Source organism: Papio anubis, chromosome 3 (assembly GCF_008728515.1).
Source record: "Papio anubis isolate 15944 chromosome 3, Panubis1.0, whole genome shotgun sequence".
Lineage (NCBI taxonomy): Eukaryota > Metazoa > Chordata > Mammalia > Primates > Cercopithecidae > Papio > Papio anubis.
Genome location: NC_044978.1, coordinates 81,035,171 through 81,096,118, shown reverse-complemented (window position 1 = coordinate 81,096,118; position 60,948 = coordinate 81,035,171). Strand labels below are relative to the sequence as shown.

Here is a 60,948-nt window from a genome sequence, read left to right as displayed (position 1 = left end):
TATTGCTATTCTCCTCCTCGTGGCCATAACAGTCTCCCTGATGTGTTGTTTCCCCTCAAGAGTCTTAAATGTCTCTATGCAGCCATCCTTTGTACACCAAATGGTGTTATTACAGTTAGAATAACAACATGAAGAAATTATAATCACTCAACTAATTTGACATTGTGACTTCCATACTGAGACAAAACAAGGTTCTGGTCAATCTCTTAAAAATGAGAGGCTGAACCAAAGCAGGAAACTGTTATTAAATTAAACTTGGCCTAAAGTTGCCTCCCTACCTAGCAAAGTATAATCATACTTAATATGTAAATATACTGCAATGTAACTTGAGAGTATGTTCTTCTAACAAGTGGCCAAGTCTTGGCCAATCACAGCAGCGGAGCTTTTAGCCCGTTACAGGCTGCAAAAAAAATCTGTCTATAAATGCTGCTTGCCCACTGTTACCGGCTGGAGCTCTCTGAATCTTTACTGATTCAGGGTACTATCTGATTCATGGTTTCTTCGCTCAGATAAACTCTGCTAAACTTAATTTGCTTAAAGTTTTTCTTGTTAACAATATTTAAACATAAAGCAAATAAATTAATAAAAATCCTATATCATTAAGTTACAGTAATTAGAAAGTATTCACTTGAGTGAGAAGACTGGCCAAGTTGCTATCAAGTCTTCCATTATTTGACAAGACATTTCTTTCCTATGCTTTCTAAAAGTATTGGTTATTCCACAAAGGTTGCTCTATGACCTTAAACCGTCCACATGTTCACTACACTGATAGATGTCCAATGTTAAGATGGGTAACTAAAAGTCAACTCTCCCTTTACCTTCCCTGAGCCTGATTTTTGCATTGGAACTCATGGGTCACTAGACATTTGTTTTGGGTGTTTGCAGTCTAAATTTCTTTCCTTTTTAGGGGAAACAATCACTGTTCACGGGATTAAAATAATCCCGAGTTGATTATTTGGTGACATCAACCAAGGGTGCACATTTTGGGTCCGTTACCAACACAGCCAAGCAGCACATATTTCTTCAGAGCCTAGATATGCACACGTCATCAAAGGATAGCATTTACAAAGTCAGCACGACTCACTTCATTGAACAAGGGGCCAGTGGCTTTTCAGAAGAAGGGTCTGTTCTCGGCCCCACACCAGAACGCCAGGCGCCAGGTCCCGCTGCTCAGCAGGTCTCAAGCCCGGACTCACTCGGGCCTGCGGCTGCTGACATGACGAACCCGCGCACGTATACCCGCTCAGCGCTGGGACTTTACGGCCCAGGCCAATGGGAGGAGCGGGCCTCAATGCCCCGCCCCGCCGCCTGGTGACGTCACGGTGACGCCAGGGGAGCTCGGGAGGCAGGGCCGCGTAGGTCCCCACCCCCAAAGGCTGGCTTTCCGCTGCTACCCGCCGGGCGCATCTTCTCCGCCCGCGTCTCGTCGCTGTCGCCCCCGCTGCCACACCATGGCCTTCGTCACCAGGCAGTTCATGCGTTCCATGTCCTCCTCGTCCACCGCCTCGGCCTCGGCCAAGAAGATAATCGTCAAGCACGTGACGGTCATCGGCGGCGGGCTGATGGGCGCCGGCATCGCCCAGGTGAGCGGCCCTCTCTGCAGCGTGCCCACGCGCATGGCCGCCCACCCTGAGGTGGAATCGCTGGCGCGACCGGCCGCGAGGGGCCTGCGCCAGCCCGACACCCGGGAGTTTTCACCCCGCCCCTCCCCGGTGTAGTTGAAATACCTCGCTTCTGGGCCTGTGAGGGCCCAAGTCTCACTCCCCTCAAAATTCAGGGTTCTGGGCCAATCCTTAGTTTCCTCGTTTGGAAAATTCTGGCCGCTCCCAGAGCCCGCTGAAGGTTCCGCGGAGAGTGGCGGTGAATGCATTTTGGAACCGGGCCGTGCGAGAGAAGAATTATATGTGCACAAGGTTCAGGCATAACGCGTTGGCTCCTGCTCGGCTCAAACGGGAGTTTGCTGCCAAAGACGTGAACTGCGATCGATCAGTTTTAATTTTATTTTATCAGTTATTTTTGATTTTTATTCTGTAATTGTGCAGTCTTTGTCAAAGTAGTTTTCCCTCCTAAACGGCCTCCCGGTTCTCCCCGGTCTTTCCTTCGCTTCCTGGGTTGTAAAGACTAGTAATAGTGATGACTTTTGTAACACTTGGTAAAGTCATCTAATGGAAGATTGCTGAGGTCCTGGTTTTGACCTTTGAAACAGTGCCGGCTGTGCAGAGTTCTGAGCTTGCGATTTTGGCTCTGCAGCAGAATAAGTCTCTCTCTCTCTTTTTTTTTTTCTTTTTTTCTTTTTTTTTTTTTTTTTGAGTCGGAGTCTCACTCTGTAACCCAGGTTGGAGTGCAATGGCGCGATCTCGGCTCACTGCCACCTCCGCCTCCCGGGTTCAAGCGATTCTCCTGCCTCAGCCTCCCTAGTAGCTGGGATTACAGGCGCCCCGCCCGGCTAATTTTATATTTTTAGTAGAGACAGGGTTTCACCTGGTGGGTCAGGCTGATCTCGAAGCCCTGACCTCAGGTGATTTGCCCGGCTGGCCTCCTGAAGTGCTGGGATCACAGGCGTTAGCCTCTGAGCCCAGCAGGAACAAGTCTCTTACCCATTGTACATCTTCAGGACTTTTCCGTTGTTCGGCTGAGCTGTGGTTGAGGCTCAGTTGTGCGAGTGATTGATTACCTGGTTACTGCAATGCTTGTACTTTTTTCTTTTTTAATTATTCTATTTCAGCTCACATTGGAGAACCATGGTTTTCGTATCCTAGCTGATTATATTCTTAGCATTTCAGTCCTTTCCAACTTGGTTTGTTGGGCAAGGCGGTTATAGTCATCTAGTTTTTCTTGGGGACAGTACTACAGTGGCTACAGTCATGAGAGAGTTTACTTTTTCAATGTCTTATTTCCAGCCAAGTCCACGCTTTCGTGCTTGCTTTTTAAAAACAAAAACAAAAAACCTTTTACCATTAGGTATTGTATATCTCAATTTTCTTCTCCTTGGCAAGTTTTTTGCAACACTTTTATTTGATTGCATTTTCTTCTAAAATCGATATCCCTGTTATGTTTTATTTATATGAATTCTTACAGTCTCACATTTCCTCTGAGACCATAATTTTGGACATACATTGCCATTTTTATTGTGTGGATCCCCTGACTGCTAGGTTATAGTATCCCCATAATCTATGTTGTACATGGGCTGGGAGGAGTAACTCCCTTTAACCTAAAAGTTCCACACATTTACACTCGAAAGTTTAGTTTGAGTGTGTTTGTATCCCCAGGCTCCACCAAAATCTCCCAAGGCTGTGAGAGTGAGATTTGTTGTGAGCAGGAATAGAACAATGTGTTTTTTAAAAACATTTTGACAACATCTTAGTAACAAAATATTAGGGCCTTAAGCAGCCTGCAGGAACATTGTGGGAAATGGGTCCAGAAATTTGTGGCTGGTGTCCTTGAAGACAGCAGTGGAAAGGATTAGAAACTAAGTAGAAAGCGTCACTTCAACTTTTGTAGAAAATCAGAGTGCTTAGTTCTTTGAATGCTGCATCCACCATTGACCAAAAAAGGATGTTGTGTTGCATTAAAAGGCAGAGGGGCAACACCTAAAATTACGGGTATGGTGTTGGAGCTTTCACCTGACAAAGGAGTTAGGAGAAATGATGGACATTAATGGAGAACACAGGCTTGTGCTTGTCAATCAAACTCTTAAATAGTTGGACCAGGGAGTGCCTTTTGAAACTTAAAGGAAAAAAAGCTATTTATGCCATAGGCTGGACACATAATGGAATTGTCATTCTGAAAGGTTATAACGACCAGAAATCTATAAAGTGGACGACCATGAGAAACAGTAGTTGCATCCTTATGTAACACAGTTTGGAAAAGCCTCAGTTACTTTAGTTGACACCTCCAATCCTGTAAAACATTTGTGAGCAATGCTTTCCAGTGGTTTAGCTGATCTGGTTTTGCACTCTACCCTATAGCATATAGTTCTAGGCAGTATTGCTTCATTTTTTATGCTCCTTGACCAACAGCTTTTGGCATAGGGTAAATCTGTTTTGCTTATTGAGTGCCAGAGACGAATTAATTGATGTGTTTTGAGTACAGATGGGCTGCAGTTCAATATAGGAAGTTGGATGGTCTGCATGCTAGCTCCGCCTCACACTGTATTAACATGAGAAAGTTACTTTACCTCTGTGTCTCGGTTTTCTCATCTCTAAAGTAGTACTAATACTAGTACTGGCCCCATAGGGAGAGAATTGAATGAATTAACGTATGTCAAGCACTTACACAGTGGTCTGGCACATAATAAGAGTTCACAGAAAGTTAGCTGCTTTTATAATAATTATCTTCGGCCAGGCATGGTGGCTCAAGCCTGCTATCCCAGCACTTTGGGCGGCTGAGGCAGGCAGATCACCTGAGGTCAGGAGTTCAAGACCAGCCTGGCCAGTATGGTGAAACCCCATCTCTACTAAAAATACAGAAAAACCAGGCATGGTGGCATGCGCCTGTGGTCCCAGCTACTTGGGAGGCTGAGGCAGAAGAGTCACCTGAACCTGAGAGGCAGAGGTTGCAGTGAGCCGAGATCGCACCACTGCACTCCAGCGTGGGTAACAGAGCGAGACTCCGTCTCAAAAATAAATAAATAAATAAATAAATAAATAAATAAATAAATAAATAAAATCATCTTCATTGCAGTTGTCCTTGTCCTTTTGCCCTTTTCCCGTCATATCCACTTCCGTCCTGATCATAGCTGCTGAGGTAGGCCTGTAATGTTTAGATGGAGAATATTGGTCATGATTCCCTGTTCCATCTTGCTTAATCTTGAATGCACATACCCACTGATGCAGCAGCGGGTATGTTTTTTCAGGGACCTCTGAAAGGAAGGAGAGCATTTTTTACTTACCCCCCATTTTATTGTTAAACTGTAGTAAAGCCATAAAAGTACAATCACAAGCCAGTATCGAGGTTATATTACTAATTTTCATTAGCTTAATTTTCTTGAACTTTCTGACGTAGTTTTAATGTTAGTCAAGGTGCAGTTCTTATAATTGTTAATAGTTTTATTTGTCATTTTAAACACATGTTCCAGTTTGTGCTCAGCAGGATGGAAAAATAAATAGATTTTGTGGGAGCCTGATGCATTTCTCAAGCAATTAAGCAATGTAAGACACGTTCAGTGCTTAATTACATTTGATCAGAGCACAGGCCATTTGTACATGTGTGTTTTCCGAGAGTATCTACTTTGCCTGTCATTTCTTTTGTTAGTTTTAAATTAAAAAAAAAAAAAAATCCCTTAGACTGCAGGTTAATATTTAAAGTTAACTTGTTTCATGTGTTTGGTTATTATACACTTCTGACTTGGTTTTGATTGCTAATTTATCTTCACTGGATACTTAGGCCAGCAAAGAAGCTTATAGGATTAAATGAGCCTTGAGTGAGGGACAAGTTGTTTTTTTGCTTTATAAGAGGAAAAAAGAAAGGAAGAAAGCTAATAGCTGTGTGCATTTCTCCAGTAATTAATCCTTTCTAAACTTTGCTTCATATATTGCATTTTTTCATATGAGGAGCCCAGAGAGGATGCATAGCTTTCATTAGATTACTTGTGAGGAGCTGGTGGGCTCCCTGGGAATGGGGCACTTGAGATGTCCCACTTCAGACACTTACATGCTCTCTGGTGCAACCTTCTTTTTAGTGCACTACACTTCTTTGAGGAAGTGAGAAAGTTTGCATCTTAAAGGGGGTTGGGGGTAGGTTCTTCTCTCCCAAAGCTTGCTTTTTTTTTCCCCCTCCTTTTTAAAAAGCAAAAAGTGCACATTTTTTTCTAGAGAGAGCTTCTTTGACTGTTAAAAACAAAGTAAGGGCAGGGAGAGCCTGCTACATAGCAGGCATTTTGTGTTACTCTACCATGCTCGATAAGGATTCAAATAGACCTGAAAGCTTCTCCCCAGCCACTGGATTTGTCCTCTCATCTCTTTTCCTTGCCCCCAACTCTGCATTTTCTGATGCTGAAAAGGAGAGTGATCAGAGTTGTTTCATTTTTTTTTTTAGCTTTATTCTCTTCTTCTGTGAGTACAGCTCTGTTGAGGTTTGCTTGCAAAGCAGTGCAGACGCCTAGGAGAAGTTTCAGGATCACAGGAGACCGGCACAGTTACCTGGCTGTAAGCTCTCCTTTTGACTGTTCCTTATGGAAAGAATATTTGTACTCCCAGTTGTTACCTTCCTACTGAAGGGCATGAGATGTGTCTGTTTCTTATGAAGTTTTCCCCCCACTTCCTGAGTTGTTGCTTAATTCTTTGTTGGGCTGTTCTCTGCTCTTGGTTGAGGTACTGGGATGTAGAACCACCCTCTATTAGCATATTAGTTATTGGACTTGGGGTGAGGTTGAAGATACTGTCATTCCTAGAGGGTAGAAGAGGTAGAGCTGACAGGCAACAGAAAATAATGCTATGGGATATGTTTGGACATTTTGTAGAGCAGAAATGGCACTTCAGTCAGTCAGGTTTTGGCGTTTTCCTGCCATGTCCTGCCTCGAGCTTTAGTCACTTACCCCTTGAGTTTCTTCTTTCTTTCCCTCTCCCTTCTTTCTTCCTTATCTGTGGTAGGCACACACACCTCACTCGCTAGTTCTACTGGGACCACAGGAAGATAATGTGGCTGTTCTCTGTGGCTCTCCCTGTTATATTCATGATGTTATTATTTCTGGTAGTGGTATTTTAAGCTCAAAAGTACAGGCTATGAGGTCCCTGCCAGGGTTTAGATGCTAGCCTTCCTATCCTGCGTTTAGGAACCTTGGACGAATCACTTAACTCCTCTCTGCCTCTTTACTTACCTGGGAATAATGAGACTCACCTCACAGTTGTGAAAGTTAAATGAACTAATATACAAGCTCCTAGAATAGCATTAGTGTATTTGATAGTAACTGTCCGATAAATATTAGCTGCTTTCACATAGACCCTCAGACCTGATCTAGTGAGGATTTCTCTTAGATTGTCTTCACTGTCTGAAGAGATTTGGTATAGGGAGTTCCAGCAATTCTAAAGATGTTAAGACTTCTTTATGTGGGTTGTTGAGAAAGATAATCTTAGTGTACTATTTACTGGTTTCTGTAGAGCTAAAACCACTCTACAAAATGTGACACTTTATTCTGTTCAAAGAATTTTGATTTCTTTGATTTCATGTGACCGTTACAGTAATCACCCCTGCAGAGATGGTTCCTGGGGTCAATGGTTACAGGCAGAGCCGGGGCCTGAACTTGAGTTTCTCTTTTGTTCTGCTGCCTATAAATCCCCAAGGCTGAATTCAGTTCTGCCTGCACCTCTGGCATGTGCTATATTGTGGGGAGAAGTGGGGCATCCATGGCAGAGGATCCTCTGTGGCTCTCTGGAATCAGTACATCCCAGGTTGACGTCTCCTTGGCTCTGGACTCAGTTAGTCACCTGCTGGTCGTCTCCCATCAGGGTGCTGTGCTGCCATCCTTCTGCCCATCGTAGACTCAAACTCCCCTGCCAAGACCTAGTTCATTATGTTCCCTCCCTTTTACCCCTCCAACTTTTTCCAGAGAGCTTGCTCCTCCTGTTGCTGCAGTTGTTCTTCCAGCCACATGTACTCTGAAGATGGGATCACAATCAGTGTCTTCATACCAGAAAAGGCTCTGTAACTTTTCTGTCCAGGGAGGGCTCTTTGCCTTCTCCTTTGCAGTTCCTAGACCAGGTGTGTTAACCTGAATTGTCATGGGAGCCTCTTAATTGGTCCTTTCAGCAAAAACTAAAATAAAAAACCCACTCATCATGACAAACATTGTCATATTAGTCTTCCTAGAGAGACATTTGGATTTATAACTCTCCTCTACCCAGAAAGTGTCCAGCATAGCAACATCTTCCAGGGATTCTTAAATATAACGATGCTGTTGACATGACTGGTTATCCCTTTACCTTTTCAGAATTTGTAGGAGGTGAGAAGTCTGGGAGAGGTTATCTAGGTTATTATGAAACCTACACACTTAATGAATTTTTTAAAAAACTGTAACAGAATTCTAGTCTAAAAATGGGGGCATACTTTCTTTGCTTTTTAGAAATACTTTTTGAAATGTAAAATTTCAAAATTTTGAAATGTAAAATTTTAAGTCTAATAAAGGAGGCTGGCCAATTAATTTAACTGTTTCAAGAACAACCCAGGCCAGGCGTGGTGGCTCACGCCTGTAATCCCATCACTTTGAGAGGCTGAGGGGAGCAGATCACTTGAAGTCAGGCATTCGAGACTAGCCCGGCCAACATAGTGAAACCCAGTCTGTACTACAAATACAAAAATTAGTCAAGCATGGTGGCACATGCCTGTAGTCCCAGCTACTCAGGAGGCTGTGGTGGGAGAATTGCTTGAACCCGGGAGGCAGAGGATGCAGTGAGCCAAGATCACACCACTACACACCAGCCTGGCCAACAGAGCAAGACTCCTTCTCAAAAAAGGGCGGGGGGGGCATCCTCAGCAGAACACCTTTTGCTAGTTGTTGAAGTCAGGGAAGACAACTTGTGCTGATGGCAGAGTTCAAGACATTACACAACCAGAAACAAGCATAAACCCAAAAATGCCAGCCCTGAGAGATGCAACTGACCTATGACTTTTTTCTTCTCTGGATCAAATCATGAGAACCGTAAAAGGCAGGCCTTGCTGTCAAGGCGCAGCAGCCTCTGAAGCACAGTGGGCCTCAGGGAGCTCTGACTCAGTCTACTTATTCTGGGGATCTGGAGAAAGTCAGAAATCAGATATGGTAGGGTTTGCATAACTTTGGGATTTTCCGGAGAGAGGATGAAAACGGTGGCCCTCCTTGTAATGTCTGGGCACATGGGACATCCAGTGGAACTGTTGAGGAAGGAGATAGAAGGGAGACCAGTCACCACGCCAGCTGATGTAAGTCTCATAGACTCACCACTCAAGTTGTGCTTCAGAGAAAGCTGCTTCAAGTCTTGATACATTTACAAAGATAAATAAATCCAGTGTGCTTCTGCTTGGCATGTTTACTTGGTCCTGTGGTCAGAGTACTCTGGGGCTTTGACAAGTGTGCTAAACACTTAGCCTATTTTTACAACTCTGAAGCGCCCGTGTCTAAAAATACTTCCTCTCTGGCTGAGCCTGCCTTCCACCAGGCCTAGAAAAGTCGTGGAGCTGAGGACATAGCCTTCATATAATTTTATTTTTCCATTGCGGACTGCTTGTCCTCAAGGTCTTACCAGCGTGTAGGTCCCTGTAACATAAAACATGAGTTCTCAGTGGGTTGATTTAAATTATGATCACTCAGGTTAAATTGTCAGGAAGAGTCCTCCTCGTTTGTTGTAAAGATAACAGATGTCTATGAGAGGAGAAAAATAAGGCCTTTGTTTTTTTTGTGGTTCACTCCTCCACTGCCTTCTCCTTCCCAGAAAGTTGGCGGTAACTTGGGTGTTACTACATAACTCATAACTCAGGAGAACAAATTTTACTTGTTTCTTTGCAGTTCTTTTCTAAATAAGAGCTTACGTTATCAGGAGAGGCCATCAGCTACAGCAGTGGAAAGAACCACCAGGTCTCATCTTGACTTTACCAACAAATGTGTTTATTCAGTCAACATTCCCTAAGGGCCAGCCACAGCCAGGCAGGGTCTAGGTTCTCTGTACAAAGATGAATGACATTTGGTCAAGAGCCTACAGTAGAGGAGTTCAGATTACTATAACACAGTTTGGTAGGTGCTGTGGTACACGGATGCAGAGATGTTACAGGGCACATGGGGGACATCTAGCTTGGGGCTGAGAGGATCTTGGGGAGTAGGCTTTCTATCTGGAAATGATTCTTTGTTTTGTTTTGTTTTGAGATGGAGTCTCACTCTGTCACCCAGGCTAGAGTGCAGAGGCATGATCTTGGCTCACCGCAGTGTCCACCTCCCAGGTTCAAGCGATTCTTCTGCCTCAGCCTCCCGAGGAGCTGGGATTACAGGCACACATCACCATGCCTGGCTAATTTTTGTATTTTTAATAGAGATAGGGTTTCACCATGTTGGTCAGGCTGGTCTCTAACTCCTGATCTCATAATCTACCCGCCTTAGCCTCCAAAGTGCTGGGATTACAGGTGTGAGCCACCGCGCCTGGCCGATGCTTAGGCTTGGTTAATAGGTGAAGTTGGGGAGAAGGTGAGGCCAAGAGAAGGGCTGGAGTTGAGGGGCAGATGTAGGGAGCTACCAGCCTTGTGGTAGTGTTAAGACTGTCATGCATGAGGCAACAATGAGTGGTGTGTCTGGAGAGGAGGTGAATCCCAGTCCTTTAAGGGCCTTGCATGCCATTTGTAGAATTTAAGCTTTATTTGGTCATGGGGAGCCATGGAAGTTTGGTGGAGTAAGTGACACAGACAGAATTACCTCACACAGAATTGCATTTCAGGTGGAACACTATTGCCTATATGTATGACACATCTTTTTTTTTTTTTTTTTTTTTTTTTTTGAGACGGAGTCTCACTCTGTCACCCAGGCTGGAGTGCAGTGGCACAATCTCGGCTCACTGCAACCTCTGGGTTCAACCCTCCTGAGTTCAAGTGATTCTCCTGCCCCAGCCTCCCAAGTGGCTGCGATTACAGGCATGTGCCACCACGCCTGGATAATTTTAGATTTGTTTTTGTTTCAGTTGTGGTAAAGTACACATAACATAAACTTTACCCTCTTAACCTTTTTTTTGTTTGTTTTTTGAGACAGAGTCTCATTCTGTCATCAGGTTGGAGTGCAGTGGCATGATTTTTGGCCCACTGCAACTTCTGCCTCCCGGGTTCAAGCAATTCTCATGCATCAGCCTCCTGAGTAGCTGGGATTACACGTGCCTGCCACCACACCCGGCTAATTTTACTGGTTTTTAGTAGAGACAAGATTCCGCCATGTTGGACAGGCTGGTCTCCAACTCCTGACCTCAGGTGATCCACCTGCCTTGGCCTCCCAAAGTACTGGGATTACAGGTGTGAGCTACCATGCCCAGCCCCTCTTAACCATTTTTACGGGGACAGTTCAGTGGCCTTATATGTTCACATTGTTGTGTAATCATCAGCACTATCCATCTCCAGAATTCCTTTTCATCTTGCAAAATTGAAATTCTGTACCCATTAAACAGCAACTCCCCATTCTCCCTGCTCCCATCCCTTGGCAACCACTGTTCTGCTTTTTTTCTATGAATTTAACTATTCTAGTTACTTCATATATGTGGAATCATATAATGTTTGTCCTTTTGTGACAGGCCTATTTCACTCAGCATAGTATCTTCATGGTTCATCCATGTTGTAGCATGTGCCAGAATCCCTTTCCTTTTTCAGCTGAGTAATATTCCACTGTATGCATAGACCACATTTTGTTTATCCATTCATCTATCAATGGACACTTGAGCTGCTTTGATTTTTTGGTTATTGTGAATAATGCTGCTTGAACATGATTGTACAAATATCTGTTCAAGTGGCTGTTTTCAGTATTTTGGGGTATAGGATTTTTGATGAATTGCTGTACTGTTTTCCCAGCAGCTGCACCATTTTACAGTGCATCAGCAATACACAAGGGGTTCCTGTTTCTCCATGTTCTTGCCAACACTTGTTTTGTCCTTTTTTTCATTTTTTTCATTTTTTTTTTTTTTTTTTTTTTTTTTTTAAGTAATAGTCATCCTGATGGATATGAATAGATCAGAGGTTTTTAGCATTATACTGTGATGGACATTAGAGATTTCATTAATCTCCTTAATGGCTCCCAGAAGGTTGGCGAAGATTCCTTCTCTGACCTTTGTTTTACATATTGGCCTTCAATATGCATTCTTAAGGAGAAAGGTGTTCATGGCTAAAATGTTTGAGAGTCCCACACTGAATGATCTCTGGGTTGCTTTCTCTCAAAACTGATGATCCTGATTAAACAATAAATGCTTTTGCCAGTCTCTTAAAGTAGTTGAGAAACTAGGTGTCTTAGTTTCCCTTCTGTGATAGAGAAGAAACCTGTGCTGGAGAGCAGTGAGCTTGTGTGTCTGTGGCCATCTCTGGCCTGATTCACACATGTGCCCCTCACAGACAGGCGCAGACACAGGGTTGGCATGCCTCTGGCCTTACGTACAGCCTCTTTGGTGAAAGGTATAAGACACATTCACATGTTGGAGTGAATTAAGCTCACATCCATTGTGAAATCACAGGGCTGGGTACCGCTTAAAGAATATTGATCTTGCACTGGGCAACACATAGCAACTGCCCTCCATTTCCCCTTTTACCTAGCATCACAACCACCAGTACTAGAAAGCAGTTAATCTGCTCACCAAAATAACAGAGAGAGACTTTTGTAGCATTTTTTCCACTCAGGAATTGACTAAAGACTCTGGCTGTTAGCTCCTTTTTTTCTTACTATCCTTTTCAAACTAATAATGTGATTTCTCATAATTTTAAAGTAACTTGAAGCTTACACAAAGTTTGTCATAAAGGTTTCTAGCAACAAAACCAGTCATGACTTCTTGAGAACTTATTTCTAAAATAATTTACAAATTGAGGCTTATGAAAAAATAGCTCTGTCATTCAAGTGTTCATTTCATGAGTATGAAATATCTCCCTTGTGCTAGACATCTGGGCAGGTAAAAAGTAAGATGCGATTGCTGCTCTTGAGAAACCCACTGTCTAGTGGAAGAAGTACAGGTATGAACAACTAATTGTAATGTAGGCACAGACAGCCTACCTGTCATATCTGGGATTTGATCTGAAACAGATGAAAGTTTTAATAGTTTACATACCTTGCCTTAAAGTATGGTTTCTAAATACTTAAGATGTGATATGACATATAGTGTGTATATATATATCTTATGCTAAGGAAAAAGGGACATTAAAAAAGCTTATGTTAAAAAAAGATATATGTATACATTGTACTGCCTTTATGTTTATGAAATTTGTATTTACTGGAAATACTAGTTGGCCTGCAGATAGGAGTGTGCCTAACCACCCTATATTGGGATTTGTGGTAACGGCAGCTTGAGAATCTGAAGTGGATGATGCAACAGCACTTTTGAAAAGGTGTCTCCATGCTATCTTGATTTCATCATCTAAAGTTGGTATTGGCAAAGAGAAGATAAGTGTTCAGATAAGATAACTGGATATCCCAGTTACCCTGATTTGATCATTACACATTTTAGGTAAGTATCAAAATGTCATATGTACCCCAAAAATATGTACAGCTATTACATACCAGTTTTTTAAAGAAAAAAAGGTTGGTATGGTTAGCTTTTCTATTTCAAGTGTATCATTCATCTTTCACTTCTGGGATTTCTCCTATGCTCTGGTTGGTTAATAACTTTTATTCTGAAATCAGTGAGATTCTTATGATATGAAATAGTCTATAACCAGTTAAGTTTGTATTTCTCTGTTCTGTTCACATTCTGGGGACTGGGCTGCCATTACATAACTGAGCAGCCATTGGTGGTTCACACCAGCTGCACACCCAGTTATTTTCTTTCAGTATTCCTGTGCAAAAGATCTGCTATATCTGTAAATCACTAGAGGCACAAAGAAGAAGTGATTACCTCTACTAAGGGTTGGGAGAAGTTTCACTAAAGGAGATGTGGTGTCCATATTAGATTATGAAGAGTTGAAGTCCATGAATTAGCAATGAGGGAGCAGGACATGTCTGGCAGAGGAGACCACATGAGCAAGGGCACAGAGCCATGAGATAGCACAGAGGAGGGAGACGTGTGGTGTGGCTGGGGAAGACTACAAATCAGGTTACTACTGTCCTAAGCATTTGTTATTTAGCAGTTATTTATTGAACAGCTATCATGTTCAAGGCATGTGATAAGTACTAAGGGATACAAAGACCAAATCAATTTCAGCCATTAAGGGATTTTAAATCTAGGAAACAAAAAACCCCAAGCTATTGTGATGTGCCAGGCATCACTGCAGGTTTTTGACTTGTATTAACTCATTTAACCCTCCCAGCAACCCTATTGCCCCTGTTTTATAGATGAGGAGACAGCCTGCTGAGGTTAAGGAATGTTTTCCATCCCCCCACTTGGCACACAGGCTCTGGAGTCTGGCCCTTGCCTGTCTCGGTGCTGTTTCAGGCTATTGCCCTCAGACCCCCCATGTCTTCCAGGGTCAAGAAAGGTGTGTGCACAGGCAGCTTGAGCTCCCTGTCACGTGTAGACAGAATAATGTGCCTTCCCCAAAGGCAGTTATGAGAATCAGAGGGGATAATTTATGAGAAGTGCAAGCTGTCTGAGAGTAGGGGATTTTGTTATGTTCACCTTACAGGGTAGGTGTTCAGTCAATAGACTGTAGTCAGTGAAGGAATTAATGCAGTAGCATGCCTAGTGTGGTGCTCTAAGTGGTAGTTTTGGTCCATCCCTAGGGGAGCACAAGTCTTGGGCAAAGGATCAAAAGCACATACCTCTGAGAAGCCAAGTGTTTTTGTCTGTAACCTTTGATCATTCAACAGGAAGCATTTTCTAACCTCTGCATTTTTTTACCCTACAAAGGCTTCCTTGCTGTCCAAGTTGTGGTATACTCCAGTGTATCTACCTGGCTTTCAAGAGAAACATAGCACTTCTTGTTCTGTTTGTAGCCTCAAACCAACATGTAACCAAAAGCTGTGAATGAATAATCACTTGAAGGACTCCAGATTTTATTCAGGAGGAATAACTGGAAACCATAATCATGAACTTCCATATCTGTCATAGGAAAAAGGTTGACCTCAGCAGCAATGAGGGATAATTCTTTCAAGAAAGGAATGAAGAAAGAAAGATAGAAAAGAGATTTTTAAGGTCAAAAAGAAGCAGCTGAAGAATGTGTGTAGGACAGCCTTAGGAGTTACTACACTTCAAGACCTGGGTGTCTGCTAGAGGAAGGAACATTACCCTGCGGGGATGATGTTTGAGTTTTACTTTAAGAAGATGAAACAAATATCTGTTAAGGGTTGGGAGAGCTGAGCTTGGAGGCTGAAAGCCCAGCTGGGAGGCTATTGTTAAAGAGTTAAGATGCCCCTAAACTAGTGTTCAGGGTGTTATGTGGTACTAAAAGGAATGTTAAACCAAGTGATAACACTGTATTCAGTTTAAATGTTTATTTGATACTGTAACTTACCATATACACCTTTCTTTCTTTCTTTCTTTCTTGTCTGTATTGGATATTCCTAATCAAGATACTTCTTTCTTAATATTTGATCTTATGGTTGCCAAAAAGATTAGATGAAGCCATTGTTTTTCAAACTAGGGTCTTTGGGGATCTAAAACTTACATTAAAAAAGTCTTAAAATTTGCCTCTTTTTGGATGATCCTAGAATTAATATAAATGTATTCTGGATGATTTGAATGTACCAGGCATAATGAGATCTGAGATACCCATGCCCTTATGTGCATTTGTGTTCATATTATTTGTGCCAAGTGAAGCCACAGTGTCTCTTCCAAGGACATTTTGCCTTGAGTTGAAGAAAGAAAAGTGGTGGGAGAATGGAGCAATTACAGGCACTTGATAATGTTGTTGTTAGGACTTTGAATGCTAAAGAATGGAGCCTCACAATGGTCAGTACGGTATTTATGTTGTAAATGTGTGTTGTCCAGATTCTTTCTTTGGAAGAATAATTAGTTATAGGCATAATGGTAACTGTGATGAATTTTCCTCTTCCAAATATCAAAAACAGTCATATGCTCATTTAATCCAGATTTTAATATCATAATTGTCTGTTTCAAAAGAACAAACTACATAACTGTGAAGTGACGCTTCATTAAAATTGACATTTGACCTTGGAGAACTGGTTAAATAAAATTAAATGAGATAGGATAGGCCTGGTGTCTGGCATTTGGAATGCACTGTCTATCGGAGCTGGTACTAGGGCTGGCAAACCTCAGTGGGCTCTGGTTTCAGTTGGTTGTGGAGTCTTTCAAGGAATTTCTTCTCTAGGAGATTCAGGATTTTCTCTCAGCATTGTGGCCTGGGGAGAAGAAAGGAGGATCAAAGCTCAAAGGTGGTGGTTAGTCAGCCAGGAGCAGGCAGGTGACCATCAAGGATCTGTACAGGGGATGGTAGATGCAAGTGTGGCCAGACGTCAAGGCTAGAAGAGCACTATTGCAGAGAAAGGGGCTGGAACAAACATAATCAGGGAAACAAGTGCAGGGCTTGACCTTCAAGAAAGGAATTAAGAAGCAAGCTTTATGTAGGAGTGATGGAGCAAGACCCTGATGTGAAGAGTCCCAGGCAGGAGGCCTAGTGGGGCTTGACCTTTCCTTGGGGAATGTGTGGGGGAGGAGTCTTCCCAGTAGTATCTTCAGGATAGCGTCTGGAACTTTCAGAGAGCAACAGGAATACTTTGGAACTCAATTGGTTTAGAGCTTCTCAGTGGTTTGAGGAGATAGATGGCAACCCAGGAGTGGCTGGTGTAGGCAGGGATAGGGATCAGGGCCAACAGGTCATTTTAGGGCAGTGCTCAGCACCTGGGGGTGTTTTTAAAAGTAGGAATGACTAGGCACCACCCCAGGCTAGAGGAATTCAAATATCTGTAGGTGGGGCCTGGGTTTTGGGCTTTTAAAATATTCCCAGTTGTTTCTAATCTGTGCCAGATTGGAGCACAGATCTTAGAGCAGTGGTTCTGAAACCTTGGTGAGCATCAGAATCACTTGGAAGGCTTGCTAAACCGCAGCTCACTGGGCCCTACTCAGAGTTTGATGCATTGGGTCTGGAGTGGAGTCTGAGAATTTGCATTTCTAACAAGTCCCTGGGTGATTGTTGCTGCTGGTCCATGACCCACACTTTGAGAACCCCTGTCCTAAAACCACAAAAGGGTGAGGGTGTTCTGTGTTGCTTTTGAGTCTGTAATACTGACATGGAAACTGTCATTTGTCTGGGTAGGTGCTCTTGTTTATCGAGTAATTTTTGCTATTACTGTGACTTTGATTGAAGCTGAAGGATTCTTGTTGAGGGTGTGTATTAGTTTCACTTAGTAGCCCTGCGGCCTTAGACACGTTATTTAACCTCTCTAAGCATCAGTTTTCCTCATCTATAAAATGGATTAGGGTTGTTGGATTAATCAGAAATAGTTTTGGAAAATGCAGATTATGAACCTGGCACATAGTAGATGCTCAGTACGTGGCACCTCTTATTTTTGCTGCATTTGGCTTCTTTTCAAAAGCTTCTTTCTGAGGGTAGGTAGAGATTGACTTCTGTTGGCTGTCTCAGCTCTTAGAGATCTCATAGAAGAAATAAGACAAGTGCACTCATAATTCAGAAATAAATGATGTGGCCTTCAGGTGGCCTATGGCTGCTCACCCATGCTTAAGAGTGTCTTAGCCTTTCGAACCAGTCTGGGATAAAAGTTGTGCAGTTTTTATGGTCCAAATGAGAGAAAGGAATAGCCTATCTAATATCTTGAGTCCATCTCTGTGATGGCCCATTTAGACTAACGCACCAGCAGGAGATGAACACCAACTCCATGTGGATAGATTAGTCAAAGAACATTGGACCTATAATCCTGTGGATATTTTATTAAGCATCTAATATGTACCAGGCATCAGGTTTGTATGTTGTTCATGCATTGATTGCTCACTGTGGGTCATGGGTCGGGCACTGGGGTTTGTAAAGATGATTAAGACTTGAGGTTGCCCTTAGAAGTTGCTGACCTTGTGTCTCTAGGGTATGACTGTAAGAAATGATGGCAAGGAACCTTGCACTTTTAGATTGGGTTGATCTCTGCACGTGGGTAAAATGAAAATGCTACTATAACTTGAAATCACTTGAAGTTATGCTATAGTGGTAGTTTATTGCAACACAATAAATTGTGACCTGCATCACAGAGATTTACCATATAATGGAAAAATTTAAGGAGAATTAAAATTTCTCTTGTTTACCTGTATTTTCTCCTTTCAGACCTAACCATATGCACTTTACATTCAAGCAGGAGCATCCTTTCTATCTATGTCTGTGAAATGTCTACACTATAAGATTTATTTTGTATTTTCCTGAAGCTTTGTGAGATAATCAAGGAAAGAAAAGCTAAAGTAAAAAGAATTTTTTTTAAAAAGTCTGCCAGGAATAACCATTTACAGCATACAATTGTTGCCTTCTCACTAGACCAGGTATGCAAGTGTAGGCATTTTGGAGAGTCCGAAATTATAGAAAATGCTCCAGCCTTTAAACTGAAGTAGGGAGAAAAATTGAGCTTTCCAACCATGATGGGAAGGGAGGTCAGAGGCACCTCGTTCTAACTCTCGTTTGGAGTTTAGGCACAACTGATCAGCATTAACGGTGAAATAGAGACCAAAAGACTGACAGAACAGACTCTTTGTAGAAACAGGACCTAAGGCCATGCCAGGCAAGCATTAAGTCGTGCCCTGCAAACCATACTCTTGTTAAACAGATTTTTAAAATTAACCTACTATAATGTGGCTTACTTTCCAACTTCTTGTATACCATCATGTGACAGCAGACTCCCTTTTCTTAATTTGAGCATTCTTTTGTACTGACTTCAGGTCTTGAGACAAAGCTTAATTCTTTCAGCCAATTGCTAATCTGAAAATCTTTGAATCCACCTATGACTTGTAAGCTCCAGCTTAAAGATATCCCACCTGTTTAGGCTGAACCAATGTTTACTTTCTATGCATTGATTTCTGATGTTACCTACAATTCCTGTCTCCCTAAAATGGACAAAACCAAACCAAACCAACCCTGACTGCCCACCAGCCCACCTCCGGCACTCTCTCTCAGGATGTCTTGAGACTGTTCTCTGGACCATCATCACTCACTGGCACAGAATAAATCTCTTTAAAATATTTTTTCTGTTAACACAGGAGAGCTCATTAGAGTGTCCAGGTTTTTTGTTGGGATTGGTCATGTAACACCCCTACCTGGCAAGTTTGAAAATTCCATACTCAGAAGGAAAGCAGGTATGCATCATAAACTGCATTGTTTGCACACACAGTCTAGGCACAGCAAGGCATACTTATCAGGGAATGCTGAGAACCCTCCTGAAAGATCTAAGTTCCAGATGGCAACCAAGGGCCAACCTTGCTAACAGGCCTTTTTCTAAGGATAGCAGTTTCAGGCCTGCCATGTTAAGTCTTTTCTGCACAAAATTTGCTCTTGCTTTTTTACATTGAATTTATTGAATTGGAGGTTCAAATTTGCATCAGATGATTTGAATCATTGACTAGATGGGCCTTGGTCCATTGCCACTTAGAGGAAAACCTTGGTTTGGATTGATGAGGGTTTTGCTTTGGGGGCGTTGTTTTACTTTGCTGCCTGCCTGCAGCCTGTGGAATGTTTCTGCTGATGGACTGGTTTCCTGCTTGCCTCTGTCCTTGTATCAAGATAACTCATTCCCCGTTGTTCCGGTTGCCCAGTCCTGGTTGTCAGACTTTTTGGTCCTGGGAGCGTTTTCATGCCTTGGTTCCCAGATGGTGCTGATGCAGCCTATGGGTCCACAGGCTCAGACATGAGCCCACCGTGTGCTGCATTCTCAGGGAGCCATGAGTGCAGTTGAAATAACCTTGCATTTAAAACCTGTCTTACCAAACTGTTCTTTGGAAATCTTGCCTTGGGATTTGAACGTCTTTGCCTTTAGGTTTTGCTCTTTTGTTTCTGTTTCTGTTACTCTTTGGTTTTCTGCTTTTGAGTTTTGGTTGCCTGGCTTCAAAAATCTTATATCACAACCATGGTTTGGGACTATTTCTGTCATCTCCTTGTTCTTCTCTGGGCAGGTTCATTCCGGATAACTTGCCCCTCTCCTGCACACTGTTGGTATCATCGAGGTTCCAAAGCAATGGTTTTGCAGGGGGCTTCTCGGATCCTGAGGGGCATCTCAGTTCTACTGTCCTCTTGCATCATTTATGATTGTATTAGGTCATGCCTATCCTCTTGCTTCTGTCCTGAACTGATTGACATACACATGCCTGTAAGGTGATCAAGGTGACCCAATGGTTTGCTTTTAGCCACAATACCTATTCCATGATCCTTGCTGAAGCTATTGCCAGACAGTGATGAAATAGGGATTGATTTGTCACTCACTGTGACTGCGCTTAGCTGGCTGTGTGTGAGCTTGGGCAGCTTCACTAAACATACCCTGTACCCTAGGATTCCTCCCTCAGCCAGGGTGGCATGGTGAAGGCAGGGAATTGCCCATCCTAAATTAGCTGATCCCAAAGACTTCATTTTCATGGGAGTCTTGTCACCAAATAGCCCTTGGGGACAGGAGTCTTTTTGCCACCATTATTAGAGTTTGAAGTCTTACCTATTGCTGATTTAAGGGCTGCAGAAGAGAAGGGCCAAGAGGCCAAGCTGCACAAGGGGCTCCAGCTCCAAGGAGAAAAGGATGGTGGCTGGGGAGTGGGTGCTCTGGGAACAGGCTGCTGAGCACTTTGAAATATGGCTAGTGCCACTGAGGAACTGAATATTTAATTTTACTTAATTCCAATTAATTTAAATAGCCACTTGTAGCTAGTAGCCCCTGAATGGAACAGTTGCAGTGTTAGAATCAGTACAGAGAAGTATCTAAAGCGTGGCCTTCAGGACTTTGATTCAGATTCCGGCTCTGCTGTCTACCCATTGAGTAACCATAGGGACGCTTCTTACCCTTTGACAGTTGTTTTGAGAATTTGCTGTATTCAATATAAAGGGTTTAGAACAGTGCCTCGCAAGAAGTGTGCGTTTAGTTAATATTGACTTCTTGTATGTTCACTCAGTAGTTTGAATGGAATGATAGTAGAATTCATGTGGAATATGAAATGCCACTGCTTTTTGGGGTGGGGTGGGGTGTGTGTGTGTGTGTGTGTGTGTGTGTGTGTATGTGTATGTGTATGTGTGTGTTATGTTTTCTTTCTTTTAAAAAGAAACTGTTCTTTTGTTGCTCTAGGTTGCTGCAGCAACTGGTCACACAGTAGTGTTGGTAGACCAGACAGAGGACATTCTGGCAAAATCCAAAAAGGGAATTGAGGAAAGCCTTAGGAAAGTGGCAAAGAAGAAGTTTGCAGAAAACCCTAAGGTAATTTCTTATTATTGATGTCTTTAAGACAAGTCCTCTGACTGCTTTACATTTGCAGGACAATGGGGGTTTCTGGCTTGCTTTCTTTTTCTTTTTCTTCAGTTTGTTCATGTAAAACTCATTTTTCCATAACTTTAAACCAATATAATAACATAATTATTAAACATTCGGGGGTACTGATTACAAAACAGGAGAAGTAAATAACCATTTTGTTGGGTAGGATTTAAGGTTGAGAAGAAAGCTTGTACAGGTAGTGAACTCATTCTAGAAGAACACTGAGAATTTGGAATTGAAGAACACTTGTTTTGCTAAAAGGATGGAAGAAGAAATGGGAAGATAATTTTTATATTACAAGTTAAGAAGAGAATGATATAATAAATATGGTATTTATAGAAACTAAGAGTGAATAATTCTGCTTTCCAGGAGCAGAAGAGATAGAAGAATTTGAGGAACTCCGTAGAGGTTGGGAAAAAACAGCATGGTGGGATGAGAAGGAGTCAGTGACTGAGGGCCATGCTGCTGTTTCGGTGCACTTTCACGTAGGAGTTTGCATTTAATTAGAAACACAGCACAAATCACCCAAACAAATTTTAATTTACCTTTGTCATCTTATTGAAGTTGCTTAAGATTGATTTCCTTGGGGCTTGGATAGAATTTCTCACTGTATGCAGACAGAGAAAAGTACGCATAGGGCATTTGTTGTTTCTCACTTCAGTTATCTAAGGTGGTATATCTAGATGCTTTTAAAAAATTTTTTTATTATGGTAGAATATATATAACATAAAATTTGCCATTTTAAACTATACAATTCAGTAGCATTAATTACGCCTGCACATTCATACTTCATGTAAGTGGAATCATACAATATTTGTCCTGTGTCTGGCTTATTTCACTTAGCATAAAGTTTTCAAGGTTCATCCATGTTGTAACATGTGTCACAACTTCATTCTTTTTTTTTTTTTTTTTTTCCTGAGGCAGAGTCTCACTCTGTCGCCAGACTGGAGTGCAGTGGTACAATCTCGGCTCACTGTAGCCTCCAACTCCTGGGTTCAAGCAATTCTCCTGCTTCAGCCTCCCGAGTAGCTGGGATTACAGGCGTGCACCACCATGCCCAGCTAATTTTTGTATTTTTAGTAGAGACAAGGTTTCACCATGTTGGCCAGGATGGTTTCAATCTCTTGACCTTGTGATCCACCCACCTGGGCCTCCCAAAGTGCTGGGATTACAGGTGTGAGCCAGCACGCGCCAGCCAACTTCATTCCTGTTTATGGCTTAATATTCCACTGGATTATTATCATATTCCAATTTAATATTCCATTGGATTTATACCACTTTTTTTTTAACCCATTGTATTAGTCTGTTCTGACATTGCTAATAAAGACATGTCTGAGACTGGATAATTTATAAAGGGAAGAGGTTTAATTGACTGATAGTTCCACATGACTGGGAAGGCCTCACAATCATGGTGGAAGGTGAAGGAAGAACAAAATCATGTCTTACATGGCAGCAGGCAAGAGAGAGAGCATGTGCAGGGGAACTGTCCTTTATAAATCACCCCCCCACGGAGCCTGTCCCATGACATGTGGGGATTATTACAATTCAGGGTGAGATCTGGGTGGGGACACAGAACCAAACCATATCACCCATTTATCTGTTAATGGAATTGGGTTGTTTTTACCTTTTGGCTATTTTGTATAATGCTGCAGTGAACATTGGTATACTATTGGTTTGGAGTCTCTGTTTTCAATTCTTTGGGTTATATACCTATAAATAGAATTGCTGGGTTGTATGGTAATCCTATATTTAGCTCTCTGAGGAACCACCAAATTGTTTTCTGTAGTGACTGTACTATTTTACATTCCCATTCCCACCAGCAGTGTACGAAGGTTCCAGTTTCCCCGCATCCTGGCCAACACTTGCTATTTTCCATGTTTGTTTTGTTTTGTTTCTTACTGTAGTCATCTTGGGTGTGAAGTAGTATCTCATTGTGGTTTGTTTTTTTTTTTTTTTTTGGAAATGTGGTCTTGCTCTGCTGCCCAGGCTGGAGAGCAGTGGTCTGATCATAGTTCACTATAGCCTTGAATTCCTAGGCTCAAGCCATTCTCTCACCTGTCCCTTATATTCTTCTTTTTTTGAGACGGAGCCTCGCTCTGTAGCCCAGGCTGGAGTGCAGTTGCACAATCTCGGCTCACTGCAAGCTCCGCCTCCCAGGTTCACGCCATTCTCCTGCCTCACCCTTTTGAGTAACTGGGACTACAGGTGCCCGCTACCACGCCCGGCTAATTTTTTGTATTTTTAGTGGAGACGGGGTTTCACCATGTTATCCAGAATGGTCTGGATCTCCTCCCGAGTAGCTAGGACTATAGATGTGAGCCACCACACCCAGCTAATTAAAAAAAAAATTTTTTTTTTAGAGATGGGGTTGTACTGTGTTGCCCAGGCTGCTCTCAAACTCCTGGCCTCAAGTGATCCTCCCACCTTGGCCTCTCAAAGTGCTAGGATTACAAGCATAAGCCACCGAGTCCTGCAATCATTGTGGTTTTGATATGCATTTTTTTTTCCCAAAGTCTAGTGGCCTTTAAAAGCCAGAGAGGTGACGGTGGAGATAATTTTACCTTCTCTTGGATGAAATTCAAAGAATAAATATCACAGGCAGATTAATGTTAGAAATGCTTGTTCTTTGGTGCTGTAAAGAAATAGCACTTGAACATAAATTTAATTTCCTCAGCAAGGCCACTTTTACTTTTTGCAGAAAGGGTACACTTGCCAGCAGTTTTGCCACAAGAGTACACCGAACAAAGGAGACAGGGTTATTTATCACATGACATGTCCACTTTACTGCTGTGTCAGGTTTCTGTTGGCTGGAACAGAACTTCACATTCAAATGTATTTGTCTTGATTGCCTAGCAACTTAGAACGTTTAAAAAGAGGCAAAGGCAGAGAAGAACAAAGCAAGGAGGAAGTAACTTGTGAAATGCTGAGAAAGGTAAAAACACCTCTAAATAAGGAAGAGGAAGAGGCTGTGACCTAATGCCCACTTGGACCAGTATAAGCATGCCAGGGCAAATGTTTAGGCTAAATTGTGGGATCTAAGAACATAAAGTACATTGATTTCTTTATTACAGCTAGCAGATATTTAAGAATGTTAGCACAGGTCTTAGACTAAATTTTGCTTCTAAGAAAAGTTACTATTTATTCTTAGACGGGAAGGACAGTCTTTTTGAAGAGGAACCTCTACTTTACTTTTTACATTAAGATCTTCTTCACCTGTCCCTTATATTCGTTTTTTTTGAGACGGAGCCTCACTGTGTAGCCCAGGCTAGAGTGTAGTTGCACAATCTCGGCTCACTGCAAGCTCTGCCTCCCAGGTTCACGCCATTCTCCTGCCTCACCCTTTCGAGTAACTGGGACTACAGGTGCCTGCTACCACACCTGGTTAATTTTTTGTATTTTTAGTGAAGACGGGGTTTCACCATGTTATCCAGGATGGTCTGGATCTCCTGACCTCGTGATCCGCCCGCCGCGGCCTCCCAAGGTGCTGGGATTACAGGAGTGAGCCACCACGCCTGGCCCACCTGTCCCTGATATTCTTAATCGTAGTGGGACCCCACACAGGGGATGTGTTATGAGGAGGGTCCAGACAGATGAGATTATAAGAGCCTTGGCCTGAGGATTGGAGTCTAGGACAGAGTGAGCTTGACCCAGATAGCCTGCATTTTCCCCTTGTTTACAAACTTTCAGCTAATTATCTCCTTGGGCTGAGTTTTTGAGCGACACCCTAAAGATAAAAGGATAGCCTCTGTACTCAAGTTGCTCAGCTCTGGCTAGCTACTTCTCAGAAGTCTATACTCCTGAGATTTCTCTCCTCTGCCAGGGACACCACTGAGGAGGGAGGTGTCAGTTTCACTTTGCCTAGTTGACATACTATGTTTATCTAGCTCTATACTGACCACCAGTATAATAGCTACTCACAAGTGGCTACTGAGTGCTTGAAATGTGGCTAGTCTACATGGAGATGTGCTCTCAGTGTAAAATATACACTAGATTTTAAAGCTGTAATAGGGGAAAAAATACATAAAACATCTCAATGTTTTTAAATATTGATTACCTGTTGAAATGATGGCATCTTAGATATATTGGGTTAAATAACATTAATTTTACCTGTGAATGTCTTTTCCCTTTTTTTTTTTTTTTTTGAGACGAAGTCTCGCTCTGTCGCCCAGGCTGGAGTGCAGTGGTGCAATCTCAGCTCACTGCAAGCTCCACCTCCCGGGTTCACGCCATTCTCTTGCCCCAGCCTCCCGAGTAGCTAGGCAGGTAGATCTCAGCTGTTCTACAGAAATATTCTACTAGCCACCTTAAAAAAAGGGAAAAGAGGCCGGGCGCGGAGGCTCATGCCTGTAATGCCAGCACTTTGGGAGGCCGAGGCGGGCGGATGGAGACCAACCTGGCTAACATGGTGAAACCCCGTCGCTACTAAAAATACAAAAAAATTAGCTGACCTTGTGATCTGCCTGCGCCCGGCCTCTTTTCCCTTTTTTTAATGTGGCTAGTAAAGTATTTCTGTAGAACAGCTGAGATCTAGCTGCTTATTCCATGATGATTTTGGATGCCTTTGCTGATTATGACTATTTTGATGCCCTGGGGACAAATTACACCATGAAATAAAATGGCGGCTTATAGAGGCACCATCTCCGATTCTGTCCTTATTGAGGTCAGTGGAAACCTGGAGTCACAGGAGGAAAATGAGGAAACAATGAAAACTGCGAGCTCTTTGGCAGCGGAGGCTGTGTCTAGCTTGTTTGGGAAACAACGGTTTCAGGCACACGACTGGCAATAATTGTTTGATAAATGCTAAGTCGGCTTTGTTACCCTGGCTCTTGCCCTTGCTCTAATAGGAGCTAGTCTCTGCTTTTATTAGAGATGGATAGTCAGCACCACCTCAAGACTAGTGGATGGTGCGGAGCTGTGGAAGGATAAATTACAGGCTTCGTGGACACTTTGAGAACAGATAGGGTGGGCCAGTACAGGTGCTCTGAACACCCAGTTTACTAACGGGAGCAGAGCTAAGAACTTGATTTCCAGTGAGCCCGGTGAATGTTCTCTTCTTCCTCCCACTACATTAGGCTGGCGGTGAATTTGTGGAGAAGACCTTGAGGAGCATAGCGACCAGCACGGATGCAGCCTCTGTTGTCCACAGCACAGACTTGGTGGTGGAAGCCATCGTGGAGAATCTGAAGGTGAAAAACGAGCTCTTCAAAAGGCTGGACAAGTTTGCTGCTGAGTATGTAACCTCTGGACAATTTTTTTTTTTTACTTTGTTTTTCATTTTTATTTTTTGTTTTTATAGATTTGTGGGTGCAAGTGCAGTTTTGTTCCATGCATATGTTATGTAATGGTGAAGTCTGGGCTTTTAGTATACTCATCACCCACATAGTGAATACTGTACCCAAATAGGTAATTTTTCAGCCCTCACCACCCTTCTACTTTTTGGAGTCTCCAGTGTCTTTTATTTCCCTCTGTATGTCCATGGGTACCTGTTACGTAGCTATCACTTATATGTGAGAACATATGGTATTTGACTGAGTTGTTTCACTTAAGATAATGGCCTTCATTGCTGTTCATGTTGCTTCAAAAAACATGATTTTATTCTTTTTTATAGCTGAGTAGTATTCCATGGTGTATATATGCCCCATTTTCTTTAATCAGCCATTGATGGACACTTAGGTTGATTTCATGTCTTTGCTGTTGTGAATAGTGCTGCAGTAAACATATGAGTGTAGGGATCTTTTTGATAGAATAAGTTATTTTCCTTTGCATATATACACAATAGTGGGGCTGCTGGATCGCATGGTAGTTCTATGTTTAGTTTTTGAGAAATCTCCATACTGTTTTCCTTAAAGGTTGTACTAATTTACATTGCCTTAGCAGCATGCATGGGTTCCCTTTTCTCCAGATCCTCACCAACATCTGTTGTTTTTGACTTTTTAATAAAAGCCATTCTGACTGGTATCAGGTGCTAAACTCATTGTGGTTTTAATTTCCATTTCTCTGTTGATTAGTGATACTGAGCATTTTTTCATATGTTTATTGACCACTTGTGTGTCTTTTTTTGAAAAATATCTGTTTATGACCCCTGGACATTCTTGACAGGGGTTGAGGGGTCCCTCCCTGGGCCTTGAACTTCCCTCGTTGTTTATTGTCTTCTCCCAGGAAGGGATCCTCTAACCAAGTTCATCCACCTCCCTCTCTCCTACCCCTCAGCTATTTCAAGAAGAGCCAGTATGGTTTCCTTTGTTCTTCATCCTCCCGCTCCCAGTTTGCTTCCGAGGCTTGGGCTGCCCTGATCTGATCCTTGTCCTACATGAGGGTAGAATTACCCATGGTAACCTTCATGGGTCCATCCAGGGACAGGCCTATATGTTTCTTGAAGTGTGTGGGTCTTGAGTACTCCTATGCTGGAGAATGGAGGAGGCTTAGGTCCTCAAAACACGAAACTGCTCTTATGTTCCTTGGTTCATTTCACACTGGCATCTGGAGGCTGCAGAGACATCTGACAGCAGACAGTTAAGGACATGTAAGGTACTCCTGTACTCTATTCTCGGGCGTAGGAGTACCCTACGGGTCCTTAACTGTCTGCCAAGGACTCTCAGAGCAGTTCTGTGTTTCCTCCTTTTTTTGGATGGAGCAAACAGAATGGTGTAATTGAAGGGATTGCCTGTAGGCAGAGAGGTCTTTCCTGTTTTGAGCTTGTACTCTTGGGAGCGTTAAAGGAGCATTGACTTCTTAGCTGCCTGGCTTCCTGGGTGGAATTCTTCCTGGCAGAATGTACCTCGGGATCCAGAGCCTTCGAGTGTGTGGCACTTGACCCACTGATCAGTGCTCTTCTAGTGATTTGCTTGACTATACTTCATGCTTCTTGGTTGGAATTGAATGGCAGAATAAGATTATATGACAAAAACAATTCTCAGGGCACTTCCAGTGGGCAGTGGCTAAAGAGAGACACTTGCCTACCGGCTCGCCAGATTGTCAACCTTCAGAGATGGGTGGCCTTGTGGCCAGAGAGGCCCTGCCCCTGACAAAGAGACTTGCCTTTCTGTCATCTGTACATCACTGCCAGTCAGTGTCCTTGTGCGTTTCACACTGGCATCTAGAGGCTGCAGAGACATCTGACAAAAACAGAAGAACTTGTGGGACCAGGGCTGGCTCCCAGGCCAACAGGGAGCCCTTTAGAATAATAAACACCCATCCCAAAAAAGGGAGTTTTGTCAAGCAGTTTGATCTTTATTGAAAAGATTGGTCATTCTTGGTGACAGTGAAAGGCCTGACTGCCCTCCGTTGTCTGTGTCTGCTACAGAAGGATCATTGGGGAAAGTCATGGGCCTGGTGCCGACCCCCCACCACCTCCGACCTTGGAAAGGTCCTCAGTTTCATCATCTGTAATGTGAGTCGAAGGGTTTGGGGTAAATAATTTCCTAGACCTTTCTGACTCTAACTCTCCAACAGTAGCTTCCCTCATGGGTAAAATAGGAGCAGCAGCACTGGTACCTGTTTTATAGAGTTATTTAGGAAATTCCTTTAATTTAGCTCACATTTCCTGAGTGCCTGTGTGTATCAGGCACTACACTAGGCTCTTTCACCTGCAGTGATGCAAAACAGATATGACATGTGAAAGGAAGACATGACCCATAGTCACACCGAAGATGTGGCTTTGCTTCTGACCTTCTCCAGATTTCTTGGCACTGTTTGTTTTTGTTTTAGATCACCACCATTACTGAATGCTTGCTACGTTTTTTAAACAGCTGTATTGAGAGGTACTTTATTGGCAAGTTTTACAGTTCCATCCTATAATGGGAGAAGAAAATACAGTCAAGTGATACATTTCCCGTTGGAAGCCCTGATGAAACAGTTGCATCCTGGAGAGGAACATGACTTCTCTAGCAGCAGCCTAAGACACACTAATGAAAAGTATGACCAGGCCCACAGGCAGCCTGAGCGAAGTCCTGACTTTACCGTTTAGACAAAGTACAGACTGTTGGATCCTTTGCCGTCCCCACCACCCCTCCTGTCTTCTTGATGCCAGGGTCTGAGGGCATTGCTAATCATCATTGTGCTTGTGTTGTCGATTTTCTTTTAGAACATTTAAGAGAAAAGTAGTTTTGGCCGGGCGCGGTGGCTCAAGCCTGTAATCCCAGCACTTTGGGAGGCCGAGACGGGCGGATCACGAGGTCAGGAGATCGAGACCATCCTGGCTAACACGGTGAAACCCCGTCTCTACTAAAAAATACAAAAAACTAGCCGGGCGAAGTGGCGGTTGCCTGTAGTCCCAGCTACTCGGGAGGCTGAGGCAGGAGAATGGCGTGAACCCGAGAGGAGGAGCTTGCAGTGAGCTGAGATCCGGCCACTGCACTCCAGCCTGGGCTACAGAGCAAGACTCTGTCTCAAAAAAAAAAAGAAAAGTAGTTTTTTTGGTACCTGAGTGTTAGAATGGGAAAAACAAAAGATGGTTCAAGACAGGTGTGTCCAGGAAAATATAAGATACTTTATTTTTTTTTATTATTGTTTTTTTGAAACTGAATCTCGCTCTGTCACCCAGGCTGGAGTGGAGTGACGTGATCTCAGCTCACTGAAACCTCTGCCCCCGGGTTCAAGCGATTCTCCTGCCTCAGTCTCCCTAGTAGCTGGGATTACAGGCATGCACTACCATGCCCAGCTAATTTTTATATTTTTAGTAGAGATGGGGTTTTGCCATGTTGGCCAGGCTCATCTTGAACTCCTGACTTAAAGTGATCCACCCGCCTCAGCCTCCTAAAGTGCTGGAATTACAAGTGTGAGCCACCGTGTCCAGCCCAGAGTACACTTTTTTTGTAGACAAAAAGACAGTCCTGTGTTTAATATGTAAACACAATGTCTTGAGAGAAGACAGTGTGAGACCTTTAGGAACAGAGTCAGCCTGACCCTCTTGGGAGGGGCAGAAACAGAGGTCTGCTGATCATTTCCTCCTTCTGATAAAATGCGCCGGAGTGCCTTGGACTGGTGAGACCTGGAACCGGGCTCTGATGTCACTTTGTTTTACCAAATGTGCCCGAGTTTCCCATTTTTGCAGGTGAATGGCCCTTCAAACGTTCTATGAAAAGGGGTATTACGATTGTAATACTAATCTTTAAAATAACCCTTTCTTTTCTTAAGGGGAGTATGGAGCCACAGCTGGCTCAGCCTTGGGCCCAGGCTGTCTCTGCTCTGCTGTTGTGGTTCCAGGTGCTTGTGGTGCAGGTTGTGTGGTTGAAGAGTGCTTGTGTTGCCCACACACATTGTTATTGGAAGAAGATCTTTATTTCATTACCTTCTGTAATGGGGAATACTTTTTATTTTTTTCCCCAATGACCAAAGCGAGAAACTTTGAAAACTGAAATATTAAGACCTTAAAAAATGTCATTTTTTTTTAAAAAAAAGGAAAGCCTGGCCTTTAAATGGCCTACTTTGGAAGCTGTTGGAGAAGGCAGATGTGCTCCTACCTGGAAAGAGAAGTCTCTCCACTGCCTACCCACACTGGCCTCACCTTTTACCTCTCTTCCCTCCTTTCCAAATAACTGGTTTCTTCCCCCTTCTCTTCCTCCTCTCCTCCCACCGGACTTAAGCAGATTATAGTATTGCTTTTTAGGTAAGCAGGAACCCCCAAGTCTGGTCAGTAAGGGATCCTTGCCTTTCCTGCCGTGTCACAGGCCATCTTGGTTGGCATCAGCACCAGACCGGTTTGTATGTTTTTATCCACAAGGTGGCGCTGCAGGAAAGCCTGGAAGTTGGCCTTTTTAAAGCTTTTCCTCTCATGCCTTTGGCACCCCACTTTACTGTGACCTTAAAAAACTAAATTTGGTTTAAGTCAGTATGGATTTTTTTAAATTAATAAGTTAGTGTTTTATATATGCATATGCCTATATCCTCTTTTCCCCAGATCTACCTGTGTAACCTTAAAATTTTTTTGAACCATGTTGGTTTCCTTGTTTTAATTTTTATTTCCATCCAATGGAAAAATAAAGCTTTTCACTTGAGGGAAAGTATCTTAATTCATGTTTATTATCAGATGTTTCTGATTGAGGATTTATGTGTTCATTTAGACTTTTGTCTTTTAGGTCTCTTTCTTTCATTATTCTTTGATCACTGAGAGTTTCATTTGTGACTGGAATTGGTTAAATAGCTTGATTAATTAGCCGCCACCTGTTATCTCACATACCTTGGAAGTTAATACAAGTAGGTAGGGGAAATTTTGTTCCGGAAAATCAAGGAAGGATTGGTGAAAGTTAAATATCCCTTTGGAACAGGAAATTCCAATTTTATTTACCTTCAAATTTCAAAATGTAAAAACTGAAGCATCACTTGATTTCAGCCTCTTGTATGAAGATGTGTCTTTTCCCTGATTCCTCCAATGGGTCAGGACAACAGATGGGGCAGTAACTAGTCACCTTGCGCATTGCACCCAAGAGTCATGCTATTTCGAAAGATGAGATTCACTCTGATACGCCACCATGTTTTCTCTTCACAGACATACAATCTTTGCCAGCAACACTTCCTCCTTGCAGATTACAAGCATAGCCAATGCCACCACCAGACAAGACCGATTCGCTGGCCTCCATTTCTTCAACCCAGTGCCCCTGATGAAACTTGTGGAGGTCAGTGGGTATCAGCTTGTGTGTGTCTGCCCGTTCTGCCAGCTCTCTCAGTCCTGCTTTTCTGTGTTACATCAGCCCTGCCACCAGTTACCTAGGATGGATTTTAACCTGAGGGTAGAAGGTTGTCCCTGAGGCTCATATCTAGGAAGGCCCCTATGCTTTGTTTCTTCGCAGCCCTGTGTTTTGCTTAGTGATGTCCAGAAGGGCTGTTAACTTTGTGGAATGTCATTTACTTATTTGTGCCAGAGCTGATGGTCAGTGCTGAGAGGCATCAGAATGGGAAGGCAGCACTAGAAACCACAGGCTTGATGGGACCACGGAGAGGGCAGCTACACATGTTCATATTATCTTGTCGAGGTCAGCTTGCCCATGCTGTAAATGCAGTTCTCATTAGATCCGTTCTACTAGCTTGTCCACAGTTCCTGGGGTTAATTCTGACCCCGTGTAAGGGTGCCTTAGCGTTGTCCCTAGATGAGGTACGTCTCCTGTGTGTTGTGATCAGAGCTATTAAAACCAGCTCCCACTGGATGAGGTGGCTCATGCCTGTAATCCCAGAATTTTGGACGTGGAAGTAAGTGGATTGCTTGAGACCCAGGGATTCAAGAACAGCCTCGCAACATGGCAAGACCCCATCTCTACAAAAAATAAAAAATCAGCCAGGTGTTTTGGTACACGCATGTGGTCTCAGGTACTTGGAAGGCTGAAGTGGGAGGATTGATTGAGCTGGGAGGTTGAGGCTGCAGTGAGCTGTGGTTGCACCACTGCACTCCAGCCTGGACGACATAGCAAGATCCTATATCAAATAAAAAAACCGTACAAGTAAAAATATAAAACCAGATTCTGATAGCCTTGAGCCTCCTGACCACAAACCTGGAAGGTGGAGGCAGGAGGCAGGGAGGGTTTCCCCAGCATCCTATTTGGAATGCTTGGAGACTCCAATATGTTGGAGTTGGAGTCACAGTAGGCCATTTGCACCTGAAATGGGGCAACTTGCCTTTTACAGGGCCCTAATTACAGGGTCTGAGAAGCAGCCACTATTAAAGTATCATTTGTTCTGAGGTTGAGGAGTTATTGCCGTGCGAAGTGTGGGGGACGCTTATGCTGGCATGCGGGTGATGTAGGGCCAGGTAAACCTCCAGAGACTGACTGTGGCCTCTCTGGGATTGTGTATCATCTGTTTTCTTCCTTATTGCCTTTTCCAACTCCTTTTCCTTCCTTTATCCTCCTCATTCCCCTGCCACTAAGCATAAGCATTTTTAATAAATCATAACAATGGCCATTTTTTTAGTTTTCTCTCAAGTGACAACTTCGACTATCTTGCAGTAGGACTTTTCTGTCTTGCTAACATTGTTTCTCAGCTTCTTCCTATTTTCTCCTATCCCCCAAGTCTGATTTTTTGAGGAAGTTGAAGAATGAGGGGAGGGGTTTGGGGAACAGAAGAAATAGTGTTCATCCTCATGCAGATAAGAGCACAGAAGTGGCATGCATTTCCAACATTTCAGTACTTAGGGACTAATTTCTTTAGTTATTATATTGTATATATAAGTGTTTTAGAGATAGACACATTCTGTAGATTTACTTTAATAATGTTTTCAACTGCATTTATCTGGTAATGTATGCTTTTGTCTTTGGAAGTGTAGTGTGCTGGCTGTTAATAGCTGATGTTTAGCAAATGCTGCTATTTTCTAGAAAGTATTTTGTAAAAGTATTCTTCTCTATTCAGCTTTTATTGTTTAACTTTAACTCTTCCTTGTGTTGCTGGTGGTGTACACCAAAATGACTTGTATAATAAGCTGAGTGGCTCCTTTACTTAGGACTGGGCTCATTTAAATGTATATGTATGTATTTTTTTTTCAGACTCTGTTGTAACTATGAGCAGTATATCTGTACAAATTACTGTTTGTTGAATGAATGAATGAGTGACTAAACATGCGTCTCTCCTGTTTTAAAAAAAAAAACAACAAACCTTCACTATTGTTAACTCCTTTAAACCAAAAACTTATTTTGAAAACTCCATAGTCAGCAACATTTGTCCCAGCTCAGTCTGTGGTTTTGATGCAGACTTTTTAGACCTCCTTTCAAACAGCTGTGGGATTCTGTTTGATTTGTGGTACCCACAGGGTAGCTTCTGGTCTTTCTCGTCCTCCTCATCTCCATCTTCACTGTGTCTTTTTCTGTTTCCATCCATTCACTTCTCTTGGTGTCACGACATGACACCATAGCCCAGGCTGTGATCACATGAAACAGGAGTGAGAACTCTTCTTCATTTATGTAGCACCTTTCATCCCTGCACAGACACTAGCTCATTAGTTCACCAAGTCAGACGGCCCTCTTGCACAGTGAAGACATGCCCCAAAGGGTCAAAGTAGACTCTTTGACTCTGATTGAAGTTCTTTACTGGCCTTTACGTTTTACATATATATATATATATATAAAAACTTCATCTGGTTCTTTCCATTTACCAAAATATAATTCCCGACACATGAGTTCTGTAAATGCTTACTGAGGGCTGACTGTGTGAGGCATTGTGCTTGATGCTGTCTCCTACAGAAGCCAGTAGGACAGCCCTTGTGTCCTTGCCTGCACCTCACAGAGGTCAGGAGGGCTGCTGGAGCAGGTAGCAGGCCCTGCTTGCTGTAATAAAAGCCTTCCCCAGCAGGATGAATATGTTCTAAAGCCAAGGGGCCGCTGGCCTCTAGAGCATCTGTGTGGCAGAGGGTGGAGTCATGGGAGGAATACTCAGGTAGGAATCCAGGAGACCTGTCACTTTGGCAAATTACTTCACTTTCCTGGGGCTCCTCATCATCTATAATAGAAGGTCAGGTCCCATGCAGAGGACTTTAAGGACAACCATCATATACTTCCAGACTTCAAATAATTAAATAACAGAAGTCAGCATTTATTGAGCATTTGTGCTTAGGCTTTGTGCTTTACTCCCAATCTAACTTCATTCTCCTTGAGGTGAACAGAGAGATTTCAGTGTCATTTCAGTTTCAAGAAACATACTCAGGAACACACAGCCAGTAAGTGGTGCAACTGAACCCAGGCTTGTCTCAACAACAAAGCCTGTAAAACTGTCCTGTGCACACACATACACACACACACGTACACACACACACTTGTATTTTAAGCCTTGATTTTGTACATTCTACAGTACTCTGTTGTCTTTTTTTTTTTTTTTTTTTTTTTTTTTTGAGACAGTGTCTTGCTCTGTCACCCAGGCTGGAGTGCAGTGGCATGATCTCGGCTCACTGCAACCTCCATCTCCCAGGTTCAAGCTATTCTCCTGCCTCAGCCTCCCAAGTAGCTGGGACTACAGACACCCGCCACCACGCCCTACTAATTTTTGTATTTTTAGTAGAGACGGTGTTTCATCATGTTGGCCAGGATGGTCTTGATCTCTTGACTTCGTGATCTGCCCGCTTCAGCCTCCCAAAGTGCTGGGATTATAGGCATAAGCCAACACACCCGGCCTCTGTTGTCTTAAAATAGTCATTTTGGGAAATACATTGTTTCTGGCTTGAGATTCCTACTTCTATGCTGAAACTCAAACTATTTTTGTTGCCTATATGGAACCTTTTGATCAATCATTCCTTGAACCATTCTACTGAAGTTGCTTGCTGACTCTGGTCATAATTCTCTGCTTTGCATTTCCAGGTCATTAAAACACCAATGACCAGCCAGAAGACATTTGAATCTTTGGTAGACTTTAGCAAAGCCCTGGGAAAGCATCCTGTTGCTTGCAAGGTAAGAGTATGGGTAGCTTGGGAAGGAGGTGGGTCTTTTCTTCTTGGACCCTGACTTATTCCTGGTAGAATTCTTCTCATAGAATTATGTGAGAGGGAGCATTGTATACTGCAAGCTTGTCCACGTGCTGTAATGAGCAGTCCGCGCCTCCTGTTCTAGTTTGCAGACAGGGAAACTGGACTCCTAAGCCATGCCTAAGGCCATTAGGTGGATAGTCTGAGACCTGAATGGAGCTGAGGACTCCAGCTGAGTAGAAGACACAGTACTGCTCTCTAGGTCCTGGCTTTTGTCTCCTAATGAATGGCTGCATTTTCATAAATGGTTTTGGTTGCCCTATCAGCTTTAACTTCTACTGGGCCGCTGGGAGTCCGAACCCTGTGTGTCAGGTACAGCCTGGTAAATACATACATCCCTCACAGAAAATGAGGGCTTTACTTTTGCAAAAAATACTACAGATGGTGAAATAAATGATAAGACAGTAAGTGACCAACCTGCCAAAGTAGCAGTAAGGAACCTGTTTCTCACCGGAAAGTTGCATTATGTTTTTGTTGTTTGTTGTTTTGTTTTTCAAGAAGCAGCATGGTTTAGTGAAAAGCCTGCTTGACTTCCGTCTTTTTTTCCCCTTTCTTAAGCTACCCAGTTATTGTATATAAAATAATCCCAGTTGCTGAAATGATAACCTACCTGAAGGTAATTATTTTGATTACCTTAAGTTTCTCGATTTGCTTTAGTTCTTCTTTAGTTCCCCCAAAACTCAGGGACTATACTTATGCATGACTTGGCAGTTTTTGTTAAGGGGTAGTTTTGTCACAAAATGCTACACCGTTACAAAGATTTACATATAAGTCATCTACTTTTTTTTTTTAAACCATAATCCTTTATATCATTATAGTTCTCATAGCAAACGTTTGCTTTCTAAAATATTCTCGAGTTTGAACTCACAGTACTGTACTAACTCATGAAAAATCATGTTGTTCATGAATCATCTGAAGAAGCCATCTGTTGAGGTGGACTCCAGCAGCCGAAGAAAGCAGGCTTGTGTGTTCTGCTCTTCCCTGTCCATAGGTAAAGTGTTGTTAGGGAGTCTCATGTTTTAATGCCCATTTTTTGTTTGTTTAGTTCCGTAGTCTTAAGTCATCTAGATTTCTAAAATCATGTTAATAATTGGATGTTATGATTGTACTTTCTTACCCAGTTATGCTTTGTTAGTGGAAGAAAGTAGTAATAGTATTGAAAAGAACATCTGTGCAAGACAAAAAGATACGGAAACAGAAGTATAGGGAAAAGCTAATGATTATCTTCAGCAGCATAATCATTAATTTACAAAGTAATGATTCAGTCTTCCATCAGAGTGGCCACGGCAGCTGCAGAGATGGGAACTCTTTATTCTCATTAAGTTGTTCTCGTTAGGTCATTCCAGAACTCTTTCTGTGTGGTATTCTAAGGGCTTTCAGAGGGTCTTTCTGGGTCAGTTATTGAAGCTCTCGATGAGGCATCTGGACAGCATATGGCAACCATATAGGACAAGGGTCAGCAAACTTCTGTAAAGGACCAGATAGTGAATATTTTCAGCCATACAGTCTCTGTTGCAAGTACTTAGTTCTATTGTTGTAGCCTGAAAACAGCCATAGACAGTATATGCAGTATGAGTATGGCTGTGCTCCAGTAAAACTTGACTTACAAAAACAGACTGTGGGTTGGATTTGGCCTACAGTATTGTACTTTACCAATACCTGACATAGAAGAGGGACATTAATATGCCTGGAATGTGCCTCCCTAGTGAGATTTCATGAGGGGAGTGTGGTATAAAGGTTAAGGGTATGAACTAGCCCGACTGGGTTCAAATCCTGGCACCGGCACTTATTAGCTGTGTAACCTTAGGCAAGCTACTTAACCTCGCTCTGCCTCAGTGTCCTTATGCCTCACATAGGGATAATTATAGTACCTGTCTCACAGGGTTATTATGAGGAATGAATAAATTAATTTTTTAAAGTATTTAGAACAGTACCTGGCACACAGTAAGTATAGTAAATAAAATGTGTTTAATAAATAAGAATCTGAAAAATATGAATTTGATTACATAAAATAAAATTACTTTATTTAAAGACTATGTCTTCTGCCAGGGACGGTGCCTCACACCTATAATCCCAGCACTTTGGCCAAGGCAGGTGGATCACTTGAGCCCAGGAGTTTGAGACCAGCCTGGGCAACATGGCAAAACCCCTCTCTACAAAAATATAGCTGGGCATGGTGGTATGCACCTGTGGTCCCAGCTACTTGGGAGACTGAGGTGGGAGGGTCGCTTGAGCCCAGGAGGTGGAGGCTGTGGTGAGCTGAGATCACGCCACTGCACTCTAGCCTGGGCAACACAGCGAGACCCTCCCCCCCGCCCAAAAAAAAGACTATATCTCTTCACATTGCACCAGTATACTGAGAGCATCTGTCTCTCTGCATTCTCAATAGCATCAAATGTTATTACCATGGGGGAAAAAACCTTTGATAATCTTATTGGCAGAAATGCATATTTTTTTTAATTACTGGTGAGTTTTTGTTTTGTTTTGTTTTTTGTTTTTTGTTTTTTTTTGAGATGGACTCTCGCACTGTCACCCAGGTTGGAGTTCAGTGGCACAATCTCAGCTCACTACAACCTCCACCTCCTGGGTTCAAGCGATTCTGCTGCCTCAGCTTTCTGAGTATCTGGGACTACAGGTGCGCACCACCACACCCAGCTAATTTTTGTATTTTTAGTAGAGACGGGGTTTCACCATGTTGGCCAGGCTGGTCTTGAACTCCTGACTTCGTGATCCTCCCGCCTTGGCCTCCGAAAGTGCTAGGATTACAGGCGTGAGCCACTGCGTCTGGCCAGTGAGTCTAAATATTTAATGAGTCTTGGCACTTTTTCCTTATTGAGCTCTATGAGCTTTTTCTCAAGAAGATATTAACTATTCTAATTGGAGCAAATGTTTTTCTCAGGCTGCTTTCTGACTTGTGACCTTACATATAGTGTGCTTCATGTTCTCAGGTACCCTATCTTGAGTTTCTATAGTGAACCTTTTGAAGTTGAAAAGAGTATTTTTGCCTCAATTATAAAATCTGTATTGTTTCATAATCTTAATTAAGCTGATAAAACTTGTTGGTGCATCTTTGTGCTCATGTGGCAGTAGATGGGATTAGGACTTGGTTTCAGTTTGCTCAGGGTTAAAGGAGGTTCATATCCTTTGTGTTACTGTCCAGTTTCCCAGCATGCATTCAGGTTAGCTGTGTGAGGAGTGCCTGGTCATCTGTAATTTAGACATTAAGGAAGTACCTAGTGTGTGCTAGAAATGGAATGCAGAGTTTGGGCCAGGGTGAGGAGTTCTGCCCTCAGGAGGATCACAGCCTTTTGACCAAAGAGGAGGCACCATTTGCCTAGTGGAAATCAGCTTCAACAAAAAATCACCTGTTTTTCTCTACAAATCCCCAGAAGAGATCAGTAGATAAAATCCAGATCCCACACCTGTCCTCCGGAGAGATGATTAATGTTAGTTACTGAGAAGGGAAACAGATGAAAGGCGTGTGTGGCACAGGGTCCACCCCAGGATGCAGAGGTCTTAGGGGTGTGCCGTGAAAGGCCAGCTCTCTGTAGGGGCTCTGCTCCTTTGACAGAGCACCTGCCGCCAAGTCAGCTCCACTGCACTGTGCGCTGGAACCTGAGAAGATGCTGAGTAGCCTAGGATTGGCTCCAAGGAGCCTGGAAAGCAGTCCTCCTTTGAGGACTGTTCAAGGTGGAGTGTGACGTTTTGTCGATTCTTGAAAGGGAAGTGGGAGGAAAGAGGAGGAGTAAAAGGATGAGTGTAGGGCTGTGTGTACAGCATTTTATGTGTTTTCTGATTTATCTTCACAACTTTGAGACAAACTGTCACCCCCAATTCAAAGATGATGAAACTGAGGTTCAGAATGACAGAAGGACCATTGCATTCAAGATTGAACCCAAATCTGCCTGTCCCAAAGCCATGCTCTTCCAGGTCACCCATGTGCCTTGATCTGCCTTTATGTCAGGATCTGTGCAGTGGGGCATCTGGGTTTGAATTTTTTTAAGTACTATGATTGTTGGATAAATTGTCATATGAGATAGATATAAAGCCATGCTGCAAATTTTGAAAATGTACAGCTTGATAAATGGGGGCAAACATGATCCAGGGTAAGAAGGGGCGATTTGGTGACTTCACAAAAGATGCCATTTAATGAAAGTTTACTAGTTTTTTGTTTTTCTCTCTCCCAAAACAGGACACTCCAGGGTTTATTGTGAACCGCCTCCTGGTTCCATACCTCATGGAAGCAATCAGGCTGTATGAACGAGGTATCCTTCCTGACCCAGGCCGGGAGCTGCAGGCCTCAGCTCCTGGCGCCACTGTCTGGAATTCTCAGTGTCTCTAGCAGGGGTCGGGCCATGCACAATGGAGGAAGCAGTGTCTGTTTTCTAGCTGTGTGAGCTCAGCTGCACCATGGGCCCTGGTACCTTTTTCACTGTTTTCCCAGGGCCTCCTGGCTTCCCTGTGAGGCCTCTGAGAAAGGGTTCTGGAACTCCCACCACCCCAACTATAGTCCCAGCCAGAGCAATTGCACAGCCAGCCCAGATTGATATCCTGGATCTCTGCTTTTGATTAAAAGGTTTACTGCTTTTAAAAATTATCATAATGTAAAAATCACTAGGCTAGGGGATCTTGAAAGTTCCTTAAGGTTCTAAAACTTGTGACTGACAGGTGATGAGAAATATGTGACAAGGCCAATATGTGGTAAGGACAGTTTTTAGTAGTCTTGTGTCTGTCCTTACTGAATGATGTCATGATGTACTTTTTGTAACCTTAAGAATGGTCTAAACAGTTTTCCTCAATACTTGATTGACAAAGAGTGCTTTTCTCTGCTGTGGAAATATCGCTTGGGACAGGGTCCAGGCTTCTGAATTGATCTGCATCCTCCTGCTTGCTTCCACTCCCTGGTTTCTGGAAAGGTAGATATCATATCTACTTCAAAGGCAAACAAGCCTTAATAGGACTGGATGAAAAGCAAGTGTAATTGTTTTCAATTACTTCATTCATAAATGCTCACTCCTGAGAGTGTCATTTTTGAAACAAAACATTTACACCAGCTCTTCCAGGGGGATGAAAGCACATTTGCTTCCTCAAAATCTGCTTTAAATATTAAAACTTTTCTCTGTGGTTTATGGAAGCAATTGCCTCACTTTTGCTCCAAGATCAAACCAACACTTCTATGTTTATCTATCAACAAATATGCCTAATTACACCTCAAAGAAAGCACGGAGCATTTTGCCCTACCTTGAAAGGCAGTTGTATGTCTTTTTTTTTTTTTTTAAACAAAATGTAATGTTTTAGAATGTAGCATGTGAGAGATCCACCTCTTGATGATGTTTTCCTCACTGTCCCTTTGATACATTCTCCAGTGCACCAAGTATCAGATGGTAAGTTGAAAACCCTCTTCTTGTCTGTGGTCCCTTTCTGCACAGGTGCGTGCCCTTTGGCCCTCACCATCCCTGGCCACCTGTGGGCTGAAGCTGGAGAAGCAGGACCTGGCTTCAGGACATGCTCTTAGCTTTCTGTGGGCATGGGCTTCAACAGCCTATCATTGCTGGTCCCCCTGCTTCTCTTTCCACCACCTTCTCAGAATCTGCTTCTGAAGGAGCTGGGTGCCCTGCCTGGGGTGGGTGCTGGTTCCCCACTGCACACTATAGTCACACCCCAGGCCTCTTACCATGTCCCCCCACCCACCGCCTGCTCCCTCCTCTTAGCCAACATAGAGGAGTGCTCAGAGCACGCTCACCATGCCATTTCCGTCCCACAGTTCCACCTTGAAGCCTCAAGCATCTGGAGACTCCCTTTCTTGTCTGCCACATCTGTTCATCACTTTTGATTCCTTCCTGTCATGCCTGTTCCGCCTCTTCATCCCAGCTTTTCCCCATCCCAGTCTGGCTGCCTTCATGAGGTTCCTCAGGTAGCAGAGAAATTCACGCTACTCATGTCTTTTCCTGACTGGTCCCCACTACCGCGCTTACTGAGAAAGTATCATGTTGTCCAGGAAGTTGAGACACTGCCTACTGCATCTGCCCACACACCCCCTGCACAGCCTCGGCAGATGCTCTGTTACTGTTTCTGAACTCATGCAAGGAGAACTTCCTGTCCCCCACTGTTGATCCACCTGGGGCTGCATGCCGTGGTGTCCCCAGTGCTGCCGTGAGTGGCGCAGGCTCCCTGGAAGGATGTGTGGGCTGTTATGGGTCGGGCCTCCTGGATGACTGGGCCCCCGCCACGAGCACTTCTCGCCAGTCCCCATAGGATCTCGTGGAGGCTCATGCCCTCTTGCTCTGATGTCTGTCCACTCACTGTGGCTTCCATGTTGGGCCTTCTTTCCCAGTGTCCCAGCTCTGTCCTCACTCTTCTATTGCTCTTGTTCCTTCACACTATGAGGCCTGATGCATGCCCCAGTCAACTGTCACCCCTGTGGGTCAGAGGGACAGAGGCTGGATAGGCTGTGTCTGACAGTGGATCGCTGCTTTTGCCAGGCACCCACTCCTAATTGCCAGCGTGGGCAGGGCGGTGGGGCCAAATGGTCAGCTCTTCTCAGGAGGGCTCTGCTGGCAGCAGGCCTGGGAGGAACATGAGCCTGCCCCCCAGTCACCATGTGACATCTTGCTCACATTGTCGCCCCTGCTCAAGACAGGCTTAGTGGTTTTCTGGTGACCTGCCATCTACAGGCTCTGCCAGAGAGCCTTCCTTCTGGCCACTCTCTGCCCCTGCTGTCATCACCGCAGATTCTACTCCCGCCATTCCCACATGGCCCCACCTGAGTGTCTGCAGAGCTCCCAGCTGGATGTCATCTCTGTCATCACAACTCTTCATGCTTTGGCTCTCCCTTGGGTCACTTGTCACTGTCTTCCCTGTGGCATGGCAGATGTTTTCTTTCCCTTACTGTACTCTCTTCTGGGGCACTCTGGCTCCTCTTCATCTTTATTTGCCCCAAAGTGCCTGTGTAGGGCGGGCACATAGGTAGCTGCTGATGAGTAAAAATGCTGTTTCTGAGTTGTTGCTGGGTGCCTCTGTTCATGCTAAGAATGGTTGGCAGGTGGTGCTGCTGAGCCAGCCAAGGAAACAGAAGTCGGGCAAGTCCCAGGCCCTCAGCTGTGCTGATCTGGAGTTTACTGAGGAAGCTTTCCTTTGCTGTCTTGTCTGGAGTTAGGGGCTCTTAACTGGAGGGAGGAGGGAGAGGGTGTCCAATGAACCTCCTAAGGTTGATGCAGAATTTGGGGTATATGTGCACTTTTTATGGAGAGGATGTCTGATTGTCAGACGTACTTGATTCTAAAGAAGTTGAGGAATTACTCGTTTAAAACATGATTCCATGTCTAACTCTCACTTGGCACAACAATTTTTATTTCTCTGTTTCTGAAAGTTTGCCTCTTTTTCTCTGCATTATTGAGAACAGGATTTTTTGAGTTGTGCTGACTTTGTAGGGTTATTTAGATATTTTTCTATCATGTGCTGTATCTTCGTACTATTTGTTGAAATAAAACAGTCCTCAAGTGAGTCTCTGAATCTGCAATTACAGCCTTGCTTCTAGGGTTCATTGTCTTGTCCTTGAATATAGATTTCATTAAATGACTTTAGCTGAGTTGCAACCATTATGCTGTCAGATTTCTGTCCCAGGGAGACTGCCCATGATAAATGAACCAGTACGTAAGCATGTTAGGTTGTGATGAGTAATTGTAGGGAAGAATATAGTAAGAGATGGCAAGAGTCTTGTCCTGGCCTTTTCTTTAGTTCAGGGAGTTGCTTCTTTTATATATGCAGGGAGGAGAAGAGGCTCTCTGAAAGATGACACCTGAGCAGAGGCCTGGAGGAAGTAAGAGACTGAGCCCCAAAGATGTCCGAGGGCAGCACCCTAAGAACAGGGAGCTTATCCCAAGCCTGAGGAGCCTGTGAGGCCAGCACTTCCAGCATTCCGGGGCTCTATCAGCACAGAAGCCGCGAGGCTTCCTAATGAAATCCTCTGAGTAGAACCCACTTTTAAGCTTCAGAGCTACACCCCAAATATGCTGTATTCCTTCCCATTCCTCCCGCTGCATGTGCTGTTCTCTCTACCTAGAATGCCCTTCCTGGTCTGCTCATCTCAGGATTACCTTCATCTTCCAGGACCCAGGCATGGGGGTGGTTTTGGTGAAGCCCTGGCAGTGTGAGTAAATCTGTCCATCTTTTCTCGCACAGAGCTGTGTGAGTCATGAATCTTCAGGTCTTATTGTGTTGAAGCTTTTGGCTTACACATCTGAGTTCTCCCATTATATCATGAGTACCTTGAATGCTTGTCTTGTTTATCTTTGTCTCATTCTACATCTCTGGTGCCTGCTACATAATAAATAGAAGTTGAATGAATGAATGAGGCTGCCTATATGATTATTTTTGTTTCTTTGCTTTCTTATGGCCTAACACTCAAATCATGATTTCTCAGGCATCTCTAATCCTGATTAGTGTAGTTATTAGTAATGTCAACCAAAATAAATAATTGAGATGTATTTTAATCACCTTATAATGCCTTGAAATCCTTTGGCATTACTTTAGTACTTTATATGCTTTTAAAAAATGTCGTCTTTATCAATGTTTAAGTAGTTTCTCTGAGTGTCTTAACATTTTTCCCTCTTTTGTTTAGCTTTGATCTGATTGACTTCTTTATGCTTTGGAACAAAATTCTAGATAGCCACTTGTTGCAGACTATTCTACTTTTCTGATTTCAAAGAAAGGGAACAGGTTGTTCTCTATAAAGGCCTCTTGGGGCCAAAGGACATAGTAAGAGTAAATTTCCAAGGGAAAAGCACATTGATCCTTGTCTTAGTCTACTCAACAGACTTCCAAACATGTGTGGCAATTCTAACTCAGGTTTGGGATTTTCTTTAAAAGGTATCTTGACTAAAAGATTTGTGTGAATGTGATGCCAGAGTACTCCTTACTTGTAAAACCCAAAAAACTAGGGGAAAAAAATACATACAATAACTATACATACAAAAGCAGAAAGCTTAGTTTTCTTTTTAAAGAAAGTTTATTTATAAATCAAAAATATGCTGTAGCATTAAATGATATTTTAATAAATGATTCCAGAGTTGGAAAATCCCAATTTATTTGAAAGTAGCTGAAGTTTCCAGGCATGGAGGCTTCTGTCTCAGTGAACAGGGTAGTAGTACTCCAGAATTCACCTCAGTGGTGCAGTAGCTTTGAAAACCTTGGGCCACACACTGTGGCTTACACCTGTAATCTCAGCACTTTGGGAAGCTGAGGCGGGAGGATCACTTGAGGTTGGTAGTTTGAGACCAGCCTGGCCAAATGGTGAAACCCTGTCTCTACTAAAAATATAAATATTAGCTCTGTATGGGGGTGCACACCTGTAGTCTCAGCCACTTGGGAGGCTGAGGCAGGAGAATCACTTGAACCCAGGAGGCAGAGGTTGCAGCAAGCCAAGATTGTGCCATTGCACTCCAGTTTGGGTAACAGAGCAAGACTCTGTCTCAAAAAAACAAATAAAATCTTATGACCTCTTTGGCATGTACTTTAGAGAGGAAATCTTACCCAAGCCAGAAAGTCTCACTCTAAGACATTTTTTTTTATTGTGCAAGCATATAAAATTCTAGTAATTCTGGGGCTAATCCTGTGATAGGGAGAATTCAAGGAAAGGTGGTGGTGACCCAGTGCTGCCCTTTTCTCCTTAGGTGATGCATCCAAAGAAGACATTGACACTGCTATGAAATTAGGAGCCGGTTACCCCATGGGCCCATTTGAGCTTCTAGATTATGTCGGACTAGATACTACAAAGTTCATCGTGGATGGTAGGAATTGGAATTTTTTGTTGTCTTTATTGAGTTGAGGTAGTTTTTCTGAACTGTAAATTATAATGCCTTTTAAAAACAAGTTAGCAGGGGTCTTAATTAAGACCTTCCAAAATCCTGCCTTACCAGGTTGAGGATTCATGAACAGATGGCAGGAGAAGGAAGAATGTGACTGTCTAGTATCTCTTTAACAGGGTAACCTTGAAGACAAAATATAGCACAAAAAGGTCTTGTGTGACCTTCACTCAGTTTCCCCCAATGGTTATATAGCCATAGTACAATATTAAATCCCAGGAAATTGACATTGGTACAATGTATTATTTTATCACATAAATTGATTTGTGTAACCTCTGTTGCAAGCAAGATACACATCCATTTAAAAATATATATATCCATTGTAATGTAATAGCTCTGAAGACAGGGTAAAAATAATAATTAAAACTGGACTACTGAAGTTGAATGTAGCTATCTGTTCCCAAGTTTCACAGAATACTAGTTGAAGAATTAAATTTTGAATTTTATGTGGATGCAAAATACCAATGGCAGGAATGCAGACTTTTTATCGTGTATTCTGAAAGTTAACTGTGTCAGTGATAGTTAACTAACAGAAGCAAATTAATGGCTTCTGTCAGTGTACTTGGGCCTTTGGCCTTAGTGATTTCTGAGAAGACACTGGATAAGCAGGAGGGCCACAGCAGGGCTAGGCTTCAGGCAGCACAGGTGGGTGGCAGTGCAGCAGCTTTGGGGCTGATGTGACTGCACCAGCACAGCCTTCCTTGGTGCCTCTGCAGTGGTGGCCAGAGGGGCGCCATGCCTAGGGGCTCTCCCACAGCAGAGGCAGGCCTCCAGACTTGCCCTTGGGAATGCCAAGGTGTAAAAATAAACCCAGCACTTCATCCTGAGTTCTTTTCCCTCCTCTCAATAGGGTGGCATGAAATAGATGTGAAGAACCCATTACATCAGCCCAGCCCATTCTTGAATAAGCTGGTAGCAGAGAACAAGTTTGGCAAGAAGACTGGAGAAGGATTTTACAAATACAAATGATGTGCAGCTTCTCCGGCTCTGAGAAGAACCCCTGAGAGCACTTTCCAGCCAGTGCCCCGAGTGCCTGTGGGAATGCTCTTTGTTCTGACATTCTCTCACACAGCACAGTCTAATCAATGTGCATTTTGATTGTAATCTATCTGAAGTGATTATTACACCAGTTACAGCAGTAATAGATTCTCCATTAAGAACTAATTCCCTTTTTTAGTCTGTTCACTTCTGTGTATTTTCTAAACAGCTTTATACCCTTGGTGCCTTGGAGCAAACTTTTTTTTTTTGAACCTTGTCATTTTTGTGAAGAATTGCCTGGATTTGTTCTCTCATCAAGGGAAAAGTACTTCCTCCGAGAGTGCGAGTGCACCATGCCCACTGTTGCTGCATGTGAGAGTGACAAGCCACTGGCACGACGTGGTATGTCTGTGAAGCACTGCAGCGAGCAGCACCTGGATCTTGCCTTTATAAGAACATTTTAATGCCTGCAGCTTTGAGTCTTGCCCTACATTTTGGGCACGACATAAGATGTGTCTTTATTCAGTTCATCATGAAGATGCTGCTGCTGGATGGGTCGGCATATCTCTGTGTGCATGGTTTGCAGGAGGTCAGTTTTCATGGTCAGTCAGTTCCACAGATCTGAATGATTACTGTCTGTCTGTGTCTTTTTTCCATGAGAAATCGCTGTTGCAAATTGCCTATAAATTGACTACTAAAATACAATGTTTTCGTCTGAAAATTTGAATTGAAAAAGAAATGTATAATATAAAATTGTAATACACTCAAATGTTTATAAAAGTAAAAAGTTGATAATTTAGCAGAAGCTATTTCCCCTCTTCTTTGGCCTGCTATTAATTTTTAAAGTGGGAGTGATGGGAAGGAGGAGTGGCAGGAGAAGGCGTTTGTGTGAAACCTGCCTGTGGCCATCGCTGCCAGATTCCTTACCAGGAAAGCAGTAATAAGGGCACAGAGAACAATTTTTAAGGAACATCTGTTTCTTCTTTGCCAACAAAGTGAAATAGTGTAACGTAAGCTTCTTTTAATCATTGGCTTGAGAAAATGTCTTCCAAGATAGAATTTTGGAGTTGGAAAGACATCAGAAATCCTGAGGTCCAGTAGCCTCATTAGCAGAAAGCTTAAGGAATGTGTCCAAAGTCACTAGATATTTTGTCACAGAGCCTAGATTAGGACTAGGTTTTGATAAAATTAAGTACAAAATAGCCCATTTGAAAATCTCAGATCCAGACTTTCAGACAGGACTTTCCTTAAAATGGACATCCTTGTTTGGTATCCTGGGTCATATAGGTCTAATAGTCGAGAGATTTTTTTTCTTCATTTTATGACTGATAAAAGGGAGCTTATTAATTTTTAAAAATTTGAATATAAGCATAGTGGGAAAAAAAATACATCGGTGCATTTTTACCGCACATAGAACCTGGGTAGGACACTTTTAGGTTATTCTTATAAAACGCTGCCTAACGAACAAAAGGAAGCACCTGTGAGGCCACCCGCATTTCCATCGCTAAAGCTTACCCTTGTGGTCTGACAGCTCCCTGCTTTCTCTCAGGCTGGCTTTTGACCTTTGACATGAGCCCTGGACCAAAGTGGGGGCTTCACTTCCTTACCGTCTCACCAGAGTCCCCATAGGATGCAGGCCCTTGTCCTGGAAATGGCAGCATTCATTCTTGACCACTGAATTCCAGGAAAGATGTAACTCAGCAATGCGACTGTCAGCCTGCCAGGATGAGAAGGTAGGGGCTGCAGCAGTCTTTCTGGCTGGCGTTTTAAAATACTTTAAGTCTACCAAATAGTCAAAAGGCCTAGTCTCTCAGTATCCTTTTATTGTTTTCAAAAAATATTTTCCATGCACCATGTTTGGAACCAGGAAGGGATTTTGAACATCCTTCCCTTAGACATAGGAGGTGAGGGAGTAGCTTTTTCTTTCCCAACTCCACATCTCTGCGTTCTCAGGTGAATGAAGCTGCTTGCCATGGAGAGATCTTGGGGCCAGCGGGAGGGAAGGTCATGTCAGTCAGGTTCTCTGCTTCCAAATACAGGCCCGCTGCTGCTGTTTGCTCAGTCTGTGGTTAAGAACTGAGCCTCAGTGAGAGCCCCAGGTGCCTTGCATCATCCTCCACTGTTGTTTTGGCAGCATTTGTTCAAGAGGGAGGGTGGGTCCTGGCAGTGCTGCTGGGCCTAGTGTCACTGCTCTTGGTTCTCCTCATCTCCCCAAACTTGCCTCCTAAACGTCATGAATCTTTTTTGACACTTGAAAGTAAAGACCAAGTTTTAGGTCAAGACGATCCTTTTTTTTTTTGAGATGGAGTCTCGCTCTGTCACCCAGGCTGGAGTGCAATGGTGCAATCTTGGCTCACTGCAAACTCCACCTGCCAGGTTCAAGCAATTCTCCTGCCTCAGCCTCCCAAGTAGCTGGGACTACAGGTGTGTGCCACCATGCCTGGCTAATTTTTTGTAGTTTTAGTAGAGACGGAGTTTCACCATGCTGGCCAGGTTGGTCTCGAACTCGTGACCTCGTGATTTGCCCGCCTCAGCCTCCGAAAGTGCTGGGATTACAGACGTGAGCCACCGTACCTGGCCACTTTTTTCCCTCTCTCCTATGCTTCCTCTTAGTGATATTTTTATTTATTTGTTTTTTGAGATGGAGTCTCACTGTTGCCTAGGTTGAAGTGCAGTGGCGCAATTTCAGCTCACTGCAACCTCCGCCTCCCAGGTTCAACTGATTCTCCTGCCTCAGCCTCCTGAGTAGCTGGGATTACAGGCACACATCACCACACCCGGCTAATTTTTGCATTTTTAGTAGAGATGGGGTTTCACCATGTTGGTCAGGCTGATCTCGAACTCCTGACCTCGTGACCCACCCACCTCAGCCTCCTAAAGTGCTGGGATTACAGGCGTGCGCCGCCACACCTGGCCAGTGATATTTTTATTTACCTATAATACAAATGAAAGTTTGAGATTAAAAAGAACCAGGCAACTTATGAGATGACTTGCTGAAAAAGATGGTGAACCTCTGATAGCCATCACCTAGACTTCAATTCTGTTTAGTAAAATGGAGAGAAGGATCGTTTTAATGCTTACTAAGATATCTTTCTAAAATAAAAATCATGGCCCTCTCACGTTCTTAAGATTCACTGTTAAAAGTAGTTTTTCTGGGGGAAATGGTTAACTTTTTCTGACATCAATTGTAAAATGTGTTTCCTCTTTGGGAACTGTTGAATGATGCAGCGTGGGGGTAAGGTGGAACCACATCTTGGAACTGGGAAACTACCATGTACAAATCCAGTGTTAGAAAATGACTCTTGGCTGGGTGCGGTGGCTCATGCCTGTAATCCCAGCACTTTGGGAGGCTGAGGCAGGCAGATCATGAGGTCAGGAGTTTGAGACCAGCCTGGCCAACAGAGTGAAACCCCGTCTCTACTAAAAATACAAAAAATTAGCCGGGCGTCGTGGCGGGCACCTGTAATCCCAGCTACTTGGAAGGCTGAGGCAGGAGAATCGCTTGAACCCAGGAGGCGGAGGTTGCAGTGAGCCAAGATGGCGCCATGGCACTCCAGCCTGGACGACAGAGCAAGACTCTGTCTCAAAAAGAAAAAAAGAAAAAAAAAAAAGAAAATGATTCTCCACTGGGTTCTGTTAATGGTAGGTGTTTTGACTAACATATCAGCTTTCAGAAACTCATTTGAGATTCAACCAGTCATCATTGGAGAGGGTACAGCCACTGTTAGTCACTATGTTATACAACAACATACACTAATTATGCTTTCTCTTGGTGAGTTGTACGGCTCACATATTTAAAACAAGCTTTTGTGTTGTCCCACCTTGATTTTAATCCCTTTAACATTTCAACCTAAGTAACTCATTAAGTCTACCAAAAGTATAAGGTGTGGCTATAATTTTATGAGACTAATTTTCTTGTAAACAGGCATTGATGCCACATAAATAGTAATCTGAAAAAATGCTTTGAACAATGAAATCATGGCTGTGCTTTCAGTACTATATTTTGAAAAAATCCATTTGGCTGTGTAAATTCTATTTTTTAAAGTGGTCTCACTGTTTCATCATCACAGTTTTAATGTCTATGTTAGCATTTTTTTTCTTGCTACTATTTGACATGGCATAACACACTTTAACTCCTGAAAGACAGAGAACCCTGTCATTGATACTGATGTTGTTCAATGTTTTAGTGAAAATCACCAACTGTAGCTGCTGCAGGATTAACCAACACAACTAATTGACAGCATAGGCTTTGCAATTAAACCAACTTGGGTTCTAGTTCTCAGTTCCACTGTCTTTCCCTGTGTAACCTAGAGAAGCTATTTGTTTTCTGGATATATCGGAAGAATGGGCATAAGGATGGAACCTATGCCATAGGGTTGCTGGGGACTGAGCGAAGTAGGTTTCAGGTGTTGAGCACACTGCCTGTCATCTATAGGCCAATTGTGAAGGAAGCCCCCAGTAACCTGTGTTCATCGGGTTACAGATGACAGCCCTGAACATGTGACAGCAGCGGGGAATAGGCTGAAGATTCAGAACAGGACTGAGTGTTGGAAAAGTGAGTCTCAGAAATTAAGCGGTTGGGCTACCTGGCAAAAAGACCAGTGCTGGGGCTCTGCACTCCACCGCACAGCTCCTCTGGAAAGTCTTCCCGCGCTTTCAGAGAGGTACTGGTTGGGGCTAGTCAGAAAGGGGTTGCTGTCACTCAGGTAGGCTACATGTTATGTGTGAGCAGTAGACTAGATGATTTAAGACCCCAGACAAACAAGTGTATAGGAGAGAAGTTCCCAAGATTCTCCTAACACGTGGTAATTAGAGAAGTAGTGGCATATGAACAAGAGCAGAATGATGCTTCATTCTATCGTTATGTAGTTTTATGTATTTATTTTTATTTATTTTGTTGAGACAGAGTCTTGTTCTGTCACCCAGGCTGGAGTACAGTGGCGTGATCTTGGCTCACTGCAACCTCTGCCTCCCAGCTTCAAGCCATTCTCCTGCCTCAGCCTCCCTAGTAGCTGGGATTACAGGCACCCACCACCACACCTAGCTAATTTTTAAATTTTTAGTAGAGACAGGGTTTCATCATGTTGGCCAGGCTGGTCTCGAACTCCTGACCTCAAGTGATCTACCTGCCTCGGCCTCCCAAAGTGCTAGGATTGTAGTGGCCAGTAGTTTTAAATGACATTAAAGATTTCTTCAGAACACAATTGTGGGAGTCCCTACTAGGTCTATTATTTAGCCAAGGGAGCAATAGGATGGCCCCTAGGGTTGAAAAATTCATCATCAAGGAGGGGAGAGGATACCATAGCTAACTTAAACATCAGTTTGTCAAGCTGGGTGGGGTGCGGCACACCCGTAATACCAACTTCTTGGGAGACTGAGGTGGAGGATTGTGTGAGCCCAGGAGATTGAGTCCAGCCTGGGCAACATAGCGAGACCCCATCTCTTAAAATAGTCTGTTGAGGTAGAATCCCTTTGGATGACAGAGTGGCAGTGGAGCCCTTCATGATGTCAATAAACCACCGAGACATCTCAGCCTCACTTCTATAGATGCAGTTACTGGAATATTCTACCAGAAAATGTAGTTTGTTCTCAGGCAAGCAGGTATTAGAAGAGAAAACCTCCTGGAATAAGAACTCTGCCCTTGCTACCTGCTCTTGAACAGCCACTTCACCATTTCACTCAGACTGCAGGTATAGAAGACAGGAAATTGGGATGCCTCCAAAACTAGTAGGGAGGGAGGATGGCATTTTTGAAACTGAATTTCCTACTTGAGGCAGTTTGAATGGTTCCCAACTGCCTCGTTCTGTGTGGAGGTTTTGGTATATGCTGCTGGGAAGGTAGTTTTCTGGAGCCCTTTAGCCTCAATATTCAAGTTGTAGGGAAGGGTGGGAGTGGAGAGCAATCTATCCTTCCACCACACCAATTTGTAGTAGGACCAAGGGGGCTGAAATGGAAAAGCTCTGTCCAGCCTCAAAGTCTACATAGCTAGGCAGAGACTTTAGCTTGCACACACTCAGAGCAGTCAGAGTGAACAGTGCACACAGATTGCTTAGAACCAAATACCCTTTCTGCACTCAGTCTCGTGGTGGCTTCTGCCGCTAGCTGGTACAATGTTATCAAATCACAGGACTCATGTAAGGGTATTAATACTTTTATCTTGATTTTTTTTCTGTTGTCCTCCCCTTCTTAAGTCTTGTGTGTGCATGTGTGTGCATGTGTGCGCACACACACACCCTTTATTAAATGCATGCCTGTATTAAAATAATTAGTTAATCCCAAATGCCGGGAGAGAACAGCACCTCTCATCTCATTCACACGATTTGCAGTTTACAGTGCCTGCCCCTTCCCAATTAACCATGGCCTCTTTGAGACTCTGCACCTCCTTGACATCCTCATCCCTGCCAGCTAAAGATCTCATCACCCAGTCTGAGAGATGCTGTTCTAAGGAGCAAAGGCCTGGGGAAGAACAGAGACAATCTAAACAAATCTGAGTATAAAAGTTGCAGTGGCCACGATATTGTCTTTCGTTCAGATTGAAAGCACTTGAAAGCCGGGTGGTTTTCGTAAGGGCTGCCTGGATGGGTTTGCACTCTCTAGGACCAGGCACTGAGGAAAGATCAGCCCCAGCTAATTGGAACATGAGAAGCAAAGCAGGCACAGCCTATACCAGATGCCAGCATGTGGCGAGCAGATGAGATTGCTCACAAAGCACCTCTGAGCTTTGGTGAGCCCTGCAGTGAGCATTGCACAGTCCTGGCTTTGTGCAACGCTGAGGGCTGTCTCCAGAGCTGAGCCTGGAGGGCAGGCGAGACTCTAAAGCCATTGTTGCTGTCCTCCAGTTGAGCAGTGGGAGTCTGAACTAACTTTGAAAGGACCTGTAATGACAACCAGGCCAACTTGTGGGCTCTGTTGTACTGTGGTTGCCTCATACATCTTCCTGTTGGGGGAAAAAAAATCACTATAGTGTAGAATATAATTCAGTGATTCTACTGAGTTCAGATTCCAAGGCAAGTTATAGATGGAGAAGAGAAAATGACTAGTATACAAATTCCACTGTGACTACAGAGAAAACGGTTAAGATGATGTATGATGACCTCTATTTGTATGCAGTATTCTCATTCCATCTGGCAAATACATTTTCTACCAATTTCTCCCACTTACTTAGTGGGAATCAAAAATTTAATAATTTAGCTGGTAACATCCCAAGCTATTATATATTAAGAAAAATATTTATATGAACACATCAGTGTAGATGACCCAATAAAATCCAAACTCTGCCCCTTTTGTACAAGTACTTCCATGATCCTGACTCCAAAACAGAGTGCTTAGTCCTGTTACCAACTGCTTCCCTAGGCAGAAATATGCTCACATGTTCTGTGGCTACAAGGCAGTACATAAACAAGATGCTTTTTGCACTGGACAAAACATGTTTTCTAACACATTACAAAACAATTCAAGGGGAAATTAATTTACTAGTCACTTCCTGTCAGGCTTCTCTCTCCTTTACCTCTTACATACCCTGGCAGAGGTCTGTGACACCTTAGCCCATGAGGAAGTGTGCCCAGAGGGGTTTAGTGTGCTGTTCCCAACAGTGGGATGAGTAGATTTTGTCCAGCTCTGTGGACTCTAAACCAGGGCTTTCTCCGCTGGGCCGCCTCCTTCCTAATATAACCTGTTTTAAGTCCAAATTACCATCCAGGGAAAAGGACCCTTGCACATTGTAACAAATACAGACAGTAGGCATTTCTTATATGCCTACAGCAGACAGACAATACAAAACATTTTTCTGGCGTCCAGTTATTTGAGCATAGCCCATTAGAAAGTGCTCAGTAAAAATGTACTGAATGAAGGCAACTGTTATTTAACACCAGTTTACTGTGGATGAACAATGTTATAAACAAACATTAGCACTGCTTCTTCAATAAAGGCCAATAGACAGTTTTCACATGTCTCAAGTTTTACTATAAATTATTTATTTTAACATGTATGTAGTTTACTTTGATTCATGCTAATGATTTTTATTTTAAATAGTTGCTGTTGGTACACCCTGCTTAGAGGTGAGTCACCTCGGTACACTCTGCCTGAGTCACGCCTGGCTGCAGAGTAAAGATAAAAGTTTTCCCAGAAAAGAGTTGAAGAAATTTAGAAAAGCCACTTCCAGAATGATATCCGCCAAATAATTGCCAAGAAAACCAATCTTATTTTTTCCCACAGTACATAAGTATAAATGGTGTACAGAATGACATCCTTCTATTAGTATTAAGATACTTAATTGCCACCAATTTTTACAGTTTCTATTAAAAAGCAGTCCACATTTTTTTGTGTATCTTTAGAGGTTAGGTTTCACAGGGAAGCTCTTAAAGTTCTCATCTTCCACGTCTGGAAGATCACATTGTGTGGCAGAAGTGGTAAATGTGATTTTTCAACAACTACTACATCATGTGGATGTTAGGTGCCTCTTTTCTGTCAGAACTGTGTATTACTCGCTCGTGACTCTTCTACTTTAAAAGCACAGCCACACAGACATCTTGTTATTGTTCATAGGCCCTTTATTAGAGTTTCCATATTGTTGCAGCCCTGGACCAAACTAGAGGAAAAATTTATTGTATAATACTTAAGACAACTGTAGTCATGAAACAGTTCAAAGTCACCTTCCAGCTAAACAGGTAGTTGCCAGCAGCCCTAGCAACCAAACTAGAACCAGAAGGAAAACACCCCTTCATACAGACCCGCATGCCAGCTGTGACCTCAGAGAAGGCTAAGCTCCCAGAAAGAAGGCTGACCTACCTCTTCTTGGCACACAGTTCAGCTCTGAGTTCGCTGCAGGGAAGGAGGCCAAATCCCTTCAAGATCAAACAGAAGAAGTGGCCAGAGGAGTGTCCCTCTCCCCGCAGACACCCGCTTTGATCCCTATCTCTAGGGGGACTATTGACTCTCCCGCAGAACTGCTGCCTACAGAAAGCAGGATTTGGGCAGAATGATCCCAGAATGAGCTCTGTGCAGTGACATCAAAGTTATTTGGGAAAAATTATTCTGGAAGAAATACAGGAAACTAGGAGGGGACCAAGTTTGTGGAAAGAACTGGCTGAGGGTCCAAGCAACCCATTTCTTTCAACTTCACTAATTTTTTGTAAGTTGAAAGACATAGAGTATTAGATTCCATAGCAGGATATACACACCTGAGACTTGGGGCTTGGCCTCTGCATTTTTGAGAGGAGGAGGAACCGAGGGAGAGAAGAGTTGAGTGGGCTTTGGCCAAGCCTCAAGTCTCAGGTATAGATCCAGCTATGCCTGTTGCCTTGATGAACAGACTTTTATTATTAATTGCTTTCTTTCTACATCCAGAAGAGCCCATCAATGTGTTGGCATAATGCTCCACTGTTACCTCCCTTGCCATTTTGTTGGATGTTACCTCCCTTACCATTTTGTTGGATTTTCTAGTTAACTCTCAAAAAGATCATGGTGGCAGCTTTAGACTGTTTTTAACTAGTTGGTTCATGCATGCTAAAAAAAAACTCAAGAGAGAGATAATTTTCAAATGAAGTTCTGGCCAGGGCTGAATATGAAATCTTTATAACAAGTAGGCCCCCTAAACATAACTTTTTTTTTTTTTCCTGGTTCAAGTTTAGAACTAAATGAAGAGGAATTGGAAAGGTTCCAGAGGATAGTAATGAAAATGATTAAAGGACTGATGATGAAAGGTTCAAGGAATTGGGATTACTTAGCCTAGAGAAGAGAAATTTGAGGGGTGATTTAATGGCAATCTTCAAGTACAGTATGAGGAGGGTTATTGTAAGTATGGTAGCCAGCTGTTCCCCAGCTGCACTGAAGGTTACAAAGGGGAAATTGAGCTAAAATTTCAGCAGAGAGGTTTAAGTTGGACCAGTGATAGTGGTTCTCAAAGTAGCTCAAGGGATAGAAAACCATTGTGGAAGAACATGACATACTCACTTTTAAACTGAAAATACAGTTTTTCCTAATCAGATACCAACTTGTAACATGTACTAGTAAGGTAAAAATTACAAAATACAACTCAGGACTTAGAAAATGTTGACTGGGAAGATGGGTGGGGGTGTTGACATACCTTCACCACTGGGACCCCACGATGTAGAAGCCCAGTTTGAACACCAGTGGGCTCTGAAGAGAGGCAGTACCTGTGGACTTTCAATGAGCACCACGACCAGATGGTGGGAGCCCATGATCTGTGCTCACGAAAGGACTCACTCCCATCTGACAACCCTCTTTTTTTGCTGTGACCCTGTTTCATACCTACACCTGGAAAAGGAGGGAGGCCCAAGCCATACAAGTACTTTTGAGGACTGCATGTCTAGGAGACAGGACAAGGTGCCCGTATACAGCCAGTGCTGGCCTATCCCTGGAGAAGGCTGCACCAGCAGCACCCCTCTCACACAAACTGCTCCTCTCTACAAACCAGCTCTGCCCTGGCCTGTGGATTTAGTTCATTACCAATTTTAGGTTATCAGGAACTTCACTCTTAATAAAATGACACTTTTTAAAAATGTTTTATTACAAAGCTTCTTTTAAAAAATGCTCAGCACGTTAACTCAAACTGGAATGACAAACATTAGGATGACAGTTTTGGGCAAAGGCTGTGCCTTCCTATTTAAAAAAAATGGGTACATCAATGCTCATTTTAACAACTGGCATAAAATCCCACTAATTGGCTAATAAAAACAGATACAAATACAGAACATTTAAAGTAATAACAATTCAAGTGCTGGGCTTTTTACAAGGGGGTGTAAGGAAAGAAATGAAAATTCACTGCAAACCAGTCTGCTGAATGCATCTGTTAAGGTTTACTGTTTAAAAAAAAAGAAGAAAACCGAAGAAAAAATAAACTGAAATAGGGCTGCCAATTGCTACCAACAGAGTGGATTTGGCTATTACATTTATTTAGCTCTACTGAACACCTTACAAGGGCAGAGAAGCCACTATGTGTTACAGGCAATTCACAGAGAAGCCACTTACCAGAGAAGCTGTCTCAGAAAAAGAAGGCTTCTTTTTATTTCATTATTTCAAACTTTTCCAGAACTTTGAATTTTATTTAAAAGCTCATAGCTAGCAAAATATACAAGAAAATTAAAACTAAAAAGTGTAAATTAAAAAAATTCAAGTTTAAAAAAGCAAACAAAAAAAAACTGATCCTTTTGCACTGTTAAATAAAAGCTTTAGGAGAAAAGAAGAGAAAGAAAAATGAAGACAGAAACAAAGAGGGAACTCTTCCACGAACTCCTCCACTGGGGTGCTGATGGATGTGCTGGCTGCTGGCTCCAGTTGCGCATGGCAGGCAAATGCAGCCAAGTTACTGTCCTTGCCGAAAGGTTACAGGTTTGGATGCAAGATGCTCTGGGAAGTGCACACAGAGATGAGGGGAGAAAAGCTGCTCAGCTGCCCCACAGCCTGCTAGCATTCTCACGTGCTTTAACATTTCCTTTTAAAAAACCTTTTTATGCTTTATTTTGGAACTTGGCCCTTGCAGTAGACGAAAGAGGAGTTGGCAGTGATTGTCTGTATGGATCAGGGTCTCTAGCAGTGACCTCAGGGTAAAATTGATGTCAGTGTTCCTTTGGGGTCGACTGGGCAGGCCGTGGAGACAGTCTGGATTTTCAACAAGCTTCCATCTCCAGAAGAGGTCCTGGGGTCGCTGCCTTGGCTTTGCACGTTGGGAATGAGCTTCGTTTTCCACCTCAAGAAGGAACAAATGAAATGCTATTAATATGAATTTGCTGTAGGCCTTAAGATTATAACCTCTATTCCATACCATATTATGTCTTATAACCTCTGCATTTAATCAATCCATTTTGCTGATCTGGGGATGGCTAAAACGAATTGCCCTATGCAGTCAAAAATCCTGAGAGTACACTACAGAGTTAATATAGTGACATTTTTACTTTGGTTCCATGTATATGTATGCACAGAGTTACGATGTGAAATGTAGCTAATACTCTGGGTCATAGTAAAAAGAACAGAAAAAAGTTGAAAAACACAAGTAGGAAACAGCCAAACAAGAATAGGGAAGACAAGCAACAGCCAGATCAGGGAAAGACGTGTCATGCCGCAATGTTTGGTGTTTTTAGTCCACTGTGGGAAGCCATTCTATGATTCCACATAGGACAGACATATTCACATTACCCAACGCACTGCCAGCTCCCGTGACGCTGTGTGCTGTGTCCGCTCATATTCACAGTCCAGAGGATACAAACCTCTCCCTTTTTCCTTAAGATCTTACAATTTTCAAGATTTTTTTTTTTCCTTCCTAACATCTAGGATCTTTAATGTTAACCTCGGAAAGGACACTCAGCAAATATGTTAAAGTAATGTTGCCAGATATTAGTGATAATGATTTTCAAAAAAGAGAACTCCCACATCCCCAAAACTTTAATGATCTGAGATTTTTTAAAAAGTGATTAATAGTAAAATGTAACAGTGTAACAAGATGAGACAAAGACAAAAGGAAAGTAAAAGCATGGCAAAGTTCCGTTCCTTCACTCCAGAGAGCACGTGCTTCCGCTGCTTTGAACTTGGGGAGGCTGCTTTCCCTTGGTGGCAGCGATGCTGGAAGCACCTTCTCAACCTGGGTCCCTTGACAGCCTCAGATGAATCCCAACACTTTGTGCTTGTGATTGTGCTATCCGTGTTACAAGCAGGAGTTTCCTTTTAGAAACTCAGTCTAAATAATGGTGGATTATCGTACACTTTCATTTCAATGGAAACAGAAAGTAAAAGAGAAATAAAAGGAAGCTTTGACATATTTAATAATGAATACAAAAGTCTAGATGGCAAGTTACAGTCCACGAAGTACTTTCCACAGAAGGATGGTGATCTATGGAATGGGAACTGCGAGAACACCTGCCCCTCAGGCTGTTGGAAAGAGAGGTTTGGCTCCTATATTTAAAGTGCTCACAAAGTGCACAGAGCAGAGCAAGCCCTGCAAGCAGGTTAGCTAGTATTATTATTCCAATTGCGCCCAATGAGGCCCCTAAAAATGATCGGGACTACAAAGAAGCTATTTGTATACCTGGGTAGCTACTGGAAAAGCAAAAACCAACCAACCAACAAAAAACAAAATAGGAGGAAATCAGCCACAGAATGATTTCAACTGAGGAGGTACTTCAAGGACAATTTCAATTCCTATCCTCCTGGAAAATCAACCATTCCTTGTTTAACAGGAAAACACTAGTGCGTTGTGACACTTTAACTGAACAGAGGTATGGATCTCTCACGCAGAGGATCAAAGAGCTATGAAGGACCCTGCCTTTCTTGGAGAAAGAAACAGGGCTCTAGCAGAGCCTGGGGTGGGAGAGAGGGCACCCCACAGATTCCTATTTACATTATAATTTTGCATCACAGATTTTCAAAGGTTTGGTCCAGGTTGCTCTTCCTGGGAAGGTTTTCCTCTCAGTCTGACGTGAAAACATTTAGTTTCCTGATGAGGCCTGGCCTTGCAGTCCTAGGCTAGTGCCTGAGACAAGCACTGGGGCTCAGAATAGACTGGCCATTGGCAGCCAGCAACGCCTGAGGGAGACAACCTGCCCTTCTGTTGGGCCATCCCTCCACTGCCTGACATAGCGAACCCGGAAGTACTGAGGTACAGACAACCTCCATGGCCCTGCTGTGGCCCCATTCTCAAGCAGGGCTAACACCTCCAACCTAGAGCACCTGCACTTCCGGCTCCCCCAGAGTCTTCCTATCCCTTCACTGCCTTACCTAAGGGTGACTTCTCCTTTCTTCTTAAGCTGAGTACAAGTGATAATACAGTGGTTAACACAAACATGGGTGCCCAGAGATGGCCATTAACTAAAAGATAGTATGTCACCTACCCAGAAAGAGTCTACATCTCCTAATAAAGTCATCTCTTTCCACAGTCTCACATTTTCCCACCTGTTATTTCCTTATTTCATGGGGTCACCTTGCAAATTCTCCTGGAAGGTTGGCTTCAGAGAGCCTCTGTACAGTTGCTTACCAAAAAGCAACTAATCCCTTCCAGGGACTAGTGCTTAAAAAAAAAAAAAGCAAATAAATTCCTTCACTATGAAATGAGGCAGTTTGTCCCTGGTGGCTCTTTTAAAATACAGGGACGTCAGGGGAGACCAAGTCTTACCTCCGAGTGGGAGAAACAGGGGCCTTGCAGTGCTGCTTTACAGATATAAAACAGGTCCAGTCCAGATTCTTTTCAAGAAACCACAGGCATGAGGCTCCAGAGGCTGGAGCGTTCCCACATCTAAGACTTCACTAGGGGGCTGCGGCTGAAGCTGGGCCAGGCCAGGCAAGCTCTGGCACAGCCCAACCCACCAGTGAAGTCTGCGCAATCAAAGCCAGCAATTACTGCTCTCCGGCTGCGGCTGGGCTTCAAAGGAAGTGAGGCAAGGCCCATCTTACATATGTTCAGACTTGGGCTCCCTCCACCAGGAGTCACCACGCATTTGTACTGGGGATGCAAAGGCGGCACGAGACCCCACCAACCCCATATAATAGAACCCCTTGCTCTCCTGGACCAAATTCCAATCTTGACAAAATATCCCATCAACCAAATGGAACCAGGAACCCAAATGGGCAGAGTTCCTTACTAAAAGCCCAAGCAATAAAGATGAATCTAAAGATTTCAAAAGTGGGCCTTTCTGGGAGATCAACAGCAC

General features: G+C 43.2%; 2 protein-coding genes across 8 annotated transcripts in view; one reads left to right on the top strand and one right to left on the bottom strand.

The window, feature by feature from the left end:
• The first annotated feature begins 1,309 nt into the window (after positions 1 to 1,309).
• HADH (hydroxyacyl-CoA dehydrogenase) lies at positions 1,310 to 47,100 on the top strand. Its single transcript, XM_003899073.3, has 8 exons — positions 1,310 to 1,583; positions 20,834 to 20,962; positions 26,089 to 26,246; positions 31,503 to 31,629; positions 35,287 to 35,376; positions 39,643 to 39,715; positions 45,122 to 45,238; positions 46,164 to 47,100. Exons 1-8 carry the CDS (start codon positions 1,452 to 1,454, stop codon positions 46,280 to 46,282), a joined length of 945 nt encoding a protein of 314 aa, XP_003899122.2. The 5' UTR covers positions 1,310 to 1,451; the 3' UTR covers positions 46,283 to 47,100.
• Positions 47,101 to 56,797: 9,697 nt separating this feature from the next.
• The window catches only part of LEF1 (lymphoid enhancer binding factor 1), a 123,547-nt gene continuing 119,396 nt past the window's right edge, over positions 56,798 to 60,948 (bottom strand). For 5 of the 7 annotated variants that reach the window (XM_017958940.3, XM_003899071.5, XM_003899072.5 and 2 more), the window contains one exon: positions 56,798 to 57,998. In XM_017958940.3, the coding sequence (XP_017814429.1) occupies positions 57,919 to 57,998 (80 nt within the window). In that variant the 3' untranslated portion in view covers positions 56,798 to 57,918. The remainder of the gene's footprint in view (positions 57,999 to 60,948) is intronic. The other 2 variants (XM_009207331.4, XR_002522361.2) reach the window with 2 other exon arrangements.

Coding starts and splice junctions, on each gene's coding strand:
- HADH (XM_003899073.3), top strand. CDS start 1,452: ATGGCCTTCGTCACCAGGCAGTTCATGCGTTCCATGTCCTCCTCGTCC. Junction 1,584..20,833: donor TGGGCGCCGGCATCGCCCAG/GTGAGCGGCCCT, acceptor TTGTTGCTCTAG/GTTGCTGCAGCAACTGGTCA. Junction 20,963..26,088: donor AGTTTGCAGAAAACCCTAAG/GTAATTTCTTAT, acceptor CCACTACATTAG/GCTGGCGGTGAATTTGTGGA.